Genomic DNA, 51855 nt, shown 5'->3' with positions numbered 1-51855 from the left:
CCTCTTGGATCTTTCCCTTCAACTTTTCCTCTATCATGCACGTCAACCTAATTTAAAGAGTCGAAAATCTAAGCTCAACTTCCAATGATTCAGCGATTCTTCTGTTGATATAATTTTTCCACTAATGAAACATGAAGAATAAAATGTCAATATGGGGAGACAAAGGATCCCAAATCCCCGCAGAATACCATGCATTCATTCGATGCATTGATTCAACTTGTTAGCAAATTAAAAAAAGTGGTTGGACATGGAGTTTCTTTCAATGGGGATGGGTGTTTTGCCTCTAAAGTCAAAGTCAAAACTGAAATGGATTAGTTGCTCTTCCATAGATGCAGCAGTGAATGTCTGCAGACTGCAATAGCCCTCGAGCCCGACACGGAACAGAGTGATTGGCGACATGATAATAGGCAGTAAGAAGGATGGTTGATTAGTCCATCGAAGCGGCCGGAGTGGACCTTATCGGTTCCGACCAAACAGTGAATAGTAATGGTGAGAAAGAGAAAAAGAATAAGAAGAGGAGGAGGGAATGATGTAGACAGAGAAGATTAAACTCTGTATCACTTGCTCAAACGATAGAAATGGAGATCAGAACTTGTGTGATGTACGCCACTCCCTCGCTAAGTGGGAAGACATTGAGACAAAGAATGGATCCCAACCCCTTTTCTCCTAAGGAGAGGCTTGAACACCACTCCCTATCCAAGCAAGTTTCTTGGTTAGTGTTGGGTTAAGAAAGGTTTGAACACCACCAACCTGCAAGCTACAACCTAAGGAGAGGCTTGGTAGAACTGAGACTACTAAGTCCAAGTTCAAATTTTACTTGGGCAATAGGCATCCATGCCAAAATCTCCCAAGCATCATACTTGACAAAATAGTGATGCGGACATGCCGTTTTGCAGTGGGTTCTGGATCTCCTACACTTTTTTCCTCAATCCCAAACTCGTATTATCCTTGAAGACTGAAGAGTCTGTTTGTGGAAGTGAATTAGTCGTTGCAAAGGAACAGGTAGAGACTTGAGAGTGATCTTCGGTGAGAGGAACAAGCAACAATTTGAAAGTGATCTTAGGGGGGAGGAATGAGCGGCAGGGGAAATATTCTATGGGCTTAAAATGTTCGGCAGTTGATTGCAGCAGAGGTGAGGGGGACGAAACAAAGAAGAGGGAGTGTGAGAGACGAGTTCCAGACTCCAGAGTGGACGAAAGCAAAAGATATTTGTGGCGGGTTAAAAAATTTGATTTTTTTTTTACTCCACACTATTTGAGTTTTGATGATGATAATGATGATTGATGTGACAGAAGAGTAGTTTTGATGGACCGGTCTATCCTAAGTTGCCACCCGACCAGCAAATACATCGACCATCCCAGCGATGAATACCAAGCCACCCCAAATAACAAAAGTTTTTACAATCAGATTCAGAGGAAAAATATAACCTCTAAAGGTTTAAACCCTAATTAAAACTCTGCATTTAGAATTTTATTTTCAGATTGTAAATGTGAAGACGGCAAATGAACCGGAAATTGAAAACTTTCCCCTGAAACTGAAATTATTTTCCAAATATATTTTGAGCACTATTAACATGTTGGATCTCTGCCTCTCTCTTGATTTCCTATTTGAATAATTTGGGAGGAGCCAAGCCAACAATTTGGACTTTAGAATCGAATACATGTAACCAAATATAAAACATCTTATATTTTACTAGTTTAAAACATTTTTTACCAGAAAAGAATAACAAATTTGATTTCTTCAATCCACAATGCGCACAAGCTAATGCAATTTATACCATATTACAGCCCATTTATATAACTGTGTATATCTAGCTAACGAAACCTACGTATCTAGTAATGGTGGAGAATGCTTGCTCCGCCGCTGATCTCAGATTGCACCACCCATCTTCTTCAATTCTTCATTGATATCCCCATCCAACCCTTTATCGCCGGTGACGAACCCACCACCAAATTCAGGTATCTTTCTCTCCCCTTTCCGTCGCTCATTTCTATCGCCCGAGGATTTCCCTCTCCCACTCCTCTCCGTCTCTCTGTACTTCAATGATTCCTGGATTCTAGTACCCGGGGCTTGCTTCCCGGCACCGACTTCCGATAGCAGGTCTTCGATTGCCTTTCTTAACGAGCGATTCTCTGCCTGCATCACCTCGAGCTGACGCTTTATAGTGAAGCACGATTCGGTCACATCAGCATTTGCCTGGAAGAGAGAACCCGGACCCCACTTCGTCGCATTCTTTAGATCATCTTCCGCCACGTGTTCGATAGAGATTTTTTTCATAGCTAGGAACGGAAACTTGCGCAGTGAAATCCGATCTGTAAAGCTTGCGATCTCGTCCACGATGAATGCAGCCCTGAGCTCCGGCGGGAACTTGAGGCCCCACCGGAATTTCAGCAGTGCTCGATTTCTCACCGGCAGGACGGTGCTTGCGCTAAACTCTAATCCCGAAAACAGACCGTCGATCGCATTGTTGGCATGAGTTTCCGGTAGCAAACCATTTATCTTCTTGTGAAAAAAAACGCCATTTTCAGACCTGTAAGTGCCGTTCGCGATTGGTACCTCCCCGCCCACACCCGAGTCTTCGGCTTCGGAGTCGACATCTATCCCGTTTGGCTTGATTTTTGAGCCGAAAACCGAAGGCTGTGACGACAGAGAGATGTGCGAACTAGTGGATTTCTTGATTGAGAAGTCGCCGATCCGAGGCTTGAACTGGATGTAGAAACTCGGATTACCATGGCCAAGCAGATTAAACTCGGCGCTCATTGTCATGGGGGCGGAAATAGGAGAACCGAAGCTTCCAATTCCGGTCTTGACGACGATACTGAAGGGGTTCCATGAATCGTTGGGGCGATAAGCGATCCTGAAAGAGGGCCCCCGTTCAAACAAAGTACCAAGGTTCAAGCAGAGCTCCTTGGAGTCGCCGGCCGAGATACTGGATTGGAAAGGAAGCCCCAATACACTAAGAGGGACCTTCGCCCTGAAAAGGGGCTTTTGATCCTCTCGAAATTTGAGAGATGCCTTCATCTTTTTGCGGGACGCTCAACCTGTACAAAACCCTAAATCGCCTTGAATCGCGAGATCCTTCTTACAATATGCGAATTGATCCTTCGGCGACTGAATCACTGAAGTGAGGTGGTTTAGCAGGTTCTCGCCGTATTTAAAAGTGGGAAACCCTGGTAGCGGAGGCCAATTTAGCGAAGAATCCGCCAAGTTTGGCTGGACCCCGCTACCGGAAAAAGACAACCACCTCCTTATTGTAGAGAAAAATTACGAAAATGTATGTGGATGCAAATGTGAAGGTGGCTGTTCGTAATTAGGGGAGGATAGTGGGGATTTATTTTAACGTTGTTGAACATAGGTGATGGATGATGAGGTGAGGATACTAGAAATTTTAAAAACAGAGAAACGTGCAGTGCAATGCACCTACCCAGCACCAGAAGTAGCACCCGCCTTCTCAAATTTCAAAAATTTTTAAAAACGGGTCCAGAAGTCTGATTTCCGATATGGCTGTCGAACGTCGATTCCTCCTCACTATCAGCTGACAGCTAAGCTACCCACCTGAACCTGGACGCGGGTTTTGAATTCTGACGTCTCTTGTTTCCACTCCGCTTGGCATTTGAGTTGAAATTTGAAAGCGCTCTCATCTTGTTTCCACTTTCCATTCCATTCGGCCATACGGGGAGGACTATCACGTGTTCTTGCATGTGATAGCCTCCATTTGGCAACATCTTGAACGTGCAGAGTGGCAGCTGCATACTAACTGAACTTCATTACATGTACCTTTATATGAAGGTAAAAAGATTTCAGCCGTCCAATCCATCAAACGATTTATGTTAAAATGGCTTGGACCGCCCCAGAGGCCCAGAAGCCCAAAGCCCAGCCCAAATCATTTCTGCCCCAGAATCCCCAGGCCCATGTTAACTAGATGGCCATCAATCCATCATTGTTACGTCTCTGGGCTCATGCGCCATCTAACAGACATTTGCTTGTTGACATGTGTCAGAATTCAGAAATTAAATGGAAGTGCAGGAAAACATTGTAGGAGATCCAGATCCAACATTCAGAAATTTGCAATTGCATGAGGCTTGGCGTCAAACAATGCCAAAGCTTACATAAATGATACGTCCATTGGAAATGGGCCCAATCGGCCCACCACTAGAATGTTCTTGTTGGGTTTTCAGTGCTACAAGTTTGCGTCTAGGCCCAGGACCAAGATATTTGGCAAGCCCACTTACAAGGTGGCAACTGTGAACTGCCAAAATACAAGTAAATAACGAACCAGAACGATTGATCAGAAGACGGTTATTTTGATCAATCACCTGCAATCACTCCCTTGACGTCTCGAACATTAGAACCATTATTTGGTAGCCATCTTCTTTTCTCTGAGAACTGAGATTCTCGGTAGCTCGCCCCCATTGAGATGTCTTGGTCACTATAGCTTGAGGGAATTAATGCTTCACTGTTCACTCTTTTCCCGGCAAGGAGAAGAGAGCAATCGTAATACAGTTACAGTATACGCTTTCTAATGGCGAATAGATGATAAACAGAACCTCTAACTGGAAGGTTTCGTTTGTTGTCTTGTCTCTGCATCTTTTCTGTCTCTTTCTTTCAGTGTTAGGGATTCTCAGTCATGGGTTCTTACTCTTTTTAGTTCTACAGGTTTTGTGTTTCGTTGGGGTTTCTATTGAGGAGTTCGGATATCTCTACCTTTACTTGATTTCAGTTTCTCTATTGTTCTTCTCTTTCATCTTTCGTGCTTCATTGAGTATTAGAAACTATGTTCAGAATTGTGAAAGCAGTGGAACGCGAACCGGCAAGTTGTGGGAGTATCACAGACGATATGGGAGAGCTTCGAAGGATCAAACGCGAACAGGCGAGTGGGAATAAGATAGAGAACGTAGGAGCTCAGATGAACGACTCTGGTCAGCAGGGGGTCTTGTAGAGTTCTTCGCTCGATCGCAGGTTTGAGATTTGTTTAATGTCTACTTTCATAATACATTGCAGATGAAAGAGACACATTTCTCGAGTGGATTCCGATAAATTTAAGACGTTTATCAATCAGAGTCGAAATCTTGCATCAGCTAGGTATTTTAATTACAACTTCTCAACTTGTTATGTAACAGTATTTCATGAGGTTCTTCTCTGAATGCCACCGAATGAAAGAACCATATTCCAAAATTTTGTACTGGCATATAAAAGCACATTATCTTCACAAGATTTTGAGCTGCGAAGGAGGAACGACGTTGTTTATTTTATTTTCCTGCAGAAAATGTTGCTCTGATCGATAATGGTCTTTTGCAGTTGAAATTGATTTCTCTGCCCATTGACATCTTATCCTTTGCATCTTTTTGTCTAATTAAACTCTTTAATGTGTTGATTTTTCCTTGGGAATTCAGTTCGGAATCCTAGCGAACAAGTGGCGGATGCAGAAGCTTTGCTTGATATTGCCAGCATTCTAGTAACCTCTGTTAAGTCGTCCTGCAATGGTGTAACCCCAGCAGATTTCGTAACTTCTCTGCTTAAAATATCAACGTTTCCTTGGGCGAAAACGTTCGAGGCCAATTGAAAATGCTCGTCCTGATTCCTGAAGAGTTAATTTCATCTTCCAGCTTCAATGCTTGTTGCTTTGGTGATGGTATTGTAGAAATTAAGCCACCACTCTATTGTTCCTACTGTACTTTTGAATGAATTTGTCTGCAACGTTGATAAGAAATAGCAGAAGCATTGCTTCCTTTCCAATTTTAAATATTGTTGTTTTGATTAGAATTGGAGACAGTGAATTTCATTCTCCCAGCTACAATAGAACAAATAAAGAAGTGGAGGTTCTACTTATTTGTACTTCTTTGTATGAGGGACGTCCCAAGTTATTTAAAACTCTTGACAACTCATAAGTTCTTACAAGCTATACAATCTGTAGCTTTTTTTTTCAGTGGTGGAATTTGTTAGTGTCAACAATGATATAAATGTGTCAACAATGTTTGATCTATTGAGGAAGAAGAGGATTGCCAGTCTCGACAATCTGGTTTTGAATAGCAAAATCTTTTGCACAGACAGTGGAAAATATTTTTGCTTTGTCATTTCTAGTTTGTAAGATCCTTATGGGCTATATTAAATTCTTTTCTATGATACTGATGATTTTTCTTTCTGTTCATTCATAGCACCAAGGAATGCTCCTAATGCCAACGCCAGTAGTGTCGGGGGAGGTTTCTTATAGCCATTTCGTCTTCAGATTTGGTTTGAGGGATTGGAGGGTATGGAACAGGAGGTGGGAATGGCTCAAATGCAGAATACCATTGCAGATATTTCTATCAATTCTATGGGTGCTATGGTTATCAATACTAAGAATTTTGTGGGGGTTGAGGCGGATCTCATGCCAGAGAGGAATCGAAAAAACCCACTGGTGACAAACAGGTGGCATGGTGTCTCTCGAGAAACAGCATCAGCACCATCAATCAAGAAGTTTTGGGCTCAACATGGGAGGCTCTAATGGGCTTATGTTATTATGCCTTGTTAGGAGTTTTTATTATATAATAAACCCCTTTTATGGGGAAGCCTAATAGCCTATTGGCCTTCAAGCTTGGACAATCATAAACCCATCTATACCTGCTAAAATATAATTAATTATAATAGGGGTGACGAGGATGGAACGCTAGATCACTTGGGTCAAACCGATTATCAAAGAATCATTTAACCTAAAAGGCTTAAACTGTTAACTGAGGTCCCTAAATAGGTTTTTATTCTCTGACAGGTCCATGTCTCAACTAGTCTCAACTGCTAAGGAATTGTTTGACCAGGTCATCATTGAAAGTGAATGTTTGTCTCTAGTTAAGACGCTTGCTGATTCTCATCCTGGAGATGCAAAAGAATTTTTTTTTTCTGTGTAAAGATATATTAGAAGCTTATGCAGGTTTTAAAGTGTCTTTCTCCTTTATAAATAGGGAAGGAAATGTCTTAGGGCACATGCTTGCGAGGAAGGTTTGAGAGAGTCAGGGTGCTTCACTGATGCTTTGCCTATATGGCTGGGAATTTGTTCCTCTGAACTCTGTTTCTCTTTTTTTTTTTTTTCTCTTTAATTCTCTTATTACCCCAAAAAAAAAAAAAACCTAGTCTCATATCATCGATTCAAATTTGATTTATGAACCATGAACTAAAGCACTGCAAGTCCTCTTAACACTTAAGCCCCGGTTATATTACATCAATTGGTTCCACTTACAAACCAAACCGAAATCAAATAACGAATTCATCCAATTTAACATGTTAGGGAAACCTACTCCAAGACATTAAAAGGGTTTAGAAAAGCAAATCAACTCAGCTTTTGGTTAGATGAATAGCTCTGTAGGCCTGAAATATGGATTAGCTTACAAAGAAATTTGTTTAGAATAAATTAAATTACTTTGGTTCTTCTTTTTTCCAAATGGGGACAGGGTGTCAGGGTTAACGAGGCTTTTTAGAAGATCACATACCCAGTATTATTTAGGGCTTGTTCATTTCCTCTAAATTCTTATCTTTGAAGATGAATCTTTTAACTTCAAGAGGAAAATGGTTGTTCATTTCCTCTTATTTTTTAATGTGCAATCATATAATTTTTTATTTTCCAATGATATTCTTAAAAGACAAACAAAAACTCTCATATATGGGGTCAAAATGGATATTTGGTAATTTTCAGATTTCAGAGTTCAGAACAACATTCTGCATTTTGACCCCATATATGAGAGTTTTTGTGTCTTTTTGGGAGTATCATTGGAAAATAAAAAGTTGTATAGTTGCACATTAAGAAATAAGAGATAAGAGGAAATGGGCAACCTTTTTTCTCTTGAAATTAAAAGATAAGGGTTAAGAGAAAATGAACAAGTCCTAAATAATACTGGGTAGGTATAAACTCCAATGCCTTGTTCCAACCATAAGGAATTGGTTATTTAGGGCCTGCTTGATTTGCAAGAATAGGAGTCTAGAATTGGAATTGGAGTGGCCCATTCCAATTCCATCAGTTTGGTTGAACAGAATCAGAATCCCATTCCCATTCCTGTTGGAATGACATTCTTCCATTTAAGTGAATGACGATTTCCTCCCCTCCCTTGGGAATGAAATCCCGTTCCAACTGATTCTAATCCTCATTCCAATTTCTGTTTGAACCAAATAAATTATGAGAATAGATCATTCTGCTTCTAATTCCGAAATTCCAATTACGATTCCAACCGTGAGCCAAACGGACCTCTAGCCTCCTTGCTTGCTCCTGTCGACATGCTAATGATTCTAAGTCTGCACATTGATCATTTTGTTTGAACAATTAAGTAATACTACTATTGACATCGTGAGACAGTATCTAGGTGTTGAAGCACTGATCCAGATGGCATCTTCTTTTAATAGAAATGGATGTGTGAGGTTCATGTTAACGCGTCCTTGATGTGGATAATAACCCCGGACAGAGAAGGGAAGTCCTAGGCGTTCTTCCTGACTTAGTTGTAGTGAGAAGTACAGATAGTAGTTGCGGTCTACGTGAAGCAGAAGAGTTCCTACAGAGGTCTCATTTCTTTCAGTTGTTTAAGGTGATGTTTGGCATTAATGATGGTTTTTCTTTGCCAATTATCCAGAAATCGATAATTTTAGGAATCAGTGATTTTTGAAAAAGCATAAAAAATTGTTGTTTGGTATCATTCATGCCATGTAAGATGGTTTTTGAGAAATCGGCTTTGAGTCTATTTGGTACTGATTTTCAAGGACCAATTACTTTTGTATTAGAGTTATTATTCAGTGCCACGTTGATTTTGTATTAGAGTTATTATTCAGTTAATAATCAGGAAATCATAAAAAAAGGTGATCCCTAAAAAGACTGCTTTCAATAATCGATTTTTGAATGATTTGCCAAAATCGGCATAATCAGCCAATCAAACAAGAAAAAAATTACTGATTTTTCAAAATTTGATGTTGATTGTATGTGATGCCGATTTCTGAGAAATCATCACCGATGCCAAACATCACCTAACTCTTTAAGAGACAAGAGGAGCTGCCCAAGGACATTTTGTTTCTGCTTATCTATATCCCTATAATGTATATTATAGAGGAGCTGCCCAAGAGTCCTCTCACAGTCTTACCTCAATGCTCACACTTATCTCCTCTCATTCCTCACACACGTGGCTATTTAATTTTAAATTAAATTATTGAAAATACAAGTCACAAATCACAATAAAAGTCATATTTATGGTAGATAGGGTAGGTGAAAGGTCACTCACTACTAGCCTCACACAGAGCCTCCTCTTTTCTCCTTCTCCACACGTGAGAAATTAAAAAAAAAAAGGGAGAACTTACTAAAATGAAAAAAAAAAAGCTTTTAAATTAAGCATCTTAATTTCCCCCAAGGTACAAACATGTGTAAAACCGTGTAATTTTTACTATTAAAATCTATCATCACTCTTCTCTAAGAAAATTATTCACAAATCTCTCACTTCAATAGTCATTGTTTTCTAACATTTCTGCTCCCCCATTATATCCCTCTATATTTCCTTGTAAATATCTTTGAACACCTCTTTGACTATTCCTAATGAAACATGGGTAGAATTTGGATGGGTGGGGGTGGGGGTTAAGGGCCAACCCAAGACCAACCCTAAACATGGATCTTGGCCTTGAATCAAAATGATGTCAAAACCCAAAATTTTCAACCCAAACTTAACCAAATTACTATCCAACCCCACACACTGCACAGGTTTACTTGCTATTATATTAGTATGTGAATTAACTTTTGGCTGCAAAGCTCCTAACCCCTCTCTAATGACTGTATCGTGGGATGATGTGGCTAATCCGATTCCTAAATATTCCATTAATTAGAAACCCTTTAACTTATGACAAACTAATCCATTTGCTTTAGTCCATATCAACTTTAAAAATCCCATCTTGTATCTATGTCACTTTCCTTAATAAAGCCACCCATTAGCTTCTAGCTTTTCTTTCTAAGATGTATATTAACCAAAGGATTAATGGCTTTTTTTTTCCATGTTGGCCTTAAAAGAGAGTGATGAGGTGAACATACTAAAACCATCAATTCTAAAATATTCAGAACCAGATTCCAGACCACCAAATCAGTGGTAGACAGGATAGTTAAAGCCCATTTATCTCAAAAGCCCATATGGTTGGTAGAAAACCCATCAACCAGGGAGGACAGAAACTGGGGCCAAAGCCTTCTATGACATAATAATTCCTGCTGTGCTGCATCACACTGAATAGAGACATAAGATGAGCCCTCCAAGTCGAATCTCCATGAGCCTTAGCGACCATGACAATGTAGTGCAGGGGACTGCAGGTGGGCGGAACCTCAGTCATAGTCATAGAATGGGCATTTTAAGACACAAACTGGTACAAAGTTCTGTAATTGATGACTCAGCACAGCACTTGGGTGCCAAGTTTCAACTTATTACATAATATGAAGATGGTGCTCTATCTTTAAGTGGAAAACAAGAAACAATTAATAGTGCTGGACCAGGCAACTTAGGTCCATTTTCTGGTGCTGGCCTGTAGAGTCTAAACTAAAGCATCCCAAAAACGTGCCTCAAAATTGATTGGATATTGATCCAACCCGATCTGCTCTAATATGAGCCCATTACAGATGGACCAGGTCCAATGGGGCTAGTTCAATTCAATATCTTATTGGAGGATCTAACCAGTTCAAATGGATTTTAATTCAGATTGGGTCCATCCCAAACCCAGCCAATTGACACCCTTACTCTTATCTTCAATCAATGGACCAGATATTGGTTCAATACAACCAGTCCAATATAACTATTGTATAGATGAACTCAGGTCCAATCCAATAAATACTTTGGACCATTAAACCTCAACAGTTTTATTAACACCCCTAGCTGTAAGCCAGTGTAATCCCTCGCATGACTTTTCAAGCACTAGTCAGCACTGAGATAGATAACAATGGGCATATTGGAGTGATCATTGTACGAACTTGAAGGTAGAACTTGCAGGCAGGAGCCAGTGTTGGATGGACTTAGACGTGTCAGTTAAATCCATGCACTGCATCTGGTCATCGAAAGTCACTCTCACATCATTGACAGTTCCCTCTTAACTAAAACTCCTTTGTTTCAATTCAACTCTTATTTTATTTTCATGGCGAGGACTGAGGGATGTGGCGGAGCCTGATTCGTGAAGAGTGAGCAGGAGTTAAATCTCCTAAGTTGAGGGAGAGTAATGTTATCATTGGCCTGACCTTCCCTTGGTCTCTGTTTAACAAAGCTTTTTGCTCTACAAGAAAGCTTTTTGCTCTACAGGAGTTAAAACATGGTTAAGGTTAAGAGGACCAAAATATAAGTAAGAATTAGGGAAAAATTAATATTAGTACCCTTTACTTTGGGTGTATTGCTACTTGGGTTCCTGAACTTTAAAATGCGATAATTAGTAGTAAACATGGATAGGAGGGCAAAAGCTAGTAAAACATGGTTAAGGTTATAGGGACCAAAATATAAGTAAGAATTAGGGAAATTTTCATATTAGTACCCTCCTGAACTTTAAAATGCAATAATTTAGTACCCAAACTTTCAAAATGTGCCAATATAGTTCCTGCCATTAACCAGCCGTCAAGTGTCATTTGAAAAGGCACAAATACCCTTCAAGTATCATCTAATTCTCTTTATCAACCATCCAAACATTGACTAAACAGTCCCAAATTCTTGTCTCTTCTGTTTAGGAAACTTGGGGTTACTAGAATGCCCATTGAGACGTAGCCTCAATTTTCTTAAATAGGAAAGACAAGGATTTGATACTGTTCATTTTTTATCAACATATGGATGGTTGATGAAGAAAATTAGATGAAACTCAAAGGATATTTGTGTCTTTCCAAATGTCACTTAACGGTTAGTTAACAGATTGGTTAATGACAAGTTCTGGATTGACACATTTTGAAAGTTTGAGTATTGAATTGTCACATTTTAAAGTTCGAGTATCAAAGTGGCACTAGGCCCAAAGTACGAGGTGCTAATCAAGAATTTTCCCTAAGAAATAAATGGATATTTTGGGGATTTTCAAGGCATAGGAGGGGCCATAAGAGATGAGCTCCATTGAGATAACCCCAACTCTCGCTTACAAAACTTTCTCTATCTTCTTAAGCAAGTCAAGGGTGGATAAGAGATAACCCCAACAACTTTAACATATCCAAATCAGACTCATAAGTTGAAAATGGATCAGGTCATTCTATCATGGGGGCTCCACCTTCAGGCTTTTCACTTAGAAAATCCTCTCCTTCCATCATAAACCACTATGAAATTTTGCCTTTGGTTTTTTCTGCACAAATGTAAGTCAGGACGTGGAGCAGGCCACAGACAAAGAATTCAAGGCACAACTCAACATGTACATTGTTGAGTCTGTTAATAGTGTTGTGTTAATTTGTCCAGTAACCAAAGAGAGATTTATGTGAAAGTTTTGAGGTCATAATCGATCATCTCAGAGGAGGTTGAAGATTTGGTGAGCATTGAATGCAAATTAAATTTTATTAAAGAGATGAGCTAGTAGCAACTGGACAAATGAACCTCTGATGAGCTCCATTGAGGAAGGAAGAACGGTAAAGGCTGTTGAATAGGAAGAAGGAATTGGAACAGTTTTGTTCATAACTAGAAGGCTTCGGATGATGGATATTGCCACCTGGTCTAGAGCTTATTCCTTTGTTAATGATGGCTGCAGGACACTGTAGTCAACGCCTGTAGAAATGATTATGAATGCCTTCTTTAGTTGTTTCTTGGTTGCAGGACAGGAAATCCGCACGCATGGCGTCCATGGGGCCTCATTTCAGCAACAAAGTCTCTCTCGACTCTCAAGAGAATACAGCACTAAATGCTGAGCTTTTTCTTTCTGTATACTAATTAAGATTTTTCTTCCTTTTCTCCCACTTTGAACAAGCTCGATCCAGTACTGATTTTAGTCATTCCAATACCCAAATACAGCACTAGAATTAAGCCTTATTTGCCATACTTGGTTCAATTTTCTGCAATCAACCAAGCAGGTTTTTTCTGCTCTAGCTGACCCAGACGGTGTAGGGAGATAATTTTGATTCACCACTGCAACCAAATTAAGCCTAATTAATTAACCTGGCTTGATGATACCCTCCTTTTGCCAAGGCACACGTCTCTTCCAGACGATTACGACTCCTTTGAAAGGGAACCCATCAATTAACATGTATATTTTTTTCTACGCCAGATATTATTACAATCAGATGATACTGACACTCCGGTCCATGGAGCTTTGATGAATGTTTTTTGACCATCGACATGAAAATAGTAAATGGAAGGTAGTTAATATGTTTATGCGTCAACTTTTTTGTTTTTGGGGGATCTCCATTTGGACCCCATTCAGCAGTAGATGATATATGCGCACAAAATGTCTTCACTCCTCAGTGAGGCACTAAAGTTGCAAATGACCCAATTAGCTCAGCTACTGATCTTGGCTCCTTGAGCTAAATTTCCCCGATTGTAAATCAGGTTCAGCTAAAAAGAACAAAAGGAAGAAAGAAAATCAAATTCGTTTAGCTAAACAAGGCTCTTAGTTGTTCTTGGGTAGTTCTTCTAGCCCTGTTCAAGGCTTCAAGCTTATTGGAATTTTTAGAATCTCTAGATATCATGATATATACATCTAAGAGAAGCAACCATATAACATGTATTAGTTCTGCACTTCTGCTCTTATTTACTAATTTTTCTTGTATTGGGTGTTCTTGTACCTGTTAACTCTGGTTTTTCCTTCTTTATGCTAATAAGAAAATTCCGGGGCTAGTTTGAATGGGTTTGATATTAAAATTAAAAAGCAATGCCATGTGATTCATATGAGATTCGAACTGGACATAAAACCAAATGGGTCAAACCTTTTGTTGGGAAACGAAAAGGATCACTGGTTCAACCGTCCGGTCCTGTCCTGTCCAAAGTGTTAACAAGTGATTAGTGACCTGCGCCTGAGCTCATCATCATCATCTCCTTAGGCTTGTGACGACTGACGTATCTGGTGTCTCAGCCCAACTATTAGAGCACTAGATTAGCCCCAGAGCCCAAGCTAAGCTGATCGAAAGCTTTGGCTTCTTCACGGCTGCTAGTCTAGGTGTGGGGTTGGCACTTGGCACACGCCCAAGCTCAGTGATAGCATATACTTGTTTTTATTGATACCTTGACTCTGTTATCAGCTTTTCTCGTTTTTGTTTTTCCATCTTTCTCTATCCATTGGAAAAGAATAACAGTCGAGTCATCCATGAAAAGAAAAAGAAAACATTTCTTTATCATCGATTGAAAAAGAGAGCATATGCTTCACCCTTTTCATTCAGTCACGTTTTCACAATTTGAAAAACTAGCTCTATAGGCGGGCATGAGAAAAGAAAAGAAAAGAAAAGAAAAAGCCTATAGGCTATATGTCATTGCCACTGTATGAAACGATCAAGGTAATTTTGCTGTTTTGCTGTGTCAGATCTCAGATGTCTTGTGTCCTTCCGGATTCATTCATCCACTACAACTCACTCTTAGCTTGCATCTTTCAATCTTTTGTCTCTGGGATTATTTGCATTGCTTTCTTAAGGGTGGTTTGCTTCTCTTTCTTTTTTGCTTTGTACAAAGCTTTGATTGATCAGAGAAATCATTTCTAGTTTGTATTACCCATAACAGGCACTGTTTTGGTTTGAGTCTGGTCTGATCACTTGGTCTGGACCAACATTTATTGGTATTTCTATTCATTACACCATTGTAATGAGGAATATTTAAAACTATTACCAGAGCACGACAGCTTGGTGTTTGCTGTGAAAATTAAGATGATGTGGGTCTAAGGAGTAAGGAGAATATACAGTGTGAATTCAACCGACGTTGGAAGGCATCATTTAGAGGTTGAATTTCGTTGTTGTGTACTGTAAATGAACCATACCATATGTGGAGGCAATCCATTCATAACAAGGGATTGATTGTACATTTAATAAAAATCCTGGACAGCTCCTTGGCCTCCATGAGTTTCATAGTCACATCACATTGTGAAAATTAAAAGGATGCTTGTTTGATTCTGAAAATACTCAATCACTGTCTAATGCAAATTCGCCCTTTATGGCTCAACTAGGGAAGGTAAATTGCTTAGGCTGTTGAGCCTGCGAGAGATGCTTATCAGATTACTAATTACAACACTCTTCTAGAAAGTGAGTCCCTCCTGTTAGAGAACATCAAGTTATTCAAAGACTTCACTTAATAGCTTAAGTTTTTAGGTTCAATGGTTCTTTGAAATGGTATCAGAGCCACTTTGATTAAGTGGTTTAGTGTTTGATTTGGAATAGGAATTGGAATGGACCATTCTGATTTCAATTGTTTGATTGGACGAAATCTGAATTCCATTCCCATTTTCATTTTTGGTGGAATGACATTCTCCCATTTGAGGGAATGGTCAATTGATCATTCCCTTCCCCTCTCTTGAGAATGAAATCTCATTCCAACTGATTTCAATTTTCATTCCAATACCTGTTGAACTAAATAGACTATGGAAATAGACCATTCCTTTTCTGATTCTGACTGTAAACCAAATGAAGTCTTAATATAATTGGAAACGTCCAATGACGGATCCAGCACTTTGAGATGAGATCCAAGTGAAGCATGTGTTTAGGGAAGCAAATTGGCTCGCTGACTTTATTGCCAATATTGCTCATGAACGACTCAATAGGGAGGCACTGCGCAGTGCACTAAAAACTCTATAAATGGGTTTTTTGAATCAAGGCTATGCTACATTTAACTGGGTTGGAACGACGACCCAAAATTAAGCCCAGCTGCGTTTTTAACCAAATCAAACTCAAAAAGAAGACTGGATTGTAGATTTTGAGAGGTATTAGCAAAAAATAAAAAAGAGAATAAAAAATTTCAAAAAAAAATATGGATAGGTGACCATACAACCAAGACAGATCTTCTTTTCAAGGGGAACCTAATGGTGGGGAAGGGGACTGCTGGAGCTAGAAGACATGACAAGACAACACAATGCACCAAATGGTACAGTGTAGCCCACCTTCAGCCAAGCCCACTTGGTCTCCTTACAAATATTTGTACACGTGACCTATATATGTTTTTTTTTTTTTTTTCTCTTTTTTAGGGTAGAACCCAATAAATGTTTAACCCATTTGGCGGGGAAATTACCATAAGACTGTGCTGCATTCCAATTAAGGTCATTCAACCTTTGGTGGAGCCCCGTTGGGCTACATTGAAAATGTCAAATCCATCCAAAATGCATTACGTACTTGGGTTGGACTTTATGCTTCAAGCAACCCGATCCAACCCAAAAGACCCAAATCCATTGTGTTGTGTTTGTGCATTATGTGTCTTGTATTGGTGTTGGGGAGAGAAATGGAGAGATAATCAAGTTGGCTAGATTACTTTATCCTTTTCATCTCAGAAGTTCAGAAGGCTTATTGAAACCAGTTTTAAATTCTCCAAAATTATATAAATGAGCATCCGTTGTCAATCATGGGCTGTGTAGTACCAGATTAGTGACCCTTCGTTATTAAAACAAAGAGGAAATAAAATAAGAAAGCAGTGTTTTATAGAGTAATTTTGTCTTATATAAAGTATAAGGCTATGCTTGGTTTGTTGTTATGGGTTTCATTCTTTCGATTTTTATGCATTCTGAGCAAGAATGTACAAGAGTGAATTACATGAGAGCATCTAGTTACAAAATTCTTTTCATAGCTTCATTCATTTTATAATGAAAAATGAATCTATGGCAGACGGTCAACTGTCCATCAATTTTAAATTCTTCATGTTATTAAGTTTATTTTTAATTTTACAAATTTTAAATTCCATTTCTACTTGGAAGTCCTGATCTCTTTTCTTCATTTGCACAACTGCTTACTCAATTTGGCAAACTAATTTTCTTTTTAATTATTTTTTGAAACGGTCTTTTAATTAGTTTTAAATAGGTGTCATTTGCTTCCTTTTTTATTTTCTCTATGTAATAAAATGCAAAAGCTTTTCTAATTTCTTTTCTGTTTTTTTTTTTTTTTTATATATATTTTGTGTTATTGATGTAGGATGTGGGGACCCACATGATTGATTTGTGTTTTATTAGTGTGGATCTTGCATGTTTCCACTATATATCAGTTAATGAGTATTGTATGTATACCTATATTATTATTTTGGTTGATGAAAAAAATGAATGAATGTAACCAAATAGATTCAAAATTTCTTTTCGTTCTTGCTACAAAAACAATTCATTTTCTTTGTTTTAAAAAAAAAATAATTTGTAGCAACATTTTCTCATTCTGCTCATTTCTACCCATTTTTGTCCATTCTAGAATTTTATTATTGGAAAGAATGAGGAAAATGGGAATTAAACCAAACATGACAAATTGCCCATGATCAAGATCAAACAATCCATTCTTTATTCAAGACATTCATTGGATGTTCTTGATTTCATTCAATGTCAGGACTCCAACCCTACAAGAGACTGAAACTAGCTACCAGTGACCGATGCCTAAAGGGTTAGCTTGGTGATTGGCCCTCTGAACCAACCATTAATATTCTGTTTGGTTCACGGAAATTAGAGACTGGAGTTAGAATTGAAATGGATCATTGTGATTCCAGCCATTTGATTGGACAGGATGGGATTCTTATTGTCATTTTTGGCGGAATGGCATTCCTCTTTTTGAGAGAGAATGGCCATTTTGAACTCTCCCCTTCGAAATGAAATTATCATTCCAATATAGATTAAAAAAAAGACAACTTAAAACCCACCAAGCCCTATTTCTCTTTACCTCACGCCAACCCTCTTTAGGAATCATATATATTTTTTAAAATCTTGTTCCAATTTCAGGAATTTAATTTCTGATTCCAATTCTAACCCCAAACTAAATGCCTGGACGGGAAAACAAATCCAGCCCTATTTTGCATGTTATTCGTAGGTGGTTATATTTCTTTGATGAGTCTGGATCTTCTGCTGTCCACACACATAACATCGCACCTACACATGAAAAATATATCATCTTCCTATATAATATTATACAGGGGTGGATGTTTAACAGTGCGTTGTAAGTAAACCTGGGCAGAATTTTCGTGGGCAGGATATTCAGAGTCTTTTTGTTGTAGGTCCATTTAAGCTATTCTATGATCCACATATAGTATGGGTGTATGGGCCAAAAAGCCTAAGCACAAAGAACTGCTTCCTTTATTGTTTGGTAGAGATCCATCGCCACCAAAAAGCACATCAGTGACGGCAAAGAAATCGGAAGGGACTGGATGACTATAATAATGGCAAGAAGGGTGCAAGTCAATGTGAGTGGAAGACAGCTAATCTACTGACATGGACACCCTGAGTTGGACCGGATGCACGTTTGATAAGTCGTATTACAGTGTTAATATGGACCTGTCCTTATCAATCTCCCTTTATTTTATATTATCCAACTCCCCCACATCTCATTTGCAAATGGGTTGGGTTGAGACAATTTATCTTTTTTTAATCAGATGGTTTAGGCATGTGCCACGTAGCTACTTACATTAACACCACTGTTGATTCCAAAAAACTATATATAAACAAAGCAAAGCATATTTTGTTATAATGTCACATAATCATTTGTTTAAACATCTTTTCATGAAGAAATGCTCGAAGTTGAATCTTTCCATTGCACAGTTAACAGAAGCATTAGGCAATGTTGGTTCCCCTTGAGACATGGTACTCTGGTTGGTGGGACCATAATGCCACCAAAGCTCATCAACAATTTGCCATCTGTTGCAAATTCAGGGCATGAGGACCTATCCAATAAATGGATCCCACCTTGCAGAGTTTTCACACAAAAATTCTATGACGGGATCTGCTCCTCACAAATGGGCGCCTCACAATTACATCCACCATGCATTGAAAACATTTCTCATGAATAATAATTAATAAATATAAGAGATGTTTCCAATACATAGTAGAATGTGCGTGTGAGGCGCCAGGTTTGAGGAGCAGATCCTATCTCAAAAATTCTACTTTTAACCATCCCATTTGGCAGTATCTTTTGTCCCAAGGATTGTCAATAAATATAACTATAAAAGGGCACAGTTATTACAGTGTTTTAAATATTTCAGTCTGAACTTTATCCCAAATAATCTTTTTACGACAGGTACATTTAATTTTTGGTGCTGATCATCTGTTACAAAGGACAACCGGCTAGTTATGTCTTATGGGGTCATTGATAGTATTATGAGTGTTGTGTGACCCAACACATTCTTATGCCTGAAAGGAAAAATTACCTAAAATCTTTTTGCTTTATATGGAAAAAGGGTTTTTGATCATATCTTATCGTATCAATTAGATCTCTTCTCTACATGATTTTCCTTGTTTCGGCCGCATAGAACAACAGAATAGAGAATTCCCTCTGAATTGATCCCTTGATCCATGGAATTTATAGTCTTTAAACCCTACTAGTATGAGTGGTGTTCTATCAGAATGATGTTAGAGGCCCAAAGTTTCTGGTCCTTGAATTAAAACCTTTTTGAGCTTAAATTTATTGCTTGAATAGGGGGTGGCTAGGTAAACCTATGTATGCCCCCCAACATAGGCCCAATTTATCTTCAAATTACCCAAGTACAATAGCTAACTATTGGGTATGGGAAAGTTGTAGATGAGTCTGGAGCCTCAAAACTTGCCACGTAAGCATTGCTATAAGGATCTGGATCAGTAGATTTGTGTGTGAATTATCTTGTAAAGATCAATCATCTGTCTTTATTAAATTTATGTAGATGGTAAAAAAGGTTACTTTAAAATTATAAAAGACATTGAATGATGTCGTAGAAGGCTAGTGCTGGAAATGCATGCATCTGCTTTCTGTTCTATACTGTTCATTAATATATGTAATGTAATAGCTTATTAAGACCCACAATTTGAATGATGGATTATTTTTTTTATTTTAAGAATATTGTTAAGAGTTGTAACAGACCTCCACCCCACCATCCAAAAAAGGGTGTCTCTGCACCAATATTCCTTATTTCTAAATTATACCCACCAAGTCTTTTTTTTTTTTGGTAATAAATACCCATTAAGTCTTAAATCTAGCACAAACCCCACTTTGTATCACTAATATTGATTACCAAAAACAGTATCACTAATATTTCATCAATCAAGAAAAAAAATGAAACGCCAAGTTACTGTATTTTGTTTTTCCTTCTGTTATTTGGATTAAAGCTGTCATGCTATTGAAAATCCAAATTGATAAAATGATTAATTGAATGAAAATGAAAAACTAAAATAAAGGAAAAATAGAAATACACCTTGGCAGTTTAATTGGATTTGTATAATTAAAGTACAAAAAAGAGAAGAAAATACTTTATCTTTGATATAGAGACTACCTTCTTAGATTTCCAAATACTTCGGTCCACACTCCTTATTGATTGCAATTTGCAAGAGAATACTTAGAACTCCATGTATCAATAATTTTTCTTTAAAAAAAAATTCTTTTAAGATTATGTTTGGTTTGAAGGATAAAATAGGAAAAGAAATAAAACATAGAAAAACCTTTATAAATCTTTACAAACTTTGTATAAATTTCCCTGTTTTTTCCTTTCTTTTCCTACCTTTCCCTTCAAACCAAACACAGCTTAAAGGGTTATAATAGCATTTGTATAAGCTCCCATAAATTTGCAATGCAGTGTTTCCACATACTAACATTTGCCATTAAATTGCATCCGGATCAAATGGTTAAATCATTTGATAGATTATGTCAACTTTTTATGAAGACAATGTTTTAATGAGGGCCCACCATCGAATAACTATTGATCCTTAACACATGAGACAAGTGGCAAGAGTTAAGGAACTAGATCCATTTTTCTCGGGCAGGGGGTACATAAAAGAAAAAAAGATATTCAGAGGAGGACGAGCGTCATGGAGTACTGGTAAATCCAATTGGTTGAATGCATGGTTGGAACTTGGAACTTGGAAGAGACCCAAGCTGAGCTGTTAGGGGATTTCGGGTTAAAAACGGCGATTTTGCTCATAGATACGTAAAACCGAATTAAGGATGTTGGTGGTTGGTGGATGATATGTTTAAGTGGGAAAGTAACGGATTTGGATCATCTCAATTAATAAGGTTTCGTATTGGACCGGGTTTGGGTATTAAAAGTGGCACTGTTCAAGAAGTGGCGGCCGGGTTGGGTTTGGTTTCCCAATTCCAACTATTCCAACTAGTTGATTTGGATTGGGTTCGAATGGGTTACCCACTGGTGTGTTCATTCTTGATAGGTTGTCCTGCCCGAAGTGTATAATTTTGTCTCTAGTTAATCTGGTCTAGTTATTGAAGATCACCTTATTTTGTGCTTATGTTCTTGTTTCTCAGACGCAACAATAATCGTGAACGGTTAGCCGCCTTTAATTTTGAGTATGCCTTATTATTGTTTGAACTCCATTGAGTAATCCTTATGAAAGAAGAAGAGGAAGAGGTAGAGGAAGAAACAAGAAAAAGAAGCAATTATTTGCATATGTAGGAGATGATAAGTGTGTAGTGCTTGTTTACTGATTTTAATTGTGTTAGGATTATTAAAAGCAAGGTTCAAAATATGGATGTGTTCGATACGTCGGTAGGGGCATATCAGGCCATATCGATACTTATTTATTTATTTATTTTTAAATCGGTTCAAAGGGGGTTGGTTTAAGGTTCTTTCATCCCTTGAACCGGTCAGAACCCCGATACACTCTCTGTAGGGACGTATCGTAGAGCTCCCAAAATGATAGTATTGGTTCATATCGGCCAATACGTGTCAATACTTTGAAGTTTGCATCTATCCCTTTCCCACTTGAACGATACGATAGGTGCAATATTTATGACCAATAAACCGGTATCATGCATAGATATTTTTTCAAAAAATAAAAAACGATATCATATGTGTATTAAGTATTAACCAACTATCAAAATTCTCTTGTGGGTTTTGATTGGTTAAAATTCTTTTTTGTATCATATATTCCCCCATTGTAACTCAATCCACTATATTCTCTCTCTCTCTCTCTCAATCAATCAACCATGGACGCCACATATTTCAAGCAGCTGCACCATATTCATATTTGAACTTTATTGGAAGGGTGGGAAGGGGAATCACTCCTCATCCCCATTCCCGTGAAAATCCCTATCTTCATCCACACCTCTATTCAGAGTACAAATACAAATATGTACAGTATATATACAAATAAAATAATACAAAATATAAGATTTTACACTCTACATGTTGATATTTGTATTCCTTCCAATCTGTAATTTTTTTTTTATAATGTCAATCATTTCGCTTTTAGTTATTTTATTTTATTTTAAAAATTAAAAAAAAAACTAAAATTTACCATTCTAATAAAAAAATCCAAATACATTCAAACATATTCAATGGTATTTCTAAAAATATTTATGCATACGTACATATATATAAATATGCTTATCCACATACATATATAAGCAGAGATATCTACAGGATGGGGATTGGGGGCATGGGGATGAAAATTTCCCCTTCCCCATTCCGATGGGGAAAATCATCCCATGACCCATGCCCGCCCCGAAGTGGCGAAGCTCTCACAATGATCGGGGAAATGGGAAGATATTGCCATCGCTAAACTCTATTTCAGAAGGTTGGAGAGTCAAAATAGGAAGCTGAACCCAGCGGTAAAACAGCAGAGAGGATTGATGCTGTGGTTCCCACAGCGTCGGTGAAGACTAATAGACTATTGATCTCACCGAAGGATCAGCGTTGAAATCGACAAGGATCCGGCCGGCGGGTTGCAGGGATGATGTTTTTGTTAGCAACGGCCACCAATTTTTCTGAAGTTTCTTACTGTTTTATTTCACGTGCCTCAGGCCTTGTGTCAATTATATACTATTGCTACGTTGTAAACAGCTAGCCGAGACTGTTTTCCCCCCAAACAGTCGAACAGTCAAAAGTTTTCCCTGATCTACAGGAGAGTCAGGGAGTGCTTACATTCAGTTTCCTAATAAAAAGGAAACTAAATTGGTAGTGGGTACATTTAAATAGGCGGTTGGGAGAAATACGAAGAGGAGAGAGAGAGAGAGAGAGAGAGAGAGAGAGAGAGAGAGAGAGAAGAAGAAGCTCAGGTAGAAAATTGTAGTAGTATAGTCTTTGATCTTTGTAAGGGAAAGATCGGCACTTCTGGGCAAAATTTGTCCCACTTCTCATCCATAATCGTAAATGACAAAAGAGCTCACCAGTTCTTTTGGTTCTCTGGCGTCGCCACTCGTGTTTCTTGATAGTCGCTCGTCACCCTCGCCGGAATCCGGCGGAAACAGGGAGAACCTCACCTTGTCAGTTGCCAAGCCTTGTAAAAAGGGTAGGCCATCCTGTCTATACTAGTATTCTGTAATCGTTTATTCTTCAATTTTCCTTTTGCTTTCACTTTCTGATTTTGCCTTCCTTTTGGGTTTTACACCATGCATGTTGGTGTGTAATTGTTTACTAGTAGACCATGTTTTAAAAATAATTAAGTTTGGGACAGTGGTGAGATGGGAATCGATGAGGTGGGGTTGGTGATGGCAACCCTTCACTCCATCCAAGGGATCTCATCACATCCACCGGTTTAATCCAATCCACTAATCTTGATAATTTGATTAAAACTCCGACGATCTTAGGCTTCAACTTATACAACTCATACAATAACTAAGCTTTTAATTTGTTTTCAACTTTGGGCTGTGGGAAACAAAAACAATCCAAAAAAGTGTTTTGAGGGTGTGGTAAAAATTGCTTTTAGAAACATAAAAATCTAAAGCTAAAACACTTTTAAGCCTCAAAGCACAATGCCTGAAATGGGGGCCTTGTGCTTTTGGGCTTTAAAAGAAACATATCCTCAAGCTTAATTATCCAAACACAATAACCTTAAATCTATCAACAGTTTAAATATGGGGCATACATACAGTTTGATCCTAGTATCTCCAATATTTATACTTTAATTTGGTGTCCTGATAATTCACTGATCCCCTTCGAGAAAATATAGAATAATATTGTGTGAAATTATAACTGAACCCAGTGGTTTAAGAGACAGGCCATGTGTGCAGCTGGGATTGTTGACAGTGCAACAACTTAGATAAAGTATATGAATTTTGATTATTTGATTAATTTATTGTAATTAGGATGTTCTTAGGGAAATTAGTACAATTTATCAATCTAAGATATGAAGAAAATATAATTTTTTACCTGCAATTTTATCAAGTAATGCTATAGTTTTGCTCATCAAAAAAAAAAAAAAAAAGAAAGAAAACCTTTCAAACATCTGTAGTTAAATCATGAATGATCAAATAAAAGAAAACACTTCTTCACCTTATAATAAATAACATATTTGTTTGGGGCCATAGTGATAATTTTACATGAACAAAAAAATAGGTCTTCCAAATATGACAGTAAATTAAATATTTAGCAAAAAAAATGTGGCAGTGAAATATAAAACAAAATATGACAAGATAGCAAATGACTTCTGAAAATTGGTACCAATATCCTTGAGTAAAGGATTTCATCTTGGAAAAACTTTCTTTTCAAAGAAAAAGGAAAGAAACTGAAAAAGACTAAATAGCAAAAGTTATTTGGATATATTCTGAGGTCACTGTTTTCCTATGCTCTTTGTGCATGGTGACGCGATTAATTATAAGAATTACAGACAAATATAGAGCAGAACCAGTGGAAACAGAAAGTTTCCAGAAACATATGAGTTAAAAAGGGCGAAAACAAATCAACGATAAGATTTTGTCTTTGATGGAGGCATTTGAACAGAAAACCTCCACTGGCTCAAGAGAAATAATCAACAGAAGAAGCGACCCAGTTAGTGGCGGATATTCTTCCAGACTACATTCTCCTTCTCGAGCGTCCACCACTACTATTTCCTTTATTTCTCCCTGCAAAGTTTGCTTTTATTGCAAACGAAAATTAAATTCCTGAAAACGACATTCATCGTCCCTTTATTTCCCTATATATTTACCTCTCTTACACCCTTCTCTCCTCACTTCTCTTCTTCATCTCTCTCTATCTTCCTCTCTCAGTGTAAGTTTTCTTCCCTTGGTTGAGTTGTTCTTACTTCTTCATTCCCTTTAATACTCTTCTATCTATATCATCATTTCTTTTCACCATTTTTAAGTAGAAATCCACCAATACCTGTCTGGTTTCTCAATTTTAATGCTCCACTCATATATAAACACTTCGACGCATCTGAAATCTGCTTTCAGATACTAGTCTTCTCGTCCTTTTTTGACTTTTTTTTTTCTTTTTTGCCACCTCTACGTCCATGACCAACTCAGTACGTTAAGTTAGAACAGAGGAAGAGAATCATTTGCAACATCTTCTTTTACGTACCCTTGAGCCTTCAAAGTTTTTACGCCTGCTGCTTTCACCCCTGCATGAAGGGCTGTATTTAGTGTTTCAATCCATCTAACAGAGATTTTCTCTTGTATTTTCGTAGAAGAAGTGAAAAATGGCAGCTCTGGAGATCAGCAACAAAGATATCTCGCTCAAGGTTGGGACTTTGGAGTTTGACTATGTTTTTGGTCCAGCTGAGCCGTATGAGAGTGGTCTGGCTGAGATTTCATTGACTGCCACCTAAGCAAGGGCAATCTTGTGCCTACGTGGCACCTGGCAAAGCTAAGAATCTGTGGGTGGACCAACCCTTGTATGGCGCAGCTAGATTATTGCCCACTAAAGCGATGCATCTGGGCTTTCCCGTCCATGACATTCAAATTAATCTATTCCTTGAGAATTAATTTCTGCTTCCCTTTTGATTTTTGACCATTATTAGATATTTTTGTGCATTGAAGAAACAGGTGATAGTAGAAAATGGCTTTGGAGAATCAGCAGTGAACACAGACTTAACTCAGAACGAACAGAAGAAGGGCCCCGTCGATGAAAATGGAAGCCTTGTAATCAAAAGCAATTCTGGAGGGTGGAAGCCTGCATTTCTGTTACTGGGTAATCACTAATCAGGCCGGAGTTTTATGTTTATATATACAGAAAATTTATGGGTTACGTTGTTTTCGAGTTAATAATCCTTTAGATTAAACAATTAATATTCTACAATTCTCTCGAATGGGTGCATGCATGCAGCAAACCAAGGTCTGGCAACGCTTGCTTTCTTTGGCGTGGGTGTAAACTTAGTTTTGTTCTTGACAAGGGTTCTTCAGCAAGACAATGCCGATGCCGCGAACAATGTTAGCAAGTGGACTGGAACGGTTTACATGTGTTCTTTGATCGGCGCGTTCCTCAGCGATTCATACTGGGGCAGATACTTAACCTGTGCAATCTTTCAGTTGATATTTGTGCTGGTATATTTATCTTCTCTATTTCTAGCTTGTTACTACTAGCTAGTACTCGAAATAATCTCCTGGTGCATGTAATTCATTGATTAATCGGATTTAATTTGTTAACACCCAAATCGTAAGAAAAGTTTGAATGGGACAGATTGGTTGCATATAAGAAAAGGAACAATCGTATCAGAAAGATGTAATTGTAAGAAAGGACGACTGGTGTTAGCTAGACCATACATATATATATACATATATATATATTCATTAATTTGCCATTACTTGTTTAACAGGGACTGGTACTGCTATCACTATCGTCTTGGCTGTTCCTGATCAAACCAGAAGGTTGTGGAGATGGAGCAATTGATTGCAGGCCAGCATCTTCGGCTGGCGTCGCCATCTTCTATTTATCAATTTACCTGGTTGCCTTTGGATACGGTGGTCACCAACCCACGATAGCCACTCTGGGATCCGACCAGATCGACGAGCACGCAAAAGCAGCCTTCTTTTGCTATTTTTACTTCGCTTTGAACGTGGGTTCTTTGTTCTCCAACACCATCTTAGTCTACTTCGAGGACTCAGGCAAATGGACGCTGGGGTTCTTAGCGTCCGCAGGCTCTGCAGTTCTAGCCCTAATCCTCTTCTTGATTGGAACACCCGAGTATAGGTTTTTTAAGCCATGTGGCAACCCATTGCCACGTGTTGCCCAGGTATTTGTTGCAGCTTTCAGGAAATGGGATGTAACTGTCCCTTCAGATTCTGAGAAATTGTATGAGTTGGAAGGTTCAGAATCTGCAATTAAAGGGAGCAGAAAGATCATGCACAGTAATGAATTCGGGTAAGTAATATCTTAAAGACCAAACTCCAAAGATTAATGGTTGATGAACACAAATGTATAACTTATTCCACAGTTGATTTAATATTTTAACCAACCCCAAGCTTGATTGAACTGGCCGGTTTGGTTCTCTGGGTGGTTTGATGACTTGATGTCCATGAGTCCATGACCATGTGGTTAAGACTTAAAAATCCGAGCTAGCTTGTCACTATCTTACAACACCAACATGGTTCACCTAATTGGTATGGCTTGTGGCCCATTTAATTTGTGTTTTCGTACTACAACCACCTAGGTCAATTGGTGAGTGATTTTATTATATATGAATTGATTATTCTTTTGTCTATATCCTTTGAATCTGTTCAGGTTCTTGGACAAGGCAGCAACCAAGACCCAGAATGATTTGCATGGAACTAACGACCCATGGAGGCTCTGCACAGTGACTCAGGTAGAAGAGGCCAAATGCGTCCTTAAGATGCTGCCTATATGGCTCTGCACCATCATATATTCCGTCGTCTTCACCCAGATGGCTTCGCTCTTTGTTGAGCAAGGAGCTGTTATGAATTCCAGCACCGGCGACTTTCGGCTTCCCGCAGCAAGCATGTCTGCTTTCGACATCTGCAGCGTTCTAGTTTTCACCGGCATATACCGTCAAATCCTCGTGCCCGTCGCTGGCAGACTAACAGGCAATTCCAAAGGTCTGTCTGAGCTCCAACGAATGGGTGTAGGACTCATAATCGGAATGCTAGCCATGGTGGCTGCCGGAATCACCGAGATCGAAAGACTTAGAAGGGTTATTCCTGGATACGAGTCAAGTTCGCTAAGCATATTTTGGCAGATACCACAGTACACTCTGGTAGGAGCCTCGGAGGTGTTCATGTATGTGGGTCAGTTGGAATTCTTCAATGGACAAGCCCCAGATGGAATTAAGAGCTTCGGGAGCTCACTTTGCATGGCTTCCATCTCCCTCGGAAACTATGTCAGTAGCTTGTTGGTTAACATGGTGATGGGGATTACAGCCAGGAATAACAAGCCGGGATGGATCCCTGGGAACCTCAATTCCGGTCATATGGACAGGTTCTACTTTCTCCTTGCTGGGCTAACAGTAATTGATTTCGGGATATACTTGTATTGTGCTAAGTGGTATAAGTGCATCAAGCTTGAGGGCGATGTGGAAGCCATTGAGGTGGAAGGACAAGCAGATGATGTGCTTCGAAAAGTCTAACCAGACTTTGAGTCTTGAGTGTTACAGATGGGAAAATGACTGTTTATATATTTATAATTGGCAAGCCATTTCAACTCTCCTATCTTTGGATTTCTTTTCTGGAATAGTCCAAAGAATGGTACAAATTAGTAGCTGACCAAGGAGATACCTCAGTGGTGAATCATGATCACCTGGTGATGTTCATTTGTTTTGATATTGCATATAGAAAGACAGCCATTTCCCTTCTTGGCACTCAAGAAATTGATGAATACCTGTCCATATGTATTTATTAGTCATAAAGAGAGAAGCATGACCTTTCAGAATAGATTTGTAAGGAATGATTGCTTCTTCTGTTTTAAGGCAGGGGAGTTGATTTAGGGCCAGTATAGGATTTGGCTACATCTTATGTTAATGCTTTGTAAGGTCTGAAATAGACCTAATTGGATTGTACTCTGTAACTTTGAGTGTTGAAAATTGGAACTGTGTTCTCCATTAATTCTACCATTTACGATTTTTAATTAAAAAATTTACCATTTTTAATTTTTATCCATATATTTTATTATTAAAAAGGGAAATTATATATGTCTAATAATAGTTTTGACAAATTTCCGCCCAAATGAAAAAATTACTAATTATCATGTATGGGTATCACTTAAAAACTTAGTTGCCCACCAGATGGATGATACCCATAGGAAAATCCATTTTAATGAAGCCCATAGTTACCAGTAGCTAGGCAAATGTGGATAAGTTGATCAACTTTTCAAAAACACCAACATGCCCATGAAGTCTATTCCAACCATCGAAATTGAGGACAGTACCGTGGTATCCCCGCAGAGTGATTAGATGGATGCACAAAAGCCTCTCTCATGTTGACTCAACCCAAGGCCCAACTGATGAACTCGAACCCAGGTATAGCGCTACATAGTTCAACCCACTTGAACCCGATTAATGGTGCGCGTAGTGAAATTTTGACAAGTTTGACACGATAGTAATGAGCAAATCAAAGCCACTTCAGATGCATTTGCTATCTCATCAGTTTCCAAATGGATTGTCATAAGTTGTCGGGCCCGGGTGGGGTTGAGATGCTTATTGAGCGGGTTTAAACCCTCAAGGCCCAACTTAAACTCAAATTCCTAGCCCAATTTATGACCAAGAGAGCACACATCTAGGCTCTAGTTAAGGATGATGATTTGTTTGATACATCCAATCTTTTATACTTAAACTAAGGTAGTGAAAAAACGGGCAAATTTATTAAACTATTCATAAGGTTTAGGAAATTGATTATACCCTACTGTTTCAGTATTATCTTAAAGTATATCTATTATTTCTAACAATTGATTAAATCTTTCTCATCATCATGTCCGTTAACAAAAAGATCAAAAAAACTATTTTGCCCATCATGCAGAAAACTCAGATTCCTTGTTCAAAGAAAGACAAGGAAGATGGACAGACCTTAAAATCTCATGGGTCTTTTATGAAAGATAGGGCAGAGTGCTAAGGCCCATAGAGGGCTGGTGATCAAAAGAAAATTTTTATGAAAAATCTTTCATTAATTAATTAATACTGGCTGATAGTTGCATCCCCATCTCCTCTTGTCTTGCTCTTCGCCATTAATAATGGCTGACACCGTCACCACATGCATCGCCAACCCTACCCCTTGTCGTGGCCATTGGCCACATCCAGGGCATTCCACTTTCTTACCCTCTTCCTCTGCTTCACCACTACATCCGACAACAGAATCCTCCCAAATTTATCCTCAGCCGCCGACACTGCTACTGCAACCAATAATGGCCTCGTTCCTCTGTGTCTCTGGAGGTGGCTGATAATGTTGGAGACGAAGAGGGCCCTCCTCCTGCTTCCCACATTCTCCCCTCCTGATACTTTGAAGGCACGGAAACGTAGAGCCCCACCAGAAGCACATAATGAAGATGGTCTGGGCAGTGCAGTTGGAGGGACGGAGGGAGAAGAAAGATTGAATCTAGCATTGGATAATGCTGCTAACAGAGCTATAACGGATTCAAGCAGGATTCATGGCTAGGAGGCTATGAACGGTTGAAGCTTTACTCATTACAACTAAACAAAACTTGCATTTTTAAATGCTTTTTCTTCTTTTTTCTTTCAGAGGTTAAAGAAGGTAATGTGGAGAGGAGTGACTAGAAAGTGGGCCATGATGCATAAAAAACTTAGAAAACTAGAGAGAGAAAGGAGGATGATGGAAGGCTAGTCGTCGCTACTGGTTTGAGTAAAGAAGACAGTGATCTTCACCAAAAAGGTATTTTGGGTATAATTCAAAATTAAATCAAACACATGAAATCACGTAAAAAGGTCTGTGACAGACACTTAACGGAAAGGGAGCTGTGTGACAATTGTCAGAAACAGTAGGAGTCCTTTAAGACAATACTAGAAGAGTAAGGGTACAGTTAGTCAAGTTCCTAAACCTTAAGGGTAGTTTAAGAAAATTGCCCTAAAAAACAGTTTACTTAATTGTACTCTTGGCTTTATTGTTTTGTTTTTTTTTTTTTTTTTGAGAGAGAGAATCCATTTACCTCTTTAACCTATAATGTTAGAGGTATTTGTTTCGGTGGAACAAATCAAATGTTGAAAAGGCACAACAGCTGGAGGAACACCAAAATGCACATATAGAACTACATCTAAGGCTATGTTTGGTTTGAATGAAAAGGTAGGGAAGGGAAGGGAAAGTCAGAAAAACCTATACAAGGTTTGTGAAAGTTTCCCTATCTTTTCCTACATTTTCCTTCAAACCAAACACAGCCTAAAACCCCAATATACTCGAGCTCTCACTCACAATGCTTTCTTTCTATCTTCTTGCATATATAATCCAAAGATATATAGCCTAAAACCCCATAAACTCCATCTCCCATCACAGCCTACTATGAAATTTAGTTTTTTGGTTTTTTTGTCCACAAATGCAAACCAGAAAATTAAAAAAAAAAAAAAAGGGCCACAACAAAGAATTCAAAGCACAAATCAACAGTCTCCAAGAGGGAGACAAATTTTGTTTGCTTGCATTCAACAAAAGGCTATGGATAGCAAATTAACAACAGAAAGAATTTAATTAAGTTGATCATAGCAGTGTGCCATCACAGTGATAGCATCACCATGTGCAAGTTGGGAACACATGACCCAGCTCAACTTTTGCCTCTTTTAGTAGTTTGAACTTTGAAGTGCACCGGGATTTGCATCAAATAAGAAGGGATGGGATGGGATGATACACACAAATCCTTCCACTTTGAATTACCAATCTTCTTGTTCTTGAACGAAACATGGACGACACATAAAATTAATGGATGATGTTGAGCAACCAGGGCATCCCTCTCCCCCGCATATATGGGATCTATGTTCTGATTCTACATCAGAGAATATCTCATCATCGTCAACCCATCCCTCTCTAAAAGGTTGGAACAGTGTCCACTTTTGCGTACTTTAAGCTTATGGCCTTAATCCAAGTGGGAGCTCAAAGGTGACCGCAACCCAGTTGGCGTCAAGTCCTAATCAGTGTATTCCATGCACGTCACATGTAACATCTAGGCCAACATATTCTCAAGTCTCTAATACAAACTGGCCGGATTCAAACATTTTAATCTCTCTCTCTCTGTTAATCATGAGCAATACATCACTTCACTTGTGCATATGATTTCTATCCTGCTACGTAGGTTATCTATGCATTATGCACCAATTTGCAATCTCTACAATTTATTCTAGGTTTATCTTTCATTAATTAATTGATGTCTTTATCCATGCACCTTGTAATTAATCATGTTCAATGCACTTGGCATTCAAAACAAAGTTGCACAATAATTCCCAGTTTCCCACTCTACTTGGTATAGACAATAAACACTATTCAAGCCAAATTATAAGAGAATATGAGGTCTATGGTTTTTGTCTGGGGTGTTAATACTTGTTGTCCGGGGTCATCTAGTGGTGTTAAATATTGATCCCGGAACTCAAAAGAGAGTGGTCTTAAGTTTTGCCACTTAAATCTATATTTCTCACATTTCGATATAGGCATCACTATTATTTTGGCATTTTGATTCATTTTTACTCGGACTGAGTTTGGAAAGAGTGCAAATGTAAATATGTACTATACAAATACATACAAAATAATGCAAAATATAAAGTTTTGCACTCTACATATTTACATTTATACCCCTTTCAAACTGAGCCTATGGGAAAAAAAAAAAAAAAAAAAGCTAAATGATCTTATCAGCATTAGGGATGTTCTTGTAACGCATGGCATTCGGTTATAATTTCTCAACATTTGAAAAATGCACTGAACAAGAGGCCTACCCAAATGAACTATTTTGTGACAACGTGGGCCATGAATAATTTAGCATATTGCAACCAAGATGCTTGTGAGTTTTTCAATCCCAGGATTAAGGGGGTGTTCTTTTTTTGGATTTTGAGAGGGGGAAAGTTGGTCAACAGGATTTTGATTCCCAATGACCAAGAATTCCATGTTCATTTTTCACATTTATGTAGGGACCAGAGAAAGTTTATGTGGGTAAATAACTTCCCCACCTAGGGAAAAGTTGCCAACACTGGAATAGAACAAAAAAGACCCTTTTTAATAATAGATTTTTATGTTTAAAATGGTTATTGCCTAATTTACACGGGAAATAAAAGAACATGGGTAAATGTACTTACCCAAATAAATCTTTAGTAGGAAACACTTATTCGGGTAAATTCCTCACCAAAAAGCAAAAAGAGCCTAAGTAATCCTGTTATCTTAATTTTTTTTAATCTTTTAATGGGTTGGGAGTGCTTTAGGGTGAGAGTTCTGTATTTTGGATTTAGGGTAAGGCCCTAATTTATTTTCTTCATAAAATTTGAAGATGAACACCCCTCCACGTAGATTAAAGTTTGGGATTAAAAATAAAAAGATTGCAACCACCTTGATATATTTTATATTCATTGAATCTGCTCAGATTCTTGGAAAATGGTGGCAACAATGGCGGAGAATGATATATTTCTGTGGACCAAAAGGACCCAAGAACGTAAATCAAAGTAGAATACATACTTTTCTAGCTTGGCACTAGTTATCATCAATGTTAGGCGCAGCCCAAGTCTGAAGTTGGTTGACTTCTGATCAATTAAATCGGGAATAATGAAAAGACTTCAGCGTAGCTCCTTCCAATTAGTACAATTTGATTTTCCAACAGTGGCACTTGTAATACTGACGTCTGACGACCAAATATATATCTTCCGGTTGCTGTAGAGGATTAAAGTAAGACCCGACCTTGCCAAGTGCCCAAGTCTTCTTGGTTGGGTAAGCCGTAGGCTGGTGTTTCCTTGTTTTCTTTAGTCTTATTGTTTCTGGTCGGTTTTGTTTGTTTGTTTTTTTTTTTTTTTCTGGAGAGAGAATAAAACTGTTAAACACGTCATTTGTTCATTTTGTTGTCCAAGCATACTGCTTAGTCATCAAGGGCTGGCGAACAGTGAGCTTTAGATTCTTGGACCCAAGCCCAATCAAAGCTTCAAAACTACATGATGGTTGGGTGGAATCATCAAGAGTCACCTAGCCCAAATTGCAGCTCAGGTGGCTTGTTAATTTTTCATCAGCTGCATCATTACAACATTACAAGTAGATGACTGCCTCGTGGTTTGTTTTTATGGTAACCTCTAACAACCGATCCAGAGAGCAAACCATTTTGCTTTGCAGTTGACGGTTCAACAGTATGGTCATCAGGTTACTTTGAATGGTTCAAACCTGTGAGTTATACAGATTACAGAATTGGATCTTAAAGGTGAAGATACCCCCCTCCCCTCCCCCCAACATGAATCCTATTTTGTCATTTTATTCTGTTGAATGTCATATTCATTGTTAAATTATAGGTGGTTAAATCACTTTTTATCACTTCATGTCAATTACAGTAAGCCAAAGATTACAATACTCAAGCCTAATAACTTGAGTTGTTTGATTCACTTTGCCTCTACTATAATTAATTAAATTTTAACACAATCTATGAGTGGGCCTATACTTGTTCATGTTCCAAGTCTGATAGGCTTTCACATAAAGGGCAGGCATGTTAGAGAATAAAAACCTGTTCAGATTCCTCAGTTAAGAACTTAAATTTTTAGGTTGAATGGTTCATTGACAGTTTGTTAAAATAATTAAGCAATCAAATTGTTTGAAACCAGTACAGCCCAATTGTATCATAAAAAGAAAAAAAATAGTGTTGATGTCCTTTCCTCACTGGCATTGTTGACACGGAACAAGCTAAAGGGAGAAAAAAAAATCCATTAATTCATTTATAAGAGACAAAGTATGATGGAGAAATTCCTCTCCATCATCCATCTCTTTTGTTCTCTATCCCTCCCTTTCTCAAGAGGTTGTAAGATTGAATTCTTAAGCATTAAATGCACCCCCCAAAAAAAAATCAGGCATAGGTCTGCGTGAGGAATTGAACAATATCTAGAGCTTTATGTGTAATACATTACTTTTGGAACATTAATAGTTAATACTTGATACAAACTAAGGTTGTACAAACAATTCAGTCAAGAAAAGCGTACGTCTGATCATCCTTCCACCAGTTTCCTCCGCCACCTGCAACGCAGTACTTAATTAGTTCATGCGAAACAATCGTAGTCCGAATTTCAGCCATGTATCCGTTGATCATGGGTTGGTGGAGCCATTTAATTTTTAGTTAATCCATGGAAGACAAATCTATCTCTTTCTCTCTCTCATATTTCCTTCAATCTATACCAAGTTAGAGGGCCAACGAGTGTTGAAATTCTTGGCTGCTGTTAAGTCTTAATCCTGATTCATGGATGGTACCATCTAGGCCTACAGTTCCCGGGTCCACCATATGGACATATAAATGGCTCAACTACATTACTTTCTGATCAACATTGACAGATATATTATAATAAGCTTTAATTTCTTGGCCCATACGAGAGAAAGACATATAACAAAAATAAGCTTAAAATACCATTGTTGGGACTAGACATGCATGACTGGATGGAAACAATAATCTTTTGGCCATGCTAGACATGATTCTGGCTAATTGTAGGAACTAGGGAGACCTAGCTAATTTTTCTTTATTCATTTAATTTTGGGATATGTTTAACTTGGCCAGATTCTTGAAAGGATGCATGGACTGAATGAATGGCCCTACTTAAGTTTTGCTTTTTTCTGATTTAAAAATGAACGAAACGATAATATATAACAAGAGAAAGAAGATTCATTAATAAAACAACAATAGCAATAAGTCAATAACCACAGACACAACGAATCCCTGACATGGTTGAAAATAAAATTCGTAATAAATTAATAAGAAAAACTGATATATACAAACATGCATGGAGTTGTTCGTCTTTGAGATCTAGATGAATTAAGTTAATTAGTCGATCTCAACACCTGTAACCCCCATGAATTAAGCTAATTAAGTTAATTAGTCGCTCCACATTTGTGCAAATCCACGTTATAACTCAAGGAGATGTTTGTATATATAATGATATAAATGCTTAATTAGCAACCCCGGCCCGGCCCTTTTGGAACTAAACTTGGATAGCTTCAACCCTAAGAAAAGGAGATACGACCTTATTTTAATTCTGCAATGAAAAGATGGCACTTCATCAAAAGTAGAACTTGCAATAAATAAACTTTTAAAAATGAATACAGGTAAGATTGAGCCGAAAGGCTTTTAAACACTAATAAAGCTTAGGTAGTTCTACTTTGGGATGGGATGGTTTTCACGCTTTAGCTTCTGGTTATTTCAATTCCCTCCTACCCATTACCAGGTGCATGCAAAGGTAATAAAGTTATTGTTCATAGTCAAGCTGAGAGATCAACTTATGGTGGCTCAGTTCCTAAGTTTTTTTGCGGGGGCATATGGGTCCAGATGAACTTAGAAACAAAGAGAGCCAAGTAGATTATCAAGAGTGAACACAACAAGGTTTATACACATGGGCACATATGGGATTCACACCTTATGCATACAGAACACTGAGACCGGATCTGCTCCTCAAACAGGCGCCTCACATATACATTCTACCATGTATTGGGAACATCTCCTGTATTTATTATTCATAAGAAATATTTCTAATACACGGGATACTCTTAGAATAAGCAACCATGGGCCTATCCCCTTAATACATTTTTTACTTGATTTAGATGGTCATGTGACTATTTATAGATGGCAATACAAAAGGTTGGTTAAGTAAATCGGTTGCAAACAATAAGGGGAGTTTTTGTATATGACTCATAATTAAATTCGATCATAATATATAACAACGTATGTGAGGAGCAAGAGGAAAAGAAAGTCTATGTGAGAATTGATGTTAGAGGCATTTTGTACGTTGCCAAATTACAGACTTCTTGGGCAAGAGGTTATGTTAAAATCAGTCATTGCAGCCCTTCCTGATTATCCAATGTCTTGTTTCCTCATACCAAAACAAATCTGTTCAGAAATGGTTAAAGCCGAAAAGAGATTTTAGTGAGGTTCTTCTACACCATGGTTTTCAAAACCAGATTAGATCGGACAGTCGGATTAGAAAAATCGAGAATCGGTCAGGTGATTAGTTCCGTTTTTCTAAAACCTGGATTTTCCCTCAAAACCGTTGATTTTGGTCAGTAAACCGCTGAATTGGGCGGTTAATCATTCAAATGGTTTTGACTTTTTTTTATGTTCTTGTCAGAATGGGCCATACATTCGATTCAAATGATCGAACCGTTCGACCCAATAACCAGATCCCTGACCGGTTTAGTCACTAAGCCGGTTTTAAAAACCATATTCTACACAAGAAAAAAAAAATAGCCTGACTAAAATAGGACACAATAAGTATAAGCAAAAATGATGGGGGACTCGGATTTAGAGACCCCTTTTGCTTCAACTTAACACTCCTAGCAAAACAAGTTTGGAGATTCTCTACCAAGGAAAACAATCTATGGGCTAATTAAAGTTATCAAGGCCAAATATTTAAGAGGGAAAAACTTCCTACCTGTCTCCAAGTTTGGAGACTCTCTACGAAGGTTAGCAGAGCATCTTGGCATGAAAAGAAATATAAGGGGCATGTTCGGAAATAAATTCAGGGTCAAAGGTCAAGATTTAAGGGTCTCCCCTTGGTTGAAAAACTGTCTAAACTTCAGGGCTGGGACCAATACCTCAATCAAGTGAAATTTGTTGGGTCAAGGACCTAATAGATCCAAACACCAGATCTATTAGTGAGAGACAACTAATAGTGAGAGACAACTTCAAGAGGAAGTAGCAAATCAAAGGGAGAGTAGCAAATCAAAGGCTAAGCATCAACCTGGCCTTTTGGGGAGTGGGAAGACAGATTGATTTGGAAAGTGTCCTCCACAGGGAAGTTCTCTATAAAACCTGTCTATTTTCTAGCACAAAGAAAAAAAAAATCATGGATCAAGGTAAACCAAGTCACTACAACAAAACCCAAACTCGGAGTCCTAGTACCAAAGTGTGGAAAGAAATATGGAAACTGATGTAACCGTTTTCGGCCACGTACCAATGTTTTGTGATGTAAAATTTTTTGGCTAAGTACCTCGTTATTTGACCCGGTGGTGGCGTGCCTTAATGATGGGCTACTTAATAGTGAACTGCCTACTGGCGAACTGCACGGTGGAGAACTGCCTGGGGGCGAACTGCCTGGTGGCGAACTGCCCGGTGGCGAACTGTCTGGTGGCGAACTGCTTGGTGGCAAACTGCCTGGTGGCGAACTGCTTGGTGGCGAACTGCCCGGTGCCCGGTGGCGAACTGCTCGGTGGTGAACTGCCTGGTGGCAAACTGCCCGATGGTGAGCTGCTCGGTGGCGAGCTGCTCGGTGGCGAACTGCCTGTTGGCGAACTGTCTGGTGGCAGACTGCCTACTAGGCGGCCGATGACTTAGAGAATGCTGGAGCTCCCTGGTGCGGCGCAATCCGACTGCCCTCAGCATGAGGTGGTCTTCTTTCCTTTGTAGGCTGCGGGAGCTGAGGGACCTGCGAGAACTCCATCTTTTCCTCCTCTTTGTAGGCGACGGGAGCTGAAGGACCTGCGAGAACTGAATCAAAGGTCCCGGGGGTATTTTCCCGATGGGGGCTCTCCGACGCTTAAGTTAGCACTCTTATTGTAGAGAGCTTTGAAGATAATATGAGAGAGCTAGAGAGTAGGGGTTACTTCCCTTTTTTCATTCCCCTCCCCTTTGGGGGGTGAGGTCTTTATATACCGGAGTCCTCGTGGGTTAGGTGGGTGAAATGCCTCCAAACGGTAAGACTCGTCACATCCTGTCAGAATCGGGGTACGGTGGTGAACTCCTCGAGGTCGTCAGGATGGCTTTTGTGTCAGGCGGCCAGGTCGGCGCCTGGACCGGGTTGTCAGAGGGGTGCCTGCGTCAGTCGGCGGGTCAGTGTCTAAGCCAGGTCGTCAGGTTGGCGCCTGTGTCAGTCGGCGGGTCAGTGTCTAGACCAGATCGTCAAGCTGGTGCCTGTGTTAGTCGGCGGGTCAATGTTTAGGCCATGTTCGTCGATGGGCGCCTTGGCCGGATCATGCGCTAGGCTGGTCCAGGTCGGCCAGGTCGGCCAGGACACACGCCGCATGCAGCTCGCGCAGGCTGTGCGCAGTTCGCGCATGCCGCGCGCGCTGCGTAGGTCGCGCAGGCGCACGTCAGGCCGTGCGCAGGTCGCGCCAGGCCGGCCAGACTGGTGCCCGGGTGGGTCACCAACTTCGTAAGTTTGTTGGCTTGGTGTTTTCCTAGTTGACACGTGGAAGGAGAGGAGGATGGTGCTATTCTGATTTGATTATCAATGGAACTTTATTTACCAAAAAAAAAAAAAACTTCTTTGTGGTGGGCTTAAGGAATAGCCCATAAAACATGTATGTTGCTTTAGTACTTGTTTCCAAATACAATGAACTCCGACCCCTTTACTTATTTATTTATTGTTTTGGAATATTTGCAATAGATCCAAAAACCATATTTCAAATAAAAAATTGCTAGTCATCATAACACCATAACCAAGGATCAAAATATTGGTTTTGGGTATTGTATTGGACAATTTGAATACATGTATGGATATGCTTTGGAAACACATTTAATATAGATAAAAAATATAAAAATGCTTTGATATTTTAAGAAAATGCATACAAATCATATAAATGCATTAATAACACTGAATCTAAGGTTACATAATCTATGAGTAAGGTATAAATACAGGAGAATTGCATAGTTTAAAAAGTCATATAAAGAAAAAACATTACTATCAACAATATTGAAACTCTATATATAACATGCACACATCATACAATAATTATCATTATATTTCAATTTCTATAATTATAGTTTTTAAATTTTATATATTTAGAATTTTTATATAAATAATTACTCTATTTTTCAAATAATAAATACATTTTTATTTTAACATATAATTGTTTTATGCAAGGCTTAAAGTATCGATACGATTATTAAAATTTAGAAAAATGTTATTTATTTAATAGATTTATATAAATAATAACTCCATTTTTAAATAATAAATATGTTTTAATTTCTAACATATAGTCCTAAAATAAAAAGTATACATCATCTAAGGTGAATAAATTTATTGGGAAATTAAAATTAAAATTATTTATTTTATTTTTTATAGTTATAATTTTTAATTTTTATTAGAATTCAAAAACAATATACAATTTTATTAAACTAGGCATCGTATCCAATATAGAGGCATGTAATAATGATATGATATCCTAGTATCAAAATTATGGTATCTATAGTTTTTTTATTAATCGCTATCTGACACCCCCTTAGCGGTCATTGCTCTTTTAAGTGAACAATACAACATCACATCAACCGCACGACAGTTCATCCAGCACAACAATTGGGGCGAGTCTGCGTTCTACGAACCCATGGGTTCGCGGGATGCGTGAACCCACCAATGACAGACGAGCACATCATATGGGCAAAAACATGCTAACGTTAACGGGCCTTCGACCGTTAACTTAGTGTGCAGTTGAACCAGACACAAAATGACAACAAGTGATTTAAAATTCCTCGGTTTGAACCCCCCTCCCATTTTCTGTTTCTCCTCGACCAAACCCTACCCCACATACCAGCGAGAACACCACACCAGCATCCGTCCATTCAAAAGCCATCGACCATCGGTGGCGAGAACTTCGGCGACACCTTCTTCTTCTTCTTCTTATTACAAAGGTCTTCCTAGCTTTCTTTTTCCAATAAACCGAAGGTGACTCAAATCTCAGCTCACACTAGCGGTCATTCTTTACGCGAATGAAGGTGTGTTGTACAATGACAATAAAGAAGAAAAAATACCCGCAAAAAATCCTCAAATTCAATTTCAGAGTAGCTAAAAATTTCAATAACAAAGAAGAGATCGATTGAGATGAAATTTGCGGGTGGACAAATAAGCTGGAATAGAAACCATCCATCCCAGTCTAGACTTTTTCCGTGGTGGCTGTTGCATTTCCAGCAGTCGCAATTTCAAATCTTTTACCAAGTGAACAGCTTTTCTTCTCCTAGAATTCTGCTTGAATTCAAACGTCTCCTTCCCTGTTGTGTGTTCTCCGGTGAGAAGATGGCGTTATTAGCTCCTGCTGCAGATATCAATAGAGAACCCAACCAAAGCCCGACGTCACCACCGCCTCCACCACCAGTAAAACATGAGAGAACGATGATCAGAAAACTTAAAACACTAACTGAGAGTGGTGAAGTAGAATAACTACAAAGAAAAGGGTACGACCCCAACTAGAAACCTTAATAAAACAATAACTGAGATCTTGGAAGATGAAGCAGGGGAGAATCGTGTGAAAAACCATCAAAACCCTAATTGCAAACCCTGCAAAGAAAAAGTAACACAACTTGTAGAGAGAAAGAGTTAGGGTTTCTCGCCATGATTTCGAGAGATACAGAGAGGGAGAGGGGCTCGGACGAGAGAGTGAGAGAAGAGGGAAACAGGGGAGAAAGACGTGTTAAGACTGAAGAGAAAGCCCATCCTGCTGCTTTCGCACGAAAAAATGATTTCACGTGCGAATATCTTTTCTCGTAGGAAAAAAGGCCACGTAACCTAAAAAAAGGCCCATCCCGGTCGTCTGCTCCATACATTATTATTGCAAAAAATAAACATTATTATTGTTCTTGTTCATTTTTTGAAGGCCCAAATACAGGCCCATAGGCCCACAAAAGACCGGGCCCAGTACGTTGAATACAAGTATACAACAAAGATTTTGGGTGACGTGAAGCAAATCACCTGCGGCGCGTGACAGCCCAATCATCCGTCACTGTGCGCGGGGCGGGATCCAACTCATACAACAAGTCCAATCTAAACCCTAAATTTGAAATCCTATTTATTTTATTTATTTCTCCCTCTCCCTCATTCTCTCTCTCACGTGGTTATTAATATCTTCTTTTTGCCTCTTCATGTTTCTCTTTAGGAACCCCGCCCTTTGGTTTCTGCTCGTCGAAGCCCTAGGGTTTTGCACTCTCTTAGCTTAACGCTTATATTTTCCGCCCTTTTTTCCTTGGGGTTTTTGCCTTCATAGGGTTTTAGGGGATTTCCTTCACTTATTTCTTATCTTTCTGTCTTTCTTTATTCTGATTTTCTCGTTCCAGCTATTTGGCTAGATCTCGATCTGAGTTTGTTGGTATGGATTTTGGAGCTGCGCGCAAGAGGGGGAGGGGTGACCCTGCTTTGAATGGGAATGGAGGGCTGAAGCGTTCCAAGCAAGGTTTGTTTTTTGCTTTCTTCATTGTTTTCACTATTTAGTGAGTTTAGGGTTTTACGGTCTCTCTCTGTATTTTTTGCTCTGCGATCTTTGGCCTTTTCCGTCTTGCCATTCCTTCTCCGGTGCAGTGGTCTAGACTGTGTTGGGTCCTCTCTTTTTTTTTTTTTCTGTTCCTTTATTTTTTTTGGGTGGGGGGTGGGGTGGGGGGGGAGGGAGTGCTTCATGTTGAAGCCACTGCTTGTAGTGCTTCGCCTCTGTTCTTGATTCGTTGGGGTTTAGTTCCCTTGACAGTTTGAGTACTTTTTGAAAAGAAAAGTTTAGAAGCATACGAGTCTGTGTTTAGGGGAATTTGTTCGTGGCTTTAGTATTACTTGCAACTTTTTATTTCTTGTTGATTTTGATTCTTTCTTCTTGTGTCCCGTGATTCGTGCTGCTTGTTTGTTGCAGCTCCTCATTTTATTTTTTGTACGCATGTCAACTTAGTTTTGCATTCTTAAGGTTCCTTCTATTTGTTAGATACCCTGAACCTCAAAATTGGTTAAGTGCAACTTGTGGCATTTAATTGCAGGTAAAAATTTGGACTTTGGACACGGGTGATTCCCTATTTTAAATAAACAATTTCGTTCTGAAAAACTGTATTCCTAATGTATGTTAGTAATGATTCTCATTTATTCAGTGTATGGAGATAGGGGTTCCATGATTCGGTTGTATTAGTTAGTGTATATGGGCTTCCGGGCTTCAGACACGAAGCCCGGAATTGTTTATTTTTAAATAAACAATTTCGTTCTAAAAAACTGTATTCCTAATGTAGGTTAGAAATGATTCTCATTTATTCAGTGTATGGAGATAGGGATTCCATCATTAGGTTGTATTAGTGTACATGGATTTCCGGGCTTCAGACACGAAGTTTTTGGGAATGAATTTGTTAAAATTCCACCCGAGAAAAATGAACTATTAAGAATGAAATACACATCATTGCCCTTTATCTGTACATATTTACATGTTTGTATGGTGTGAGGAATCGGTGATTCATACCATATTTACATGGCATCAATCATAATTTGAACTTGTCACTTTAAACATGGTAATACATTTTTTAACTGGGAGTAATGGTTCTTCTTTTTTGAGGATCACTTTTTCTAATTATATTAATGCAAGTCTTGAATATTCTTGGAGTTCCCAGATTAAGAACTCACTGGAATTTTAACTGAGAAAAAGTAATTAATGTTCTGCAACAGAAACGGAGTCATTTACACCTGGTATAGGAAGCAAATCGAAGCCTTGCACCAAGTTTTTCAGGTTCAAATCTTAACTTGCCTAAGATAAATGTTATAATGCAATTTTTTATATTACAAATGTTTATAACTTTTAATAATAATTTGATTTGACCATTATCTTGCAATTTAAGGACAATGTTATCAAGGCTAATGAATTGGTCATCCAAAGTTGTGATACAGGTTCACACCATTTATTGCTCTAATCAAGATAACAAAGATTATTGAACAGATATAATGGTTGATCATTCCAGTTGCATATAACCACTTCCAAGGTTCTGTATCTCAAAAGCACTTGAAACCGGATATGATAGATGCCCTCAATATAATGGTTATATTTCAAAGCACTTAGCTGCTAGAATCAGTACATTATGTTCAACTAATATAATATCTAATGAGTATATCATCATCTAGTGGACTTTTAATCAGTTTGCCTACTGGTAAAAATGCTTTTTTGACAATAATGTTATTTCATTAATATGAGATGTTAGGCAAGTTTACAACATAAAATGGTCAACCTATATGATTATTGTAGTGTATTTTGCAATCTAGTGTGATAATACTATTTTATTCTTTACAAATTAGGAATTTATTTTTTGGATATCTTGAAAATCCATGTCACTGTGCAGTTGCCCTTATTTTTGCAAGGTAAAGCTTTTAACGCCTTTAATCTGTAATTTCTAGTAGCTGCATGCATTATTGTTGGAGTTTATTAATTACTCCATATTGATATAATGGAGGTTATGTAGGTTTGCATACGAATGACTTATAGTAGATTGGTGATGCTTTAATCAGAACAAAATAACAAACAGCTACTTGTATCTTAATTAATGGAAATGACATTTTCATAATTTGAAAAGTTAAAAGATGAGTTTTTCTTTGCTGTGAAAATTTAAAGGATCATACAGGAGCATCATGGAGCAAGTGTTGTCCAATTGGTTTTTTAATCCCTATGTATTATATAGTTGAATGGTCTAGTGTGGGTGTTGAGGATGGCATGTATCTATGAAGTCCCTCTATTTGCAAAATTACAGGGATAAGAATCTAATCTTATATAGTATTATGTTTTTAAATAGAGAAATTGTTGGGATATTTATCAAAAAAATTGTTGGGAGCGATATTCACATCCTTCCCCATCATCTAATCAACCGTCTGTTGAAAAGAGGAGGATGTGTTTTGTTTCCTATTTCACAGGAAAAAAGTTATACATATAAGAACAATGGAATGTGTGAGAAAGAAGTTGCATTGAAAGGTGGAAATTTTAGGAACAAATCAAGATGTAAGGTAGTTTGGGTGATGTGAGAGAGATTTAGTTGTTCTAATTGCATTAAGAAAGTGATTGGAATATGATATTTATAGGGAAGTGTATTGGTATTTTGGCATGGGACCCGTCTCATGCAGATCATTGGCCGTATGGTTGTATAGGAATTCACTAATTTTGTTCCAAAAAATTAAAAAATAAATACATATTTTAAAGGGGCTGAAGAGGCATGAGCAGTGGCTTGGTGTTTACAGTTTATCCATTTGATAGGCAACCTTAGTGTGTCCTAGCTATGATAGAGGGGATGACTATTTTCCATTCCTATTGGCATCCGTTCTTTTAGCAGTTGTTATTATCCAGTTTATGATCTTGTATGTTTTTAGTTGCCTCGGTTGTTGACATATTAGAAGCTTCTGGGTAGTTGATAAAAAATGAGAAGAAGATAGTACTAGCTTTTTGGTTGTCTTTGGTCATTCTAGCTTTTATTTGATAATCAGGGTCTTAGTTCATGAAATGTCCACAGCATTACAGTAGATGATGCCAATTAGACAAATCATGTCCTTGAAGAGTGGGTTGGGTCAAGGTATGGGCGTATCGGGCGAATCAATACAGCTTTTTAGTGCTTTTTTTTAATATTTTTTTTCGCAACTGGTTCAGGGGAGCTGTTTTAGGCCTCCTCCACACCTTGAACCAGTCAGACCCCTGAAACACCCACTGTAGGGGTGTATCGAAGGGGTCCCGGAGCGATACGGATAGGCTGATATGGGCCGATGCATGTCTCGATTATTTGAACCTTGGGTTGGGTTAACCAGTAAGGATGTTTGTATGGTTAGTTCTTTGGTTAGATCTATTATTACATATTAGCTCTATGGTTATTGTTCATTTTTCCGAGTGAAGCATGCTATTGTAAGGGCAAAGTTCTTGGGTGGCATCTTATGCTGTCTATTTGTTCTGCTTATTTCAAATCATTGATCTTGTATTTGATTGTCTAAATAGTCTTTTCCTAGGTGGTAGTATTTTGGTTACCTGTATTAGATTTCTAAATTGGATTCTACTTTTTTTGTTCCATTAGCATTGAACAGTAACTCTGTTTCGGAATACAAATTCGAAAAGTATGGTGATAATGCTGGTTTAGAAATACAAAATACAAGATTTTGCACTGTAGATATTTTTATTTGCAGTTCTTCCAAACTCAGCGATAAGTTTAGTTTGGTAAGAGTATGAATACAAAATATGTACAGTGTTAAACCTTGTTTATTGTATTTCAAAATGTTGTATTTGTACTGTTCATGTTGGCATTTGTACTCTTTCCGAACTGGGCCCTAGAATGTTTTTAGTTTTTGGGATTCTTTGTCCTTTAGGTAGATTAATTTATATTTTATAATTTCTGTTCCACCAATATATTAGGTGTTTAGAACCCTTGTTATCTTGAAAGTAGTGCCTGATATGTATTAGGTTTTTTGATCATTTGTCAAATGATTATAGAATTTTTAAACATTATCAAGCTGGTTGATGCATATTATGGAGACGGAAATAGCAAATGATGTTCCCTATCCTACTTTTGTCAAAAGTCCTTTCCTTATATCACGGGGACTGTTTCTTGATGTTCATCTTGTATGGTAAGAGATGAGTAAGTTGGTGATAAGAAATGGGAGTTATGTATTAAGTCTCAATGAAATCTACATATATGAATAGCATGAATAAATGCGTAAGTAATCTTAAATATCATGGTAAACTGTGGTTTTGATATTTGGGTATGTAGGCATGTAGGCAGTGGTCATTAGACTGCAGCATTTGACAACCTTGGATTGCATCTATCTGGATGCTGGTTTTGTACTTTATAATCAATGGGCTGTGAATTATATACGTTAATTCTTTCAATTTCTTAGCATGTCTAACCGATATCTGTTTTTTTATCTTTTAATTTGTAGAGTTTGGGATGAGTTGATTTCTGTTGCTGGGTGATACTAGTAGAAATGGTAGCTTTTAATTATGGTGCCTTGTGCTCCCCAGGGTGTATGTGAGAAGGATGAATCGTTACGAAACTGTGTGATGATAGTTAGGTGGCTGGTCTCAGGAGGCAGGGGTACAAGGCGTATGGGATAGTTAAAAAGGATATATAGTTTGTTTTAGTTTGAAACTAAGGTCATCTGTTGGTATCTATTGTTGTGACTGTTGCAAACCTGTGTGATCCAAGTGAGATCTCTATACACAATGAACATTGAACAGTGTGTCATACCTGAATTGTTGTCTTTTTGTGTACGTTAGGTTGTTTCAACCATTCCTAACTTGTGCAGTTGTGCCTTGCTGAACTTCTAGGTATGATAGGCATAGGATTTGTTCAACTTCCATTGTTTAGCGGCTCTAGTAATTGTTTTAAAAAAATGAATGGCTTTCCGCTTCACTCTAGTATTGCTGTGGAAGGTTCGTGGCCTCTCTTATTAGATGTGAAAGGCTTTTTTCTTCACTTTTTTGAGTAAGCAGTAGGTGCTTTAGCTGACTTGCTGGCGGGGTAGGACTGAATATTGACCATTGGTCCCCACGCTCAAGGTTAAAGCGGCATGGATTAGGGTTGATATGGTTATGTCAGCTTTGTGCTGTATAGTTAGTGATAAAAGTAACGGTAATGGCACCTATGCGGTGTAAGTGGTACTTGGGGTAATTTATGTGAACTAGGTGCATGTTTGGCATAACATATTCAACAAGGCTCCATCCTAAATGTATTATACCTAGATTTGGATGTTTTCAATATTATTTCACCGACAGTTGATGGGTGTGTCAATTATCATGCTTGTTTAGCCTTCATTTGTTGAGTGTGGATTGTTGTGACTTGATTTTCTACTTTTTTTTTATTTATTTCGTAGATTTAAATAATTGGTAATTTACTGGTTTTTACTCTGTAGTTAAATTTAAGCGGGCCTGGCTGGAATTGAGCGTTTATTAAAATTTTAAGGGACCTCTTTTACTTATTGATTATTGATTCATCTTTATAGCATGTTTGGTTAATGTCTGGTGGTTTTCTTTGGTAGTCGTCCAGAGAATGTATGCATTCTGTGAATCTCTGTGATTCTTCTTTTGTCCGGTATACAAATTGAAGTTGTTGGGCTCTAATCCTTGGATCTTGATTGATGTTCAATGCAGTACCGCCGGTTGTCCCTTTGGTGAGGGCTGCCACTTCCTGCATTACGTCCCCGGTGGCATCAATACTGTGGCCCATATGACTAATTTGGCTGACCTCGCAGTTCCGTCGTCAAGAAACCCAGTGGGCCACCATCCCATTCCCGATGGTTCAGCTCCACCAGCAGTCAAGACTCGCATGTGCAACAAGTTCAACACTGCTGAGGGTTGCAAATTTGGGGAAAAGTGTCATTTTGCCCACGGAGAACGTGAACTTGGAAAGCCCATTGTTTCATCACATGAAGATCCCCGTGCATTAGGAGGAGCAATGACAGGCGGTGGCAGGTTGGCTGGCAGGCTTGAGCCCCCTCCACCTCCGCCAGGCCTTGCAGCTGCAGCGAGCTTTGGCGCATCTGCTACAGCAAAGATCAGCGTTGATGCTTCCCTCGCCGGAGCCATAATTGGAAAAGGGGGTGTAAACTCGAAGCAGATTTGTCGCCTAACCGGTGCCAAGCTGGCCATAAGAGAACATGAATCGGATCCCAACCTGAGAAACATCGAGCTTGAGGGGACCTTCGATCAGATAAAGCAAGCAAGCGCAATGGTACGTGAGTTGATCGTGAACATTGGTTCAGCGGCAGGTCCAGGAAAGAACCCAGGCGTACCGGCGGCAGCACAAGCAGCAGCTGCAAGCAACTACAAGACCAAGCTGTGTGAGAACTTTGCTAAGGGGTCTTGCACATTTGCTGACAGGTGTCACTTTGCACATGGTGCAGCTGATCTCCGCAAACAGGGAGTTTGAGCGCTCTTCTTTGTTTTGCTTGCTTTTTGTGGTTGTGGGGGTTGGTGGGAGGGACAAAAAGCTCCCTGTCGTAATTGTTGATGGAGCTCGGTTTTGGGTTTGGTTGTTGGATCTTTGGATGCATCTTTTGTGGAGGAAGCAAAAGAGAAAAAAAACATTACGGGTGTTAAAAAAGTTATTCTATGTTTTTGTTTTTTTTGGGGGGGTGGTTTCCTACTGATCTCTTAACTACTTTTGACTCTTGATCTCGTCTCGTATGCGTTGGTGCGGATTCTATTTTAAAATGGACGTGTGGTTTTATTGAAGGCGGACTTCGAGTTTGAAACGATCAAAACACGTTCTCTTTATTGGCTGGTATTTTATTTGGCTTTATTAACAACCAATTTTAACTTTCCTACATACGCCCGTAAATTTGAGGTTGAGTGTTTTCGCTTTAAAATTTAATTGGGCAAGGAGAAGCTGAAGATGCTTGTAATCAAATAAATAAATGAATGCGTGGCGTTGCCGTCTTGACACTTAGACTCCTAGTGTGGTTATAATTAATGTAATCATTCTTGTTGTCGTGCTTCGTGAAGATCCAGGATGGTTCAATGTTTAACCATTTCACCGAATGTGGAATCACCCTTGTCCTTTGATGTTTACATTTGCCTGTGCTGTCTGCTGTGTAGTCTGGCTGTTCCCAGTCGGCTGCCCTGCCCAGGGGAACTACTTGTCTCCTACCACCAAGTCTCGATTTTCATCTAAACCTTTGTTCCCCTAAACCATAAAATTATGTGACATCCGAACCCTAAACCTGATTTTATAATACCTTCGCCTAAAATAATATAAAAAAGAAAGAATTCTTGCGAAGATCTTGAAATGATAAAAGATAAATAAACCAAGAATACACTAGCTTTCGGAATTCGGATAATCCAAAATTCGAATATTTTTTAGGTGGCTGGGGAAGCTAAAATTTGGCAGGCAGTGCATCTAATTCTATTACTGATAGAACAGGTCAATCAAGTAAGTTGAAAATGCAATCCCTGTTTCTCCAAATGATGGTGCTTGTAACATAGAACATTATAGAGTGGTCGTGGCCAGTCCAACTAGAGATTTAGAGAGCGCATCTCATTGGCACTCAACCCAGATTTTTTGTGTTGAAGCTGATTTTTGAATAGTAGAGACATTTATTTACATTGTAAAATGATTTTTCTGTTTGAGCTCTAATGTTGACTGAATATTTTCGCTTCACGAACAGGGATCAAAATGGAGTAGTGTCTCATCTTTTGGCAAATAAAGGTTTCCAATACTTTGAAAGCGGATTCTCCTATCCTCCTTCCTGGCTGTTTGTCTGATGAATTATAGTGGGAAAGTTTCAGATTCTCCAAGGATTAGCATGATCTTCTCATTTTGTTTTGCTACTTCTTTTCTCTTTAACTGTCTCCTGTTACCTCGTTGTATTTGAGTTTTTTTTTTCTTATCTAAATTCTACAGAGAGAGAGAGAGAGAGAGAGAGAGAGAAACTTAATTCATTAAGGAACCAGCAACAAAGTGTAAATAACCATTAACCACCCTTGTCAAACGGAAGCAAAATCCCGAAATGCAAATAAGAGAAACAGGTGAGAAGAAAAAGAGATTGCTGGCAGATGCAGATGATCAATGTGCACTTAGAAGTTGTGTTTCCTAGAAAGTTTCCTTCCTCTAGATTTTGGATGGGTGTTTGGGCTTCCCGAAATCTTCTTCTCTTCCTTCTTGTACCGGAGGCCGCAAGCATTGCACAGTGACTGAAAAGGTTCAACAGCAAAATGATAAATTGCCTAATTCAATTCTTTTGATAATATATTTAAGCTGGCCTTCAAAAAAAAAAAAAAAAGACAATACATTAAACTAAAAAATAACAAATAAAATTACCTTTTTTAAGTGCTTATATAATAAGACTTCAAATCAGCCCCCACAACGTCTCACATCACACCCCGGCGGTGTATTGGAAACACCTCCCCATGATAATACCAGGAATGATGATATCATCATCGAGAGATATTCCCAATACACGGCAGGGATATGGTGTGGGATGTTGTGAGTTGCAGTCTTGTGGGGGCTGATTCGGTCTCATCCAATAAGCCCTTACGATTGTTTAGTGAAAAAGCACTTCTTTCAAATGTAGTAACAGGTGTTCTGAAAATTAGGTGACAGGCCAAGCGCTTTTTCAAAAATAATGCCTTCTCTATTACGTGCTAAAAAATAAGCACTCCCAAACGGGGGATTAAAAAGAAAGAAATTTACCTTAAAGCCCTTGGGTCCATTGCGCCACAGCGGGGTATTTGTGGTTTCACACCCGGCGCAGCGCTTGATTGGATCACCACGACGCTTTGCTTCTGCTATCATGTGAAAGCCATTGCCCATGAGTGCAACGTTATTGACACGTTGCATTGGCAGCAGGCCCATTCCCACACTAGCATTGATGACATTTGGGCCTGACGATGACGAACTCAGTAAATAATTTCTTGGGCCCAGTAAGCTTGGTATCCAGTCAATCTGGTTTGGGCCATTTGTGCCCCAGTATCCATTCACATTCACTGCAGCAGTAGGTGGAGGCCTTTTTGCGTTCGTCGGTCCATAGTTTCCAGTCACCACTTCGTAGCTCGTCATTACCTGTAAACCAAAACCAGCAGAAAATGCCTGATGATAAAAACGATGATTTAATCAGTACTCAGTACGACTATCACATTCACCAAAACCTATTAGTAGCTCATGGGCCTGGGCCGAACTGATGATCCGAAACCAACCCCTGATTGGCCAAGTACTTCACCTTTTGGCATTTTATATATCGAGTGAGTGGTACGTGGTACCTTCGAACTTCAATTCAACATCATTGGGCCAAGGGATCAACCGTATTCTTCCGGATGGGCTTGGATTGGAAAGAGTGGGGACTGGTGAATGATAAATCCGGAAGAGGAGGAAGTACGAGATCAGACGGTTTCTGATCAATTTATCAGACCATGCTGGTGGGGCAGGGCCCTACGAAGATCACCATGCACAACTGAGGGACCCCTAGTGAAATCGTATACTTCGGATATGATGACGAAAGTGAATCTGAAAAACAACCAAGGTCAAAAGCCTTCAGTAGGCAGTCAAATTGAATCAGGAACAATTGCATGTCCCGTCCACGTGGATGCTTAAATGCTCGGCCACGTCAGCAAATATAACCGTCACTGGATGAGTATTCGCTGTATTAAGCACCAGCTTTTATGATAGTGAGCGGAGCATCAGCATGTTTACTTACTCCACCGTACATGTTCACGAGTCAAATACAACCACTTCCCACTAGGGAACAATTTCTCTATGCGGTCAACAGTCCAGTAGAAAGAGAATATTGATCTTGACCGTCCGAACCGGACGGTCAGATTCTTTTTGGACGTCGATGGACATCGCTCTCTATCATCGGTAATGAACAAGAGTTGGAAGACTGGTTTTGTCTGTATGC

General features: G+C 38.7%; 3 protein-coding genes across 6 annotated transcripts; 2 read left to right on the top strand and 1 right to left on the bottom strand.

The window, feature by feature from the left end:
* Nucleotides 1-1663: 1663 nt before the first annotated feature.
* On the bottom strand, nucleotides 1664-3403 carry LOC148844669 (uncharacterized). Its single transcript, XM_088952849.1, has one exon. It carries the CDS (start codon nucleotides 3019-3021, stop codon nucleotides 1870-1872), a length of 1152 nt encoding a protein of 383 aa, XP_088808975.1. The 5' UTR covers nucleotides 3022-3403; the 3' UTR covers nucleotides 1664-1869.
* A 19009-nt stretch (nucleotides 3404-22412) lies between these two features.
* Nucleotides 22413-28750, top strand: LOC148844668 (protein NRT1/ PTR FAMILY 7.1-like). 4 transcript variants are annotated; one of them, XM_088952814.1, is made up of 6 exons: nucleotides 22413-23271; nucleotides 25384-25437; nucleotides 25742-25886; nucleotides 26022-26239; nucleotides 26512-27056; nucleotides 27417-28750. In XM_088952814.1, the coding sequence occupies exons 2-6, from the start codon at nucleotides 25396-25398 to the stop codon at nucleotides 28273-28275; spliced, it is 1809 nt and encodes a 602-aa protein (XP_088808940.1). In that variant the 5' UTR covers nucleotides 22413-23271; nucleotides 25384-25395; the 3' UTR covers nucleotides 28276-28750. The 4 variants fall into 4 exon arrangements, with proteins under 4 accessions (XP_088808940.1, XP_088808938.1, XP_088808937.1 ...); XM_088952812.1 differs by having other exon boundaries at nucleotides 22414-23271; nucleotides 25736-25886; XM_088952811.1 differs by lacking the exon at nucleotides 22413-23271 and adding an exon at nucleotides 24669-24968 and having other exon boundaries at nucleotides 25736-25886.
* Nucleotides 28751-41449: 12699 nt separating this feature from the next.
* Nucleotides 41450-48726, top strand: LOC148844667 (zinc finger CCCH domain-containing protein 14-like). The gene is made up of 3 exons (XM_088953256.1): nucleotides 41450-41941; nucleotides 43177-43237; nucleotides 47615-48726. Exons 1-3 carry the CDS (start codon nucleotides 41860-41862, stop codon nucleotides 48390-48392), a joined length of 921 nt encoding a protein of 306 aa, XP_088809382.1. The 5' UTR covers nucleotides 41450-41859; the 3' UTR covers nucleotides 48393-48726.
* Nucleotides 48727-51855: the final 3129 nt, after the last annotated feature.

This window comes from Nelumbo lutea, chromosome 7 (genome assembly GCF_056320005.1).
Source record: "Nelumbo lutea isolate HS-2025 chromosome 7, American lotus-T2T, whole genome shotgun sequence".
NCBI classification, from domain to species: Eukaryota; Viridiplantae; Streptophyta; class Magnoliopsida; order Proteales; family Nelumbonaceae; genus Nelumbo; species Nelumbo lutea.
Note: the sequence above shows the minus strand (reverse complement) of the source record. Positions and strands in the feature narration are given on the sequence as shown.

Bases quoted from the DNA above. Each gene is read 5' to 3' on its own strand.
- LOC148844669 (XM_088952849.1), bottom strand. From the start codon at position 3,021: ATGAAGGCATCTCTCAAATTTCGAGAGGATCAAAAGCCCCTTTTCAGG.
- LOC148844668 (XM_088952812.1), top strand. From the start codon at position 25,396: ATGGCAGCTCTGGAGATCAGCAACAAAGATATCTCGCTCAAG. The intron at 25,887-26,021 runs GTAATCACTAAT...GCATGCATGCAG, and splicing joins GCCTGCATTTCTGTTACTGG to CAAACCAAGGTCTGGCAACG. The intron at 26,240-26,511 runs GTATATTTATCT...CTTGTTTAACAG, and splicing joins TTCAGTTGATATTTGTGCTG to GGACTGGTACTGCTATCACT.
- LOC148844667 (XM_088953256.1), top strand. From the start codon at position 41,860: ATGGATTTTGGAGCTGCGCGCAAGAGGGGGAGGGGTGACCCTGCTTTG. The intron at 41,942-43,176 runs GTTTGTTTTTTG...GTTCTGCAACAG, and splicing joins GCTGAAGCGTTCCAAGCAAG to AAACGGAGTCATTTACACCT. The intron at 43,238-47,614 runs GTTCAAATCTTA...TGTTCAATGCAG, and splicing joins CCTTGCACCAAGTTTTTCAG to TACCGCCGGTTGTCCCTTTG.